We start from the raw sequence: 72,089 nt of genomic DNA, 5'->3' as shown, positions 1-72,089 counted from the left end.
CGGTCGGCATTCCGTCCAATTCATGATCGTACGTCCAAACCATGAGCGGAATCACGAGACCCTCGGTGGCGACAGTCGAGGGGATTTTTAGAGAGCGCTATCAAGGCGTGGGGCCGCGGTAGTCCGGACGTACTGGAAGAACCCCACACATGTACAATAGGTAGGAAGTTTTAGTTCTCCGAAAACGGAGGTTGTACTATAGCCGGTGTCAGCGGCCGGGAAAGGAAACGAGCGGAGGAGCGGCTCAAGGAATGCGAAGTCCTCTACCCCGACGAAGAGATCCGCAGCGCCGTGGAGGCGGTCTCTTTTGACGACACCTTGGGCGAGTTGCGAAAGGTGATCGGTGAAGACTTTAGAGAAGACCGGACCGTTCCGGTGGGTTCGATGGGAATGTACGAAGTCATCGCGGACTTCGGGGAAAGGATCGGGTCGGATCGAACGACCCGCGTGAGTACAAAGTACAAGACTTTGGACCAGAAGGTGAGGCCGGTCGCGGCACCCTTGTCGGAGGGCAGCGAGGAGCGGATAAAAAGGGTCGCGTCGGACCCAAGTTTACGGAATCCGGCTAGCATAGAGCACCGATTCACCGACATAATGCTACGGGAGCTCAAGGTTGGTGGGGGTGGCTTTCTACTGCCGGCAGAGGAGAATAGGTTTCGAAGAATGCTTGGAAGGCATGGGAAAGCCTTCGCGTTCTCACCGGGGGAGATCGGGTGCGTGGATCCGACGGTCATCGAACCGATGGTGATCTTCACGGTACCGCATGTACCGTGGAATCTCAAACCGATTCCGGTGCCGAGGGCTCACATCCCGAAGTTGATGGAGCTTCTGAAGCAAAAGGTGGAGATGGGCATCCTCGAACCGTCGAGCGCCCCGTATTCGAATTGGTGGTTTACGGTGCCAAAGAAGAACGGCACGTTGCGCTTCATTCAAGACCTGCAACCGGTCAACAAGGTGACCATATGTAATGCAGGGATCGGACCGACCATAGACGAGTTCGCGGAGGCCTTCGCGGGAAGGTCGATCTATTCGGTCGGTAACTTATACTCGGGGTACGACCAGTTCCAGCTAGCCATGGAGAGCAGGGATATCACGATGATGTGAACCCCTCTCGGCCTTGTACGGATGTGTACCCTACCACAAGGCGGGACGAATTCGGTGGTGCATATGGTGAACGCAATGAACAAGGTGCTAAGGGACTGCATCCCGGACATCACCATGCCATTCTTGGACGACATCCCGATAAAGGGGTGTCCGGTGGATGACGCGGATGAGACTGTCGGGCCAGACGGATGCCGGAGGTTCGTCGTGAACCTCATCCACGACTACGAGAAGGTGCTGCAAAGGCTCGAAAACGCACGACTCACCTTCTCCGAAGAAAAATCGGCGTTCGGGCAGGCGGAGATCTTGGTGGTCGGACACCTGTGCGGGCCCTACGGTAGGAAACCGTCTTCGGCAAAGGTAGAGGCCATCTGAGCGATGAGGGACGATTGCGGGTCGGTCACGGAGATCCGCAGATTCTTGGGAGCATGCGCGTTCTACCACATCTGGATTCCGCACTACGCGCATGTTGCGGAGCCTCTCTACGGACTATTGAAAAAAGGGTGTAGCTTTGAGTGGAGGACGGAGCACACGGAGTCGGTCTACAGACTAAACGAGGACTATCTAATCGGGACGGAGGTGATCATCGAGATGGACTGCCTGTCGATACTCCGCATGGTTTCCGGATGCGCGACGTCGGACCTAGCAATGCTCCGGTGGATAGGGTACATTAAGTCCCAAAACCCGTAGATACGGCACATCTCCGGAAAGGACAACGCCATGGCCGACATGCTTTCGAGAGTGAGGTTCAACGACGAAGGTGGCATGGTTTCGGATGACGAAGAAGTCGGCGAGGACTTCTTCAGGTCGGCTAACGTAACAACGAGGAAAAGGGACAATCCGGCGCTTAACGAATTTGAAGAAAGCCGGTACGACGGGGAGTGGCTCCAAATCGGGAGGTTCCTATGGACGATGACGTCGAACGCAGCATGGATGATAGAAGAGGCGAGCTGGGTACGGAAGAAGGCGTACCGATTCTTCCTGCGGGATGAGTGCATATGGAGGCACCTAAAGAAGAGAAACGGCATCCCACTCCGAGTAGTGGTGAAGAAAGAAGAACTGGAGGAACTATTGGCGGCATTTCACGAGAGTTCCTGGGCCGGGCACCGCGGAACGTGGGCCACATTCGAGAAGCAGAAGGAGAAGTACTGGTGGTCCGGGCTGTACCAGGACGTGCATCGGTTCGTAACGACTTGTGAAAGCTGTAAGATGCACTCTGTGGTCCGACATCAGGACGAGCTACACCCGACTTACTCGCCTGCGGTCCATTTCAAGTGGATGGTGGACTTGGTGACGATGCCGATGGGAGTAGGACAGATGCGGTACCTTGTGCTTGCGCGAGAAGACTTAACGAACCAGGTGCAAGGCCGTGCACTGCAGAACAAGACAACCGTGGCGGTATGCCGGTTCCTGATCGAAGAGGTAGTGTGTTGGTACGGGTGCGTCGGGAGGATCGTGGCGGTGTTGCATTATTACACGCGTGCGTGGAGAAAGGCGGAACCACGTGGGTCTTGGACTAGGGAGTGACGGAGAGTAGGAAGCCCCGCTTCACTCCTTTCGGGGCACCCCAGGAGCACACCGGAAGCAACCGGAGGGACAGAGAGAGAGAGAGAGAGAGCAGGCGCTTAACATTGACACTCGCACGAACATGTACATAAGCAAGAAAGAAACACTAAGACACACACACGCACTCCAACAGAGACCCGAATATGCACAACCACATGTATATGTATTTACAAGACAACGAGAATCAACACCGACTTCAAGCCGGACCTAGGCCACACGAGATACAACCGTTGTCTACTGCCAAGCTGCCGGTCGGGGAGCTCTCGGGCTTATCGCGCTGAACGGGGTCTTGCACAGAGTACAGGACAGAAAACTGTAACACTAGTTGCCAAGGCTTGACGCATAGAAGGATGAAGAAGAAAAAAAAGAAAAGAGGGGAGCAAGAAGAAGAAACCCTAAAACAAGAGAGAGAGAACGTCACTCCGTCTAACGGTATACCCTACTAATACAAAATGGGCAACCCCTTCACAAAGGCCGCTCCCCTCCTTTTATAGAACAAGGAGAGGGATGCGTTACAATGCGGGATAAATCCCGACATACATGGGATTCTCTGTCCCGACTTGACTACTGTTCGGCACCATAAAGGCGCCCTGGTTATTCACACTAAATGTACAAGGGTGAGCGCACATGCTGCACCCCACCGATGTAGCCAACATTTCCCGGTTTCCGCTTCTGGCCGAAATTCTTCACGACATCCGCCCCCACCAAACCGCACGTCCACCGGTACGTGCCAAATCCGGTGAAGGGTGAGAGATTTCGGCCAGTGAGAAACCAGTCTTCCGTAATCCGCATCCCGGTTCGCTGCCAGTTTGAACCGTCGGCTTCAGTTCTTCCTTCGCGCTTACCTCCCCGTAGGCTCGTTCGACCCGTCGATGGGTCCTTCGCCGCGATCTCCGCAGTACGCGTACTTGCACTGGCCCTTGTTCGGTTGTATGCACGCTCCGTTCTCCGCCATATGCCTGATGTCCTCCGCTTGAAGAACGCTCGTAGTGGCCCGCTTGGCCCTTCCCGTCTTCGTGCCACTGCTACAGGTCCTGAGTCTTCTGCTTGCCGTCGTCCCCTTGCCCCCCCACCAGCTTGTCACCCCGGCCTTGTCGTGTCCGTCTTCGCTACTTCGACGGAGCTACCGAGATCTACGAAGCAAGTGTGGAGGATCCTCCTCCGGCCTCTCTTGCCATCCCCTGACTCCGACCCTGTGCAGTCCACTAGGCACCCGTCACCTCGTTCCCGGCACCTCACTTGTGTCGTCTTCCACTTCCTTTGTTCGGCACCGCCCGTGCCAACCACCGTCCAGTAGTCACGCTTCGATCTGGCCCACGATGGCCACTTGCGAGACTCTTGTTCTGTCCCAGGTGTGCCTTTTCGGCCCGACACACATCCCCCGGTTTGCCCTACCGGCTCCTTCCACTACCGTAACCGGCCGGTAAGGGCTCTGCACTTCGTTCGTCCTGTCTTACCGACCTTTGTCGATGCCGGGTCCTGTCCCTTGCCGCCACCTTCCTTCTCCCTGGGTCTTACGTTGCCTTGTCAGCCAAACAGCCGTGGTCTCCGGAACGGTGTGAAGATCCCATAGGATCAGTCTTTGTTTCAATGCTTGCCAAAATTCAGGGTGTCTTTGTTTGAGTCCCTCCCAGATTCTCCTCGTGTCTTCCACGTAGTCGGGTCCCATTTCCCGCCGCCACCAACCTCTCTCGGTCTCATGTTGCCACGTTGGCCGAACAGCCGGAGTCTCTGGATCCGTGTGGCGATCCCGTAGGATCGGACTTCCTTACGCCCACTCACCTTGCCGAAAGGTTTGAGATGGTCCGTAGCCGCCTTGCCGGCTTGATACCTTCTTTCTCGGCTTCCGTCGTCCGATCACGTTCACCTGCCGCCACTGATGTCCCCTATAGGACTCACGCTGGGACTCGGGCCGACCGCCGGATTGGTGTGAGGATCTTCGTGGGACCTCGGTTTGCCCGCCCTTGTCCCACCCTCCGCCACCGTCAGTATCTTGGTCTTACGCCGACCGCGTTGCCGACTGCTGAAGTCTCTAGATCAGGCCGAGGATCCTCCTTGGGCTCCTCGTATCCTTGACCTTTATCCCGGGTCTTCCTTCTTACGCAAGACGAGAGGGTGGCTTGCTCCACACCCTCTCCCGTGGTACCGACATACCGTGTTCCCGGCCTCTTCGTAGGCCTGCTCTCTTCCTCGCTCCCGGAATGGTTATCTGGGAGTTTGCTCCCCCCTGTTCTCGTCCGGGTCCGTTCGTCATTCTCCGGATTGCCGGGTCCCATTTTTCTATCGCCACCGACCTCCCCTATAGGACTCACGCCAGCACTCGGGCCGACCGCCGGATTGGTGTGAAGATCTCATGGGACCAGTCTTTGTTCTCCTCTTCATCCTCGTACTTCTCCGTAACTCGTCGCCGCTCTCCTTGCTATGTTCCCGCCTCTATCTTCCATCTCTTTCGGTCTTACGTTGCCATGTTGGCCGAACAGCCGAAGTCTCCGAATAAGATGTGGCGTAACTGATTTCGCAACGTCTTTCTGCAACTTATCCGGGCCACCGCCCCTTTTAGTGGTGTCGGTGGATAGCACCCGCTCTGTGATTAATCAAGCCCCGCCTGAGCTTGATTCTCCAATGTCCGGAGTTTCGGCTTTGATCACCTTCCTTCCAATTCCCGACCTTCACCCGATCGGTCTTTCTCCCCATGTAAAAGAGGGCGGCTCGTCCCGCACCCTCTCCCTTATTGGCACCTTTATGCCGAATCTGGCCCAGATCGAACAATCCACGACCGGATTACGCTCCACCCGTATCGGAGCATCGCGCGGTTCGGTCCCCGGTCGGGTCGTTCCTTGGTCTCTTCGTCGCCCTTTTTGCTAGCCATCCTCCATCCATCTTCGCTGGCATCGTGCCAGGACTCCTCGATACCGTCATCCATCTGCTCGGTCTCACTTGGGCATAAGGGCCCGAACGCCGAGTTCTCCGGAATCGGGTTCGAGGGCTTTCATCCGGTCCTTCCCCGTATCGTCTCGCCGGTGATTCTTTGTCTCTCGTCGCCGCCTTCCTCCGCTTCGGACTCACGTGGGCACTCAGGCCCGATTGCCATCATCTCGGGAGCAAGTGTGGGAAGGCTCAAAGAATCTCCCGTCCGGTTTACGCCCTTTCCGTAGCCACCGACTCTTCGTGGTCGGCGGTCGTCTCCTTACCGATCGCGCAAGCCCCGTCTTGGCTTGCTTCTCCAATGACCGGGGTTTCGGGCTGACACGCCCGACACCGTTGGTTCCAATGTTCTGATCCCGCGATCGGTATCTCGGCCTCGTCCTTGGCCGTTCTATCTCCGCAAGTCGAGAGGGCGTTTTGTTCCGCACCCTCTCCCGTGGTACCATCGTACCGACCTTCCGTCATCGCGTGGGGCAAGTCCGTCTCCTCAGTCTCGGCTTGCGGCCTCGATCTTTCCTCTTCCTCGAGCATCGCCTCGAGAGCCGCGTACGCCTCCGCAATCCTGGCCCCAATGCCGACCCTCGCCGACTCTCTTTGCCGTTCGGCCTCTTCCCATTGTGATGGCATGCCATCACACGCCTTCCTCTTAGCCTTCTCGGCACGCTCATTGTCTAGCCGTTGGCACACCCTTCCGACCTTCGACCAGTCCTCCGTAAGCCCATTCGCTCCGTTGTCGTCTTCGAGCTCAATCCCGATGGCCTCCCGTTCCGCTCGGTCGATCGACCTGACGAACAATAGGACCTTGTCCGCCCCCACCAAACCTTGTTCCCGCTCCGGGAGCCGAGCAAGCCATCGCTTGAACTCTCGGAACACCTTCGTTGCGCCCCGGTGGGTCTTTGCCAATGCTACCCACTGGTCGAAGTCGTGCCATCCCCGGCTCTTCCTCTGTCCTCCATATGCCTGCAGGAGCGCCTCTTCAAAGGCCTCCCACAAACTATGAGCTTGTCGGAGCTCCTTCACTTCTGCGTGCATACGGACGGCGACAGCCCGATAGAAGAACTCCAGCCTCAACGCTTCGTCCACGTCTCGCTCCTCCATTTCTACGTTGTAGGCTTCCAAGTAAGATGGGACTTCGTCCCCGTTGAAACGCCCGACTCTTTCGACCACTCGCTCCACCGCTTGTTGCGCTGCTTCTCGCCTCATCACCACTCGTGCCGACTCCAACACCACTTCGGCCACCATCACCGCGAGGTCATCGTCTTCCGACTCCATCCTCCCTTGCCACCTTTCACGTCGGGTTCACCAAAGATGTCGCATTGTTACGCGCGTGCGTGGAGAAAGGTGGAACCACGGGGGTCTTGGACTAGGGAGTGACGGAGCGTAGGAAGCCGCACTTCACTCATTTTGGGGCACCCCAGGAGCATACCGGAAGCAACCGGAGTGAGAGAGAAGAGAGAGAGAGAGAGAGAGAGAGAGAGAGAGAGAGAGCAGGCGCTTAACATTGACACTCGCACGAACATGTACATAAGCAAGAAAGAAACACTAAGACACACACACGCACTCCAACAGAGACCCGAATATGCACAACCACATGTATATGTATTTACAAGACAACGAGAATCAACACCGACTTCAAGCCGGACCTAGGCCGCACGAGATACAACCGTTGTCTACTGCCAAGCCGCCGGTCGGGGAGCTCTCGGGCTTGTCGCGCCGAACGGGGTCTTGCACAGAGTACAGGGCAGAAAACTGTAACGCTAGATGCCAAGGCTCGATGCACAGAAGGACGAAGAAGAAAAAAAAGAAAAGAGGGGAGCAAGAAGAAGAAACCCTAAAACAAGAGAGAGAGAACGTCACTCCGTCTAACGGTATACCCTACTAATACAAAATGGGCAACCCCTTCACAAAGGCCGCTCCCCTCCTTTTATAGAACAAGGAGAGGGATGCGTTACAATGCGAGATAAATCCCGACTTACATGGGATTCTCTGTCTCGACTTGACTACTGTTCGGCGCCATAAAGGCGCCCTCGTTATTCACACTAAATGTACAAGGGTGAGCGCACATGCTGCGCCCCGCCGATGTAGCCAACATTTCCCGGTTTTCGTCTCTGGCCGAAATTCTTCACGACAGCGGACCGGGGACAGCTGGATGCGCGAGAAGCTGAGGAGTTGTTCGACTGGCTGGGCGTCAAACTCTCCCTCACTACAGCGTACAATTCGGAGCTGAACGGGAAGGTAGAATGTGGGCACGGGCCGATCGTAAAGGCGTTGGTGCGTGCATGCGGAGGGCAAGTCGGGAATTGGCCGCAGCTCCTTCCTTACGCACTATGGGCAGACCAAACTACGCACAATTCGGTGATAGGGTTTATGCCGGCAGAGCTGATGTACGGACAGAAGCCGATCATGCCGGTGGAACAGACGGTTTCTTCATGGGCGGCAGTAGATTGGAAGGACGAGATGAGCCGGGAGGAGTTGTTGGCGGTGCAGATTCGGCAACTCGAGTGGAGGCCGGAGGACATGAAAAGGGCGAAGGAAAAGTTGCGGGCGACAAAGGAACGGGACAAGACCCGCTTCAACCGGTCACACCGATTGCGACCAAAGAAGATCGAGGAAGGCGACTGGGTCTTGGTGTACGACAGCAACCTCGACAATCAGCACAAGGCGGTGCGAAAGTTTGCTTGGAGGTGGTTCGGGCCCTACATGGTGACGAGCACGAACGATAACGGCACGTACCACCTCGCGGAACTCGACGTGACACGGTTAGCACTGCCAGTTGCCGTGAAGCGGATCAAACCGTTCAAGAAGCAGTTCGAAGACGAGCCGGAGCCTGCAAGCAGGAGCGACAACGACGATCAGTTCGGGCCCAGCGGAGAATCGGAGAGCGACGAGTGAAGCCGGTTTTCTTCGGTATCTACCCGTCTCTGGCGCATGCCGGTGGATGCGTAGTTTGGTGGGGGTGGATGTCGTGAAGAAAACCGGCCATAGGCGGAATCAGACAAAAAGGCACATGAACCGGCTCTTACACGGATAGACGCGTGAATTGATATTTTGATATTGATTCATAAATGGATCGGCAGATGTAAATACTAAGTAGTACACATTTATTAGGCGATTGTGCATATCTCTGCCAAAAGGGACAGGGAATAAAGCGATTTGACTAGGGAGAAAGGGCACTCACTTTTGGGAACTATTTAAGGAGAGAGAGAAGGAATAAAAAAGAGTTGGCAAGGACGAGGTGCTGCTGCAAAACCAGGGCCGGTCTCTCTCTCTCCTTAAATCGTCGTTCTCTACGGGTGTCGGGAGTTCGCTGCCTCTACTTCGTGGACAGCCCATGTGCTTCCAGCAGAGACTCTCTCCTTCCCCTTTCCCCTTTGTTTCTTCGAGTCGTGTGGCTGTCGTCGGTGTGCGTGAGTAGGACCCCGTGTCGGGTCCATTACCGGGTTGCTGGTTGTAAGCTATTAACTATAGTAATCAGATTCTTGTTTTCCTTGCTCTTGATCTCTCTCTATGTACTTGCATCTCTCTCTCTCTCTCTCTCCTTGGTCCGAGACCCCCGTGGTCCCGCCCCTTTCTACACGCACGCGCGTTATCTTCCTTTTGCCTTTCGCGAACCGCTCCTCTTCCATCCGTTGGCATACTCGTTCGACTTCCGACCAGTCCTCAGTAAGGCCATTTGCTCCGTCCTCGTATTCGAGCTCAATCCTGATGGCCTCCTGTTCTGCTCGGTCTACCGACCTAACTTTTCCACCCCCACCAAACTTTTTTCCCACTCCGGGAGCCGAACAAGCCTCCGCTCGAACTCTCGGATCGCCTTCGTTGCACCCCGGTGGGTCTTCCCTGATGCAACCCACTGGTCAAAGTCGCGTCGTCCCCGGCTCTTCTGTCGTCCTCCATATGCCTGCAGGAGCGCCTCTTTGAAGGCCTCCCATGAACTATGAGCTTCTCGGAGCTCCTATACTTCCGCGTGCGTACAGACGACGATGACCCGACATAAGAACTCTAGTCTCAACGCCTCGTCCACGTGTCACTCCTCCATTTCTGCATTGTAGGCTTCCAAGTAGAATGGGACTTTGTCCCCGTTGAAACTTCCGACTCTTTTGACCACTCGCTCAATAGCTTGCTACGCCGCTTCCCGTCTTACCACCACTCATTTGAACTCCAACATCACTTCGACCACCATCTCCGCGAAGTCATCGCCTTCCGACTCCATTCTCCCTTGCCGCCCTTTCACGTCAGGTTCACCAAATATGTCGCGGTTTTCCGTGGGTACGTGACCACGAGGGTTGGGACCACGAGGGTCTCGGTTGAGGAAGAGATGGATGTCGAGAAGCCGACTCTCTCCAGTCCCAGCTGCACCAGTTGTGGCGCAAACCGGTTCGATTCCGAACGCGTACCGACGGCTACCGAACACGAGAGAGAGAGAGACCATGCGCGCAACACTGACTCAACACACGCGTCTTATGTACAGGAAACAAAGGGAAAGAGACGCACCTGACACCAACAAAAACACAAATACGCACAACCTTTTATATATATAATTACAAGAGCAAGATACAACTCCGGCTTTGAGCCGGAACAAGGTAGGTTAGGTTACAATAGTCGTTTGCTGCCAAACCGCCGATTAGGGAGCTCTCGGGCTCGCTGCGCCGAGCGAGGTCTTGCACAGGAGATCGAGCAAAAGAAAACCCCACTGAACATACAAGCTCTTCACCGGACTAAACTTTAAACAGACACAAAGGAGACGAAGAAAACGAAGAACCCTAACCGAAACAAGAAAGTAAGAAGAAGAAGAAGGCTACTAAGATGAAACCCTAAAATGAAATAGGGAAAAAGACCAAAGTACAAACCCTAAGGGAATAAGATAAAGACCAAGAACTACCTTAAATCTAACGGTATATTCTCCTAACTCAAAATGGGAAATCCCTCTACAAGGGACCCTCCCTTCCTTTTATAAAACAAGGAGAAGGATGCGTTACAATGTGGGATAAATCCCGATTTACATGGAATTCTTTGTCCCAACTTGACTCCTACTCAGTGCCATAAAGGTACCCCTATTATTCACACATTTTTACAAGGGTAAGTGCACATGATGCACTCCACCGATTCTTCCGATATTTCCCGGTTTCTCACCATGGCCCAGAATTCTCACGACACCGGTTTATCCGGATAATAACAAAAAAAAGAGACAAGGTTTAATGGAAGCTTGAATCACAGAGACACAGAGAGAAAAACAACATGAAACTCAATTCAAAATAGTAACACTTTGTACATAGAATGTGCTCAGAGAGCACTTTTATACAAGTCTTTACACAGACTGACAGAAGTATTGACATGTACATCAATGCTCATACGAGCGACTGACATTGACTCCCAAAAATATGCCTACGTACTAGGCTAGATTCGTAGGCCTCCAACGGCCTATTGGTTCCAATCCGATCCGGCTCTTGGTTTCGGATACCATCCGGACACCGATCCGATTCTCCGTTCTAGATATCGATCCGACTCTGGTTTATTTAGCCTATCTGAATCCAGTTGAGCTTATCCGCTTAACACCCACTTGCAGCCGATCGGTTTACAATGTTGGGGAGGGTCAACCAAGTCCCAGGTGTCATTGGTATCGAGTGCCTGCATTTCTTCCTCCATCGCGGCACGCCACTTTGCATCTTTTGCCGCATCTGCGTAGGTCTCTGGCTCACACACTTCTACCACTTTCATCATGTACGCATAGTGATGTGCCATGTGTTCATTATACCCATACCGCTTCACGGGATTTGTTGTCAGGAACAGTACTAAGACAGAGAAGGACTTAGTACTAAAAGAAGTATTATTACTAAGAGAGGTGAAGAACTCTCGAGAGAAGGAATGAGTGAGTGAGAGGGAGGGAGAGAGAGATCGAGAGAGAGAGAGAATGATGATAAGAAAAGATATATATTATGTGAAGAAAATGTACAGTAGCTAGGAGGCTTAAGACTGGCGTTGAACCGATTTGGTTCGAAATAATGCCTTGTGCCTCCTTTTATAGTGTTCTACGGAATACTCCTAAAGTTTCTAGAATGTTCCAGAGAAATCTGGAATATACATCAATTTTCTATAATAAAACATAAATGAAAATAATATTCTACGTATTACAATGTATAGTCTAATGGTTAAGAGCTCGACCCATGTAGCATAAGGTCATGGGTTGGAGTCTTGCCATATCATGACACTATCCCCCCCTTTAAAACGACGAGTGTAACGAGTCGTTTTGGATTGAGGACCCGGTTTGTCTGGATATTGACGATGGAAGTCTTCAAGAAGAGCACGAGCATTGGTGACATTCTCTATCGGTTCCCAAGTACGCTCGCTGGGACTATATCCTAGCCAATCGACTAGAAAGTAGAGCTTGTTGTGAACAAGCTTGGAATCAAGGATGGCAGCAACCTCGTACTCAGGTCCATCTTCAAGCTTGATCGGGGGTGGAGGCTGTGTAATACGTCCTGGGATGGTGCTCTCTTGATAGGGTTCAAGGAGAGAACTATGAAACATCGGATGTATCCGAAGTTGTGGAGGTAGATCAAGATGAAAAGCAACATCATTAATCTTTCCTATAATACAGAAGGGACCTAATCGCCGATAATCCAACTTCTCACATGGGCGAGTAGTCTTGATGTGTCGTCGGAGTAGCCATACCCGATCTCCAATGTTAAAACTAGATGGGAGTCGATGACGATCCGCATAAACCTTGTGTGTTTCTTGACCTTGTTGGAGATGAGTAGATAACCTCTCCAAACGATCCTCTACGCAAGGATTTGTGGACACCTCTGGGGTTTCAAGTACACACCACCGGGGGTGACATCCCGTATAAGCATAAAATGGCGTAACTTTAGTGGATGCGTGGATAGAGTTGTTATAGGCAAATTCGGCGAAGTGGAGAATATTTGCCCAGTCATCCTAATGATAGCTGAGAAAGCATTGTAGATACTGCTCCAGCGTTTGATTGGTTCGTTCGGCTTGGCCGTCGGTTTGTGGGTGGTAGCCAGAGGAGAGGTTACAAGTGACCTTGAGCATGTTAAAAAGGTGCTTCCAGAATTTTGACACGAACTGGGGTCCACGGTCGCTGATGATACTATTGAGAAGTCCATGATGCCGACATACTTCACACATGACAATTTCGGCAGTGTCTTCACTGGAGATCTCCTTAGTACATGGCAAGAAATGAGCCATCTTCGTATATCGATCTACCACTGTTAGAATCGCATTGAACCCTTTAGAGACTGGAAGATCTGTGATGAAGTCTAGAGCAATGGACTGACACAGCTTGCTTGGAATTGGTAATGGTTCTAATAAACCATATGGATGATGCCTTGGCATTTTCGCTCTGCAGCATGTATCACAAGTCCGAACAAAATCCTCAACAAATTGTCGCATACAGGGCCACCAGAATGATCGTTGTACTAAATGTAGTGTTTTAGTACTACCAAAATGCCCAGCTGTATATGTGTCATGACAGTTTTGTACTACTTGAAGGCGGCAAGAACCATTAGGAACATACAAAAGTTCTTTAAAGAAGAGTAATCTATCATGGTATTTGAATTGTCGATAGTCCGTACCTGGTGGTTGCGACTGTGAACACGATGCTCAAGAGGGATCAATTTGTGCTAGTATAGCTTGGGCAAACGCATTTGTCTTCAAGTCTTCACGTATGGTATTGATAACGCGGAACTCCATGGGCATGTCAAAGATCTGTGTTGCTTGTAGTCGTGCCGGTCCCAAGATGACTTGTTTTTGGTTATCGAAAGTTGGCTCGCCAGGACGGGGTGCTAGATACGAACACCGTGATAATGCATCTGCCTTCCCTTGGTGCTTCCCCGGATGATATGTAATTTTGAAGTCGAAATGCGTGAGGAAGTGGGCCCACCGATCTTGACGTCGATTCAACACACGAGCATCCTGAAAGTAGGCAAGGTTCTTGTGGTCACTAAATACGGTGACCGGATGAGAGGATCCCTCCAGAAAATGCCTCCATTGCATAAAAGAATCCACTATTGCCAATAGCTCCTTATCATGAATTTCGTAGTTGATTTCGGCGGCGTCGAACTTGCGTGAGTGAAAAGCCACAGGATGTAGCTTCTCATCATTCCCCTGTTGTGATAGAATGCTCCCCAATAGCTCCTTATCATGAATTTCGTAGTTGATTTCGGCGGCGTGGAACTTGCGTGAGTGAAAAGCCACAGGATGTAGCTTCTCATCATTCCCCTGTTGTGATAGAATGCTCCCCAATGCAAAATCCGATGCGTCAGCTTCGATAATAAATGGTTTTTCCGGATCGACATGAGCTAGAATTGGAGCCGATGTAAATGCCTTTTTAAGACTCTCGAAAGCCACATCCGTTTCTTCAGACCAGATGAACGGTTGTCCCTTCTTGGTAAGTTGTGTGAGAGGTAGAACGATCTTTGAGTAATCTTGTATGAACTTCCAGTAAAAATTGGCAAAGCCTAGGAAGCATTGCACATCTCGCACCGAACGCAGAGTCTGCCATTCTACCACCATTTTGACCTTAGCTGGGTCCATGGAGATGCCTTCTGATGAAATGATGTAGCCGAGAAATTCCACTTGGTTGCACTTGAAACTACATTTTTCCAGCTTTGCATATAGACCATGTTCTCGAAGTCATTTTAGTACTAATAGTACATGAGAATCATGTTCTTCTTGGGTCTTTGAATAAACCAGTAGATCATCCAAATAGATGATCAAACAATCATCCAAAAGATCGCGGAATATATCATTAGCCATGTGCTGGAAGACTGTCGGTGCATTAGTGAGGCCGAACGGCATGACCGTATACTCGAAATGCCCATATCTAGTGTGAAACGCAGTCTTCCATTCGTCTCCTGGTCGGATCCGTACGAGGTTATATGCTCCCCGTAAGTCGATCTTCGTGAAGAACCTGACACCATTGATCCGTTCTAAAAGACTTGAGATAAGGGGAAGAGCATACCTATTCCTGATTGTAACCTTATTCAGGCCACGGTAATCTACAATGAGACGAAGAGATCCATCCTTTTTCTTGACGAAGAAAATGGGCGCGCCCGCTGGAGATTTCGAATGCCGAATGAAACCATTTTCCAAATTCTCCTCTATATAGGCCCGAAGGACTTCCAGCTCGGTTGGTGACAAATTGTAGATCGGTCCCCATGGCGGCTCTTTTCCCGGTTGTAAATCGATGGGGCAATTGTACGGTCGATGATGAGGAAGTGTGTTGGCTTGTACTTTATCGAACACATCGGCGTAATGACGATACTTCTCGGGAAGTTGAATGGTGGATTCTTCTTTAGTGGTGCTGGAGGGGTTTACTGATATTGCAAAGAGGAACATTTCCTCCTTGTGCCCTTCTTTACGCAACTGACGTAGCGAAATGGTTGCCATCTTCTGAGTTGACCCTTGGGTTTGTTAACACCGGATTTCTCTTGTTCTCCAATCTATGTCTGGGTTATGTAACTCGAACCACGGTAATCCTAAAACTATGGGATGTTCTGGGATACTAATAATATTAAATGATACTACACATGCTAAGTTATCTAGGACAATATTAATGGGCTCTGACTCTTCTATGATATTTCTGGAGGCAATGGGACGTCCATCAATAACTACTACAGAGGCTGGACACTGGAGTTTTCTTAGGGATATCTTATGAGCTTGAGCAAATTTCTTATCCATAAAGCAAGAGTTAGCTCCGGAATCTAGGAGTGCTATGACATGTACTAGAGGGGTACTTTTAGTACTAACTATTACTTGGGCTACGAACACATCACTAACTTGCTTAGAGGGAATGGAACCACTAATGGGTTGCACAGATTTAGGGCTGTCCAACCAAACGGCTCCTATTTTGGCTGGACTTAGTCGTTTAACTCTTCTTCTAACTGACTAAGGACATCAAATCTATTCGCTAGATCTGGGCTATTAGTACTATTAGGACTTTAGATATCCCTACTGAAATAGGCTCGGGTTTAGTACAATTAGAACTAACGACTATTTGGTTTACCTGTCTTCTTCGCCTATGTGGGCAATTTATTGCAATATGTCCTGGTCCACCGCAGTAAAGACATAGTCGATTTGTACGACGTCGCTGCTTTTCTTCTTCGGATAATGGCCCTCGACGACGTGTAGTGTCAATCTCCATCGGAGTCGGAGTATTCGTTGGAGGCGCATTATATGACTCCCTCGGAAAAGGTCTTGCTACCACTGAGGCGTAGGTGGGCTCTGATCTCGCCCTCGGCATCTGTAGTTGTCGTTCCGAACGTCGCTCAAAGAGGCGATTGTCACATCTCACCACGCGACTGATTGCTTCTGTTAAGGACTTTGGCTCTTCGGGGAAGGTCAAGAGTAAATCCTTGACGTCGTTGCGTAAACCATAACGGAATTGCTCCATCAACGCTTGATCATCCCAAGGAATATCGGCGGCGAGTAGGTAAAAATCTGCAGCGTATGCGGAGGCTGGACGATCACCTTGGCGTAATCGCCGAATTTGGTTGATTGCAGTCTTGATGCTGTCAGTATCTCCGAAACATGCTTTAAACTCACCTAGAAACTCTTCAAAATTGTTGAGTAACGGAGATTCCTTTTCTAATAGTGGAGCGAACCATGCCAACGCTGAGCCACTTAACAAAGTGCCTACTAAACCCACCTGTGATGCATCTGTGGGATACCGGGAAGGATGCATTTGAATAACTAATCGTACCAGGTTAAGGAACCCTCTAAACTACGATCGCATTCCATCGAACTTCGTGGGAAGGCCAATCTTGGGTTCTTTATTAATCCCTTGTGTTCCGGGCCCTTGTTGTTGCATCGCTACGATGGTTGCTTCGAGTTGTTGCACGTGTAACGCAAGTTCCCCATGTTGTTGTTGCGTTTGCTGCTTTTCTAAGGAGATTTACTGAAGATCCCCCAGCAACCGTTGGTTTTCTTGTTCCAAAGCATGGAACTTCTCTTTCAAGCATTGAAATTCCGAGAAAACAGATTGATGTTCTTCAGCGCTAACAGTGGCCATGGGATGAAAGAAAAGAGGAATAAGAGATTAGTAGGAAATGAGAGAGACAGAAGGTAGAAAAATCGGTTCAAACTGTCAGGAACAGTACTAAGACAGAGAAGGACTTAGTACTAAAAGAAGTATTAGTACTCAGAGAGGTGAAGAACTCTCGAGAGAAGGAAAGAGTGAGTGAGAGGGAGGGAGAGAGAGATCGAGAGTGATCGAGAGTGATGGTAAGAAAAGATATATATTATGTGAAGAAAATGTACAGTAGCTAGGAGGCTTAAGACTGGCGTTGAACCGATTTGGTTCGAAATAATGCCTTGTGCCTCCTTTTATAGTGTTCTACGGAATATTCCTGAAGTTTCTAGAATGTTCCAGAGAAATCTGGAATATACATCAATTTTCTATAATAAAACATAAATAAATATTCTATATATTACAATGTATAGTCTAATGGTCAAGAGCTCGACCCCTGTAGCATAAGGTCATGGGTTCGAGTCTTGCCATATCATGACATTTGTTAACTCTTAGGGCCGGACAATGTCCTAACACAGGGTGTCTACGGAAGACACTTCACCAAAGGGGTGTTACGGCAAGAGGATTAGGCTCAACGATTAATCTGATAGGTTACTTAGCAAGATCGTCCTTAATAATCACACGCGTAAGATATAACAATGAATGCAGAACGCCAATTAACACAGAGAGATAAAAACACTAAGCTTCATTAATTATCCGCTGCTCATTACATTGTATCCGGGCCTTTAAATAGGTTTCCGGTTTGTAGTACAAAACGGTGCCATCCGCACGTGTTCGGGATCGGTCCGGATCCGGAATGGCATACCGATTCCGGTCCGTCCGTCCACACTAATAGCTTACTTACAACCATTCCTTAATAATTAAATAACTCTTCCGTTTCACACTCTGGACTACTTTGTCGGCCAGTAACACATGGCACGCCCGTGGGACAGTACCTTGTACGTCGAATCCACCATCCGACCCTTGCTATTCTTCGTCCAAAATATCCAGAATGCTTTGTTCGAGAGTCTCCAATGGTTCATCTGGAATTGGTTGTTGTTGTTGTTGTTGTTGTGGTTGTTGTTGCTGTTGTTGCTGCTCCGTTGATGGCTGCTGCGGCTGCTCCTCCGTTTGTTGCTCTGACACCGGCGTTTCCATCGTTGCTCCCTCCGTCATAGTGGTCTCCGGTTGACTGGTTCCAGCCTGGCCCTCGGCCGGCGACGGTTCCTCATCACTAAGGTTAACCGTTCCCGCTTCCCATGCTTTTTCTTCCCGAACCCGAGACCGCTCGTAGCTTTCAAACTGGATTTGCGCGTCCAGCCTATCATCGTCTAGCTGAGCTAAGAGTTGCCAGACCTGAACCAATTGTTCATCCGCCAGGACTTGGAAGTCTTCAGCCAGCTCGTCCCGTATGGCGGTGAAATCCTCGGAAGTCAACGTGTAACAATCATCTCCTTCCTTCCGTCGGTTTTCCACGTCTGCCCGTAGCAATTGGAGTTCCGCCGTATTTTGTGCCCACTTTGTCCACCATCTTACGGAGCTTTCGTCAATCAAGCGTTTTGTCTGATTCAGCCATGCCCGGAGGATGACTGAATCCGGCCTTTTCCCATCTGTGATTTGATCTCCGCAGCTTGCCGTTCCTCCTTCAATTGCTTGATGATTTTGACATTGTCTTCCGCCTGCTCCTTATAATGCATCAATTGGCTTTGATATGTGCTTTGTAATTTTTTTCAGTACCATTGTCGCTCTCTCCCTTTCTTCCTGCTGTTGACTCTGGAGCTCCATCCGGACCTTCTCCGCCTCGTCCAACCGTCTTGTATTTTTCGCTCGATCGTCGGCGAGCGCCGTCGCAGCCTGATCAACTTCCTGCCGGAGCTCGGCCATCCGTTCCTTATGCTATGTTTCCAGCCGTTTGTAGTCCCGATGCAGGTGCTCAAAATCATATGTCTTTTGCTTGAGCCATACGTTGATCTGTCAACGGGCCCGGCCCTCGCGGTCCTTCTGCTGGCAGAGCTCCTCCTTTAGCCGTTCAATTTCTGTTTCCGTTGTCTTCCGCAGCTTGTCCTTTTCCTGCAGCACTTTGTCTTTTTCCTCCCTTAGCCGGTCGTAAGCTTGATGGCCTTTCCGGAGGCTCTCCTCTGCCCGGCGGAGGTTCTCAGCCATCTTCTTTAATTCGGCGTCGGCCATTGTCTTCAATTCCTGTTCACGGCTCCTTAGCACTTCTTGTGTGGCAAGTTCATCTCTCAATTCCGCAAGCTCCTGGGCTTGCGCCGCATCTCTCTCTGGAACGGTTTCCATTGCCGGGGTCTTATTAGTATGTACAGGTTGGTCTATTTCTTTATTCTGTACACTTACCGGAGTCACCGGTGATTGGATCTGTGTTGTCGTTAAGGCCATTTTGGCTATTTCTGCCATGACCTGATCCAAGTCTTTTTCAAGGCACCGGATTCTGGACCGGGCCGTCTCTAGTTGTTCGGTTGTGACGAGCAACCGTTCGCTTTGCGCTCTTTCTTCCGCCTCAATATACCCCACTCCGGCAATCTGTTCGCCTATCCACTGGAGCCATAGGCTACCGGTGCATTGTTGTTGCGCTTGCACGGAGGTTTGACGGATGGGCTCGCTTGTAGGTGGGTGGTCCTGCCTGATTTCGCCGAGTTGCAATTCCGTTTTTGCCCGTGGACCACCCTGCTGTCCTGGTTCCCTTTGCACTTCTTCTTGGTTGGCCGAGGGAGGTTGCATTGACCTTTTCGGCTCTGGCGGAATTTGACTTGCCGATGCTGCCGATGGTGCAGGGGCTTCTGATTCTAGTGCCATGCGCACCGGTTTCGGTTCCTCCCTTGGCGTGGGAGTCTCAGTATGGGGAGCCGGTGTTCCCTCCGTCTGAGGGTCCGAACATTTCCCGGCTGCCTCAACGGTCCTTGCCAACGATCGTCGTTGGAGGTGCTCCATAGACTCCTCCTCTATTTCCTCCTCCTGAGTCCCGGCATTGAGTTTCGCCGCCAAGGGGTCCGCTTCTCTATTCATCGGTCGGCGGAGTGTAATCTTTACGAGCCGTACCGGTGGTTCCTCCTGCGCATCCATTGGCCGCTTCTGACTAGCGCTCTCCTTTCCCGCCTGTTCTGCGTCCGCCGCCTTCCCCTTAGGGCCTTAGAGGCCAACAACTGTTGTCTTTTGGAAGCAGTCTTTGGGGTGCCGTCTGCCACTCTTCCCCGCTTCTTGGGCTGGACGGGCTCGATGAGTGGCACAAGCAAGGTGAGCCACTGCGTTACTGGGTGCCATATCCTCCGTCCGTCTCGGCCTTCTTTGCCGTCTTTTCCTCTGACGATCTCGATCGCCGCTCACAAACCGTCTGCGATCAATACCAGCCAATCCACCTTGTTCCCTTCATAGGTGGCGATGATCATCCCTGCCCGGTTCTGCGGCATGACAGGGGGTCTAGGGTACACATGGCCGTATTCGTGGAGCACACGGGCAATCTCGCGGAACAACATATCTTCGCCGCCCTGTGTCCGGTAGCCCTTGCTGGCTAGGGAGTACTCACCAAAATACTTGATGAGTTGCTCCGAGGTCGGATTGTCAATCGTGAATATGCCTCCCTCCGGAAGGCCTGTTAACGCACGGATCGCCTCATCCGTTATGACCTCTGTGTCGATTTCTTTGATCACCTTTTCGGCTTCTTTGTGTGGCAGTGCCTCCATAATCGTCAAGAAGCCCTCGAGCCGATGTTGCTTTAGCCATTTCTTGGTGGCTTCCGACAACATTTGTGGGTCCATGTCTATGTCGAGGTCGGATTGTGGTGGCGAGGTTGGATGGTGATGAGAGTGAGAGTGAGAGAGAGAGAGTTCAGAAAGCGGGGGTTCTCTGTGCGTAGGTTCTCGTCTGATGATCTTCCAATGCCTTGGTGCTTCTGTGCTCCTGGGTTCGCGAAAGTAGAGGGTCCCCATGCGCAGTGGTTTTTCTCTGTGCATTCTGGCGCCTTTTTCGAGCGTGTGCACGTCGTGTACTAAAATAGCATTATGTCCTGTGGCGGCGCTTAAATGCCCACTACGTACCTTTTCGCTCCTCGCTCTCTCGTCCATTCATACCTCGCTTTTGCATGATTACTTCGCTTTTTTATTTTCTTTTTATTTTTTTTTTTAAATTTTAATGTAGTGTGAGGTTACTTGTCCGTTGGTCCTATCGGACCCTTACCGGCCTCATTACAGTTGCCGGCTTGGTGGTTGCCGTTTCCCTCACAGGTTGTCGTTTCCTCACCGGTTCCCGATCCGGTGTCGGTCCTTTGCTCAAATGGGTTCTTGGGCATCGGTCCTCTATATGGCTTCAAACTGAATCCGTTGACCCATTTGCCTAGCACTTCGCCGGCAAGTGTCCCTAACTGGTAGGACCCATTATACTCACGTGTCAGCCAATACGGGCCAGTCCATCTAAACCGTAGTTTACCCGGCATCTTGCCCATCTGGGTCTGAAATACTAACACCAGCTTGCCGATTTCGAACATTTTTTCATTTCCTTTCCTGTGCCGGTCGACAAATGCTTTCCGTCACCGTTGTTCCAATTCCAAGTGCAGGATGCTTGCCAGTCGTTGTTCCTCGAGTTCAAACAGCGTTGTTAACCGTATTGGCTCCGACTCCTTCTCGTTCAGCCGTAGCTGGATCCGTAAGCTTGGTACTTGGAATTCCACCGGCATGACCGCCTCTAGTCTGAACGCTAACCGGAATGGTGTTGTTCGGATGCTCGTTTTGTATGTTGTCCAGTATGCCCAAAGTGCGCTATGTAGCTTGGTATCCCAATCCGTTCGGTTTTCGTTGACAATCTTCCGGAGGATATTCTGGAGCATTTTGTTCGTCGACTCAACTAACTCGTTTGCTTGCGGATAGTACGGTGTGCTCTATTTATGGACAACGGCATAGAATGTCGTCAGGCTTTCAACTACTTGGCCGAGAAAGTGCCCCCCTTGGTCGCTTATTAATTCGATTGGGCATCCGTAACGGCACCAGATGTATTCGTATAGAAATTTTGCCGTTGACGCAGCGGTGTTGTCTCTTAAGGCTTTGGCCTCCACCCATTTCATGCAGTAATCCGTCGCGACGATGACGTACCAATTACCTGTTCTCATTGCCGGTGGTTTGAACGGTTCAACAAAGTCCAACCCCCACTTCTGGAATGGTTCGAGTGGTAGTACAGGCTGGTGTGGCATCTGAGCTTGCTCCGTTGGCTAGCCCATTCGTTGGCATAGGTCACATTCTTTTGCGTACCGTACAACATCTCTTAATGTAGTTGGCCACCATAGGCCACTTTGCCATATCTCCGGCATAGTGACCTCCGGCAACTCCGCAGTGGGCTTCCCTCAGTATGAGGTCCTTTTCATCGTTGCGCACAGCCCGTCTCCATATGCCGTTCGCGCCCTTGTGGTAAAGTGTGTCTCGCAGTAAGCAGAAATGTCGGCTTTGCACCGCCAGGCGTTTCCTTTCGTCCCGGTTCATCTCTTCCGGAGGCAGTCATGTGCTCAGAAACTGGTGCATATTTGTGAGCCACTTGTCTTCCTGTGCCACCGTCTCATCTGCTACCGTTTCCGTAGTGACTCGAAACAGCTCCGCATCTGGAAACTCGTCCGCTACTCCGTCGCCCGTCTCTCCGGACTCTAATCGGCTTAAATAATCCGCTACGGCATGCTATATACCGGGTCGGTGGAATATTTCGAACTCGAATTCCTGTAACAGTAAGGTCCACCGGGCCAACTTACCGGTGAGTGACGCCTTGGACACCAGGTAGAGGAGTGCCGAATGATCTACATGGAAGGAAAACTTCCTTCCCAATAAATAATGCCGAAACTTTGTCACATTGTAGATCATCCCTAGAGCTTCCCGTTCCGTGGTAGAGTAGTTCCGTTCTGCTTGGGATAGCTTTCGGCTGGCATAGTACACTGGCCGGTAACACTTTGGCTCCGTAAGCTGCATCAGTACGCTTCCGATTGCGATGTTGGAGGCATCCACGAACACATGAAATTCTTTACTCCAATCCGGAGGCTGCACTATCAGTGCTTGTGACAATAGTACCTTGACGGCCCTATACGCCCTATCCTCGGTGTCCATCCATTGGAATGGTGTTCGATGTACCGCGGCATGCAATGGTGTAGCCAGGTCGGCCAAGTATCGGAGCATCCAGCTGTGCCACCGGATCTGGCCTAAGAACCGGCTCAATGCCTTTGCTGTTGCCGGCGCCGGTGCTTCTAATATGGCTTTCACTTTGTCCGGGTCAACTGCAATGCCTTCCTTGCTCACAATATGTCCTAGTAGGGTTCCACTGGACACACCAAATACACACTTCACCGGATTCAAGCTTAGCCGGTACGCTCTACACTTTTCTAGACAAAGACGGAGGTGCTGAAAATGGTCCTCTTCCCGGCTATAGACGGTGAAATCGTCAAGGAAAACCTGCATAAAAGCCGAGATATATTCACCAAAGATTTCCATGATGATTCGTTGGAATGTTGCCGGTGCCGTATTGAGTCCGAACATCATCACCACGACCACAAACACCCCCCATTCAGTGACGAAAGCCGTTTTCTCTTGGTCGTCGGGGTGCATCCGGATCTGATTATACCCGCTGAATCCGTCTAGAAAGCTATAGACCTCATGGCCGGCGACGGCATCCAACACTCCATCTGTGAACGGAAGTGGAAACGCATCCGTTACCGTAGCCGCATTGAGTTTCTGGTAGTCCACACAAACTCGAATTTTTCTGTTCTTCTTCGGTACAACTACGATCGGGCTTAGCCATGTCGCTTTCTTTACCGGACGGATAAAGCCAACTCTTAGCAGTTTGTCGATTTCCTCCTTGACTTTGGCGGCATAATTGGGATTCATCCGGTACCGTCTTTGTGCCACTGGTTTTGCGTCCTTGCTCAAGTGAATCTGATGCTGGTATAACTGAGGGTCGAGCCCTCGCATGTCTTCGTATGACCAGGCAAACACGTCGCGAAATTCCGTGAGAAGTGTGATCATCGTCGTTTTGTCTTCGGACTTCATCTCCTTGGCGATGTGCACCGGTTTTGCTTCGTCCGTGGTCCCTAGGTTCACCTCTTCAAGTTGCGACGCTTTTATGCGCTATGAAATGGCCATTTCCCGTTCCAATGCTTCCTGCGCTTGCCGTAACTCTCGGATTGCATCCTTATCCGGTTCTGGTTCAGTCTCTTCCGGCTGCAGTAAGTATGGTGCTACTGCTTCGGCAATGTCAATTTCGAAGAGGGGTACGATCTTCGGGTTTTCCTGCAAGTACTGAGCTTCTTCTTCGTCAGCTAACCCTTCTAGCATGTTGACGCACTCTGCATACAACGGTGTACATTCCTTGCCAGTGCTCGTCCTTGGTTGTGTTGGTACACGTACCTTGGCTTTTCCTCGCCGGAAGGTAATTATATTTTTCCTCCAATTCTGTTTGATATGTGCCGTTTTCAACCATGGCCGCCCCAGCAATAGCGAGTACGCACCTTATGCCTGTAATTGTAGCACTACTGCCGAGATGTGAAATGTATGACCGCCAATGGTGACTTCCAATTTTCGTATTAATCCTATCGGCCGTACTGAACTTGTATCGGCCATCCGTAACCAGAACGGACACGGCTCCCACTCGTGGATTCCGAGGGCATCACACGTCTGGAGGGTTATTACATTCACACCAGAGCCTCTGTCTATTACTGTGCCGGGGAATTCTTTCCCTTTTACAATGGCAATAATTACCAGACTATTGGTGTCCACCACCATTGGTCCCTCCTTCGGATTCGAGAAGAGTACCGGTGCCGGTGATGATTCTCCTTCCGTCATGGCTGTCTTCAGTCCTTCCGTGAATCTCGGCACGAACTGTAGGAGTCTTCCTAGTGGCAGCGTAATCTGGCATTCTTGCAATGCCTGCCATGTCTCGTTCTCGGAGTGACTGCCGCCGGCAAGCCCTACGGTGTTCTCCTTTTGCCGCTCTAAGTCTGTTACGTTTTGCTCGTTTGCTTTCTTCACCCATTCCGTTGCTTGCTTCCGGATGGTCTCCTACGTCTCACATTCCTTGGCCATGCCCTTCGACCTTGTGGTCACCTGCTGCAGATTTGCCACTTCAGGGACTACCATATTTACTGTCGGTCGTTTGTCATAGCTCTTCGCCGGGCATTGATTATTATAATGGCATTCCTGTCGGCAGTAGTAGCAGTAGGCTTTTCGGGTATTGCTGGATTCGGCATTGTCTGTTGTACTCGAGGCAAGTCCCGTGGTAAGCACGGGGTTTTGGGCCGGTTGGCTGCTTGAAGCTCCTTGTTCCGGATCCCGTGGGTGGCCGCCTTTTTTGAAATGCCGTTTTTTGTTATAGTTCTTCTTATTGCGGTACTCTTGACGAGGTTGGTCGTTATATCTGCCGTATTCCTCCCATTGCTGACGATACCCGGGGGAGTGCTCCCGGTCGTAATGTTCGTATCGTCTATTGTAATCCCGGTACCGATCATTTCTATCGTGCCGGTCGTAGTTATCCCGCCGATCATCGTACCGGACATCATTCTCCCGTCGATCGCCATACCGGACATCCTTTGCTGATCGGTATCGGTCCATTCGCCGCCAGCGTTCCTCTTCTTCATCCCGGCTGTTGCGTGGCTCTATTTGTCGAACGGGTGGTGCTTGCCAGTTCAATAGATTATACTCGCACCTATCCATCGTATGGCCCTTGGATTGACAAATTACACATTGCGTCCTCATCGTGCATTCTAGTGCCGAGTGTCCGGAATTCAAGCAGGTTGTGCACTGTATTGCTTGCCGAAACCGGAGGTCTTCATCGGACGGTAACGCCCGTTGGAGTGCTCCCAATGTGAGCCAGGAGCTTGTCTTTTCCATCTCTCTCACCCAGTCAATGACCTGGTCGATGGTACTTGCGCAGAAGTCAATTACCGTGCAAACCGTGCGTAGGGGTTCCCGGAGCGCATTTAGGAATATAGTCCGTAATTCCTCCTCCGGGGGTGCGCGGGCAAGCTGACTATGCATCCGTTGAAACCGGATGACAAACTGGGGAATGCTCTCCCCTTCCTCCTGTCGGATGGTATAAAACAAGCCCACCATTACTATCTGGTCCACCTCCTTTTGGAAAAAATGCAAGAATTTAGCTTTTAAATCTGCGAAGGTGGTGATGGTAGACGGGTCCTACGTCCGGTGCCATCTTGTTGCCGGTCCCTCCAATGTGACGCCAAATTCCGCTATCTTAGAGCATTCCTCTTCCTCCGGGGTCAATCGCTGGGACACATGGTTTGCTTCCCATGTCTGTTCAAAGGCGTGAACATGAGCTTCCGCGTCTGGATCATCTCTATACTTGGAGTACTAGAATGGCATGTCGTCGTCCGGTATCGGTGCGCGGGCTGGTGGTGTTGGTGGTCGTTCCTGGTTTTTCTCTGGCGTCGGTGGTCTTTCCTGATTTGTCTCCGGCGTCGGTGGTCTTTCCTCTTCTTTTGGTGACGGAGGCCTCTCCTCCTCGACTTCCGGTGTCGGAGGTCGCTCTTCCTCTGCTTCTGGTTCCGGAGGTTCCAGCCTTAGCACTTCCGGTTCCGGTGTCGGTAAGGTGTCCGATCCTTCGTCCTCCGGTCCGCCCGGGGTTTCGTTGCTGCTACAGTAGTTCGTGTGCACGCTGTATTCCCCTTCGGAATCCGATTCATATACTGAAAAGGCTTATGCTTCGCCTTCTCCGCTTGCCAACGCCTGGAGAAGGGATTCGGTTTCCCGGAGGCTGCTTAGACTGTTGCCGTCGTCCGGGTGCGATGTTTGCTGTAACCAGAGGGACTCCTCTACTACTCTCCAGATTATGTAGGAAAACGAGCAATCCGCTCTAATTTCTTGCGCCGCTTGCTGGAAAGCCTCACGTCTCCTTTGCCTTTCGGCAAGGCGTCGAGTTCGATCTGTAACCAGGTCGTGCGTTGATCTAGTCATCCATTCGTGCCGTCGTTCGCTGCAAAAACAGGAATCGTGGTCGCCAAAAACTGTGTTAACTCTTAGGGTCGGACAATGGCCTAACACAGGGTGTCTACGGAAGACACTTCACCAAAGGGGTGTTACGGCAAGAGGATTAGGCTCAACGATTAATCCGATAGGTTACTTAGCAAGATCGTCCTTAATAATCACACGCGTAAGATATAACAATGAATGCAGAACGCCAATTAACACAGAGAGATAAAAACACTAAGCTTCATTAATTATCCGCTGCTCATTACATTGTATTCGGGCCTTTAAATAGGTTTCCGGTTTGTAGTACAAAACAGTGCCATCCGCACGTGTTCGGGATCGGTCCGGATCCGGAACGGCATACCGATTCTGGTCCGTCCGTCCACACTAATAGCTTACTTACAACCATTCCTTAATAATTAAATAACTCCTCTATTTCACACTCTGGACTACTTTGCCAGCCGGTAACAGGATTCTTTTGGTGGGTCGATCGATGTAACTTCTTGTTAGCCGATTTAAGGGCCCTTTTGGCCGACTCCAACTGGAACTTCGTTTTCGACGGTCCGTCCTCGTTTTTTCCGGATTCAATTTCGCTCCGATCCGACTCATCTCTACCGGTGTCGTATTCTGGTATCTTCTTCTTTCCTTTCCATGCTTTTCGTCTCTATGAGGTAGATCCATTTGTGACGGCTGTAGTTGTCGATGAAGGAGACGAAATATCAGCTCCCGCCAAGACTAACATTCTGTGTCGGTCCCCATACATCCGAATGTATTAGATCGAGCTTGTTACAACTCTGGTTTCTTTCGGTGGGGAACAAAAGCCGGTGTTGCTTCCGAGTTGGCAGGTTTCACCTATTTGGGCCTTCCGGCCACTGAATTTCGGCAATCCGAAGACAACCTGTTTCGATTGCAAGTCTTGAAGCCTGTAGTAATTGACATGGCCGTTCTGCTTGTGCCACAAGTCGATATCCGACTCGACTTTTTGTCCTTTTGCAAACAATGTGGTGCCTACGTCGTTGGTGAACATCCTCCCGTCCTGACGCCCTTGTGCGATGACTTTGCCCTCTTCTTTGATGAAGTACCCGAGGTACGTGAACCGAACCCGCATCCCGTGATCGACAATCTGTCTGACTGACACGAGATTCTTTGTGATTGTTGGGACGTGTAGGACGTTCATCAACTTTCCCTTCTGCCTGACATGGCTGAGAAGGACCTCACCAATGTGCTCAATGGTATGAGGAGTGTCATCTCCGGTTTCGAAAACTCTCGGTTGCTCCGGTTTTTCGAGGAATGAAAACTACTCTTCGTGGCTCGTCATATGGTTTAACGCTCCGGAGTCAACATACCACACTTCCTTCAAACCGGAAGTGACCTTCTTCATTGAATTAGCCTTGTGTTTCATCTCAAAGACTAGGTTTGTTCCATTTCCAGAACCGGATTTTTCCGATTCCTTGGCATAGTGCGAGCTTTGTCGGCTTACTCGACCGGTCTTGCCGGATCCAAATTTGTCCGAGTCGGCGCGCTTTTGCGAACACTCGCTCTCCCAGTGACCTTTCTTACCACAATACCAGCATCTGTGTCGGCTTTCCCTTGCCAGTTTCCGGCGCCACTTTGACTCCCCCTGCTTGTGGACGATCCTGAATTGTTGTCGGCACAATCTTTGTGCCTTTGGTTCTACTCTTGTCAGATGCCTGCATTGCATGGCGACCCACCTTGTCCTCCACGCCCACGGGGCTGATCCGCATCCGTGTACAACATTCACCTGGTTTTCTTCGACCATGAGCATCAATTGCAGGTCGAAGAAGGACGGTGACTTCTCCTAGGTGCAGATTGGCCCGCTCCGGTGTGCTAGACCACCGATGTAGATCTGAACCATCTCGTCCTTGTCCACTGTCATGCTGATGGGTGTCTGATTCTTCTTCTTCTTCGGTCGATTCAATTTCTTGTCCAAATCCAACCGGTTCTTCGAGTGTCATCCGGCTTCCGGCCGGATGAGTCCTTGTATCTTCTGACCGATCTCTGTCAATCGACTTGAAGCCCACTATCATCTTCTCCGACTCCTAGTCAGTAATGTTCTTGTCTTCCATGAAGACTATGTCTCGACTCTAGAAGACCTTCTTGTTGACCAAGTCCCACACTCGATAGCTGAATTCATCATCAACATATACAAGGAATATGCATGGTTGGGATTTCGGATCCAATTTTGCTCTCTTGTCCTTTGCAACATGCAGGTAGGCGAGACAACGGAACACCTTCAGATGCCGGTAAGACACGTCTTTACCGCTCCATACTTTCTGCAATGTGTCTCCTTCCAAGGGCGCCGAGGGTGATATGTCTATCACGTACGTCGTTGTCATTAGTGCCTCAGCCCAAAATGTCTTGGACAATATGGCATGTGCAAGCATACTGCGAACTCTCCACATTACGGTCTGATTCATCTTTTCGGCCAACCCGTTCAGTTCTAGTGTCTTCGGTACAGTAAATTCGAGCCGGATTCCCTTCGACTGGTAGTACTCCTTGAATTGCCCCCAATATTCTCCTCCGTTGTCCACTCAAACCGCCTTTAGCTTCCGGCCAGTTTCCCTTTCCACTCTCGCGTGGAATTCCTTGAAGACAGATAATACCTTGTTCTTTGTCTTCAGCGGTGAGAACCACAGCTTCCGGTTGTGGTCGTCTATGAACGTCACGAAGTACTGCAACCTAGCATGTGATTTCATGTCCATTTTCCATACATCAGTATGCACAAGTTCCAATGGTACATTCCGTCTCGACGGTGGTCAGGTCTAGAGAGAGGTTCGGTTTTGCTTGCCGGCCAAGCAATTAGTGCACTTCTCAAGCTGCATGTCTTTCACCTCCGGAATGTGGCTATCTTCAGCAAGTCTTCTCATCCCTTTCTAGCTCATGTGACACAACCTCTTGTGCCACAACTCACCGGCATTTTCGGATGCCACGTTCACTTCTTCCCGGCATATCTGGCATGCATTAGGTACAATGTGTTGATCTTCCCAGCATGAGCCACTATCAGGATTCCTCTGCAAAACATTATGACTCTGTTCTAGATACTTATTACTACCCGTGTAGCCTTCATCATCTAGCCGATCGGTTGATATCAGGTTTAACTGAACCTCCGAAACATGTTAGACATCTTTCACCAACAACTTGCACCCGGTTAACGTCGTCAACCACACCTCTGCTATACCGAAAATTTGGCATGCACCTTCATTTCCCATCTGGACAAAATCGTGCTCTCCGGCGTCGCTGACAAGCTGCAACTCACTCTCCTCAGTGATTAGTAGCAGTTCTTCTTCACTTGTCCCGATTGTCAACGTTCCTTTTTTATCCGAACTTCTCCGGTCCGGACCCTTCTTTGAGTCAACCTTGTTGGTTCCTTTTTCCTTCCAGAAGTGTCGGCAATTCTTTTGGAAATGCCCCGGCTTTCCGCAATAAAAGCAAGTGGGCCTCCCCCTTAACTTTGAACCTCGTCCCCGATTTGTCTCGGTTCTGGGGACTCCGATTCCGGCCTCTTCTCCGATTATGGTCGTCTTCTGTAACCAAGGCCTTCGGACCGGTTCCGGACTCCCGGTCCTTTCGATGAGCTTCTTCATCCAGCAAGCTTGATTTTACCCTTGCTAGGGACAACAGTTTTGCTTCCGTCCCGGTGTTGCCCAAGGTGACAACTAGCGTCTCCCAACTATCTGGGAGGGAACCGAGTAGCAGCAACACAAGCACCTCGTTGGCTAGAGGTACTTCCAACAAGGTTGTTTGGTTTATCAACCCCTGGAATGCATTCAAGTGCTCTGCCATGGTGGATCCATCTTGGTACCTGAGTCTCACTAACTTCCAGAATACCGAAACCCGATTTATGACGTTCTTGCTCTCCAACATGGTACTGATTTTCTCCCAGAGCACATGGGCCTTACTTTCTTCGTTGAAGTTGTTATACATGCTCATGTCGATGAAGCATTGAATGTATGCCATCGTCTTCATGTGCATCACCTCCCAGGTCGCAACCTCGATCTTGTCTGGTTTCTTGTCCCCAAATTGTATCAGCAGCCAGAGGTCTTTAACCACTAGCATGTCCCTCATCGTTGACTTCCAAATTGGGTAGTTGGAGCCGGGGAACTTAAACATGCCGCCAAATGAATCTTCCATTTCCTTTGTTCTTCGCTCTGATACCAGATTTTGCGGAATAGTGCTCAGCACAACTAAGTCTTACTCACTATATGGAAGAAAACAAAAACTGGAAATGAGACATACACAAGATGTTAACATGGAAAACCCTAATAGGGAAAATTTGTGAGAGCCCACTCCAACTATCACTATAAGAGGAATGATACAATGCGAAACTCAGAGGAAATGACCTCGAGCTCTATGTCTTCACCAACCGGCGGTTATAACAGAGAATACTTAATTTTTCTCTCTCCCTCTCTGTTTGTCACTCTCTGTACAACAATAAAACCAACACACAATAAAGTGATTGGCCTAAGTCATATTTGTGATTGTTAACATGCAGAAGCGTTAGACAGAACCGGCTCAGCCAGATAGCAATAGAGAATAAGATGAAGGTTTAATGGAGAAGCTTAATACACAAAGAGTATACCTGGGAGAGACAAAGAGAGAAGAACGTAAACGTTGTCGTGCAGAAAACCGGCCTTAGGTGGAATCATGGAATTCGGCGCGTGAAATGACACTTACGCGTGTGCACTCAACCCAACACATTGTACATAACTAGGAATAGGCCGGCGTGATGTGTATATCCTAGGGAGAATATATTAATAGGCTAGTGAATCGGAGCGGATCTCTGTCCGAAGGGACAGAGAATAAAGGTGATGGGACCAGGATGTAAGGGTCCCTCCCCAACGCCCTATAAAAGGAAAGGGGAAAAGGGAAAATAGATCACGTTTTTTTTTTGGCAAGGACGGGGTGCTGTCGGACTGGGAACCAAGCTCTCTCCTCCTCTATCATTGTTATCTACAGGTTTTCTGAGTTGGTTGCCTCTGCTTTGCGGAAGCCCGTGTGCTTTCCGACAAAGGCTCTACTATGTGTGTGCTTGGGCGCGTGATTGTTTGGGTTGGGCTTGTCGCTGGCTATCCAGCTGCAATCTTGCAAACGCTGTAACCTTTACTGTTATTGGAATCAAATATCTTGTTTCCCTCTTTCTGTGTGTTTCTGTGAGTCTCTCTTTTACGCGAGTGTGCATCTTGCTCGGATATGCATTAGTGGTTCATTCAACCGGCAAGTGTTGTCAGTTGCAAACGGGCCTAACCGGCTCAACGCTTGCACTCTTCTCCCGCTCTTCCTTCTTCTCTCTCACGCGGTCCTGCCTGATTTCCGACGTGAAAGCGGAACAACAAGACATTATTTGGTGAACCCGATGTGAAGCAAGGCGGTAGAGGAGTCAAAGATGAGGGGATCACTGCTTGCTGAAGCCATGGCGGCAGTAGTCGATCGGATAGTAAGTGCTCACGAGGGCATGAGCGCCCTCGACAGGGCCATTGAAGCAATTGTCGGCACAATAAGCCAGTTCGGTGGGAAGAACGCCACGAGCTATTTGGAGTCCTACCGAGCCGAGATGGTGATGAGGGACATTCCGGAAGATAGGTGGTTGGCCGGATTCCCTCGGGTGGCAACACCGGGCATTCACACAGAGATGCTCGAGGTGCAGGCCAGATGCAGGACCTGGGAAGAGTTTGAGGGGCGGCTCCTCGAAGGGACGGCCTCGATGATGTGCTTCGGCTATTGAAGTGAGATTTGATGGATTGGGTGGAGACCCCCAGAAAGGGGAGGAATGCGTCGGCGCTTCTCCGGGAGTTTGAGGAACGCTTCGCGCAGCTCTCGGCAGTGGACAGAGTCGTGGTGGACACGAGTCGTGTCTTGTTGTTTGTCAAAGTGGTGGACTTGCGGGATCGAGATCAGGTGGGTGTCCTGCTAGAGATAGATGACAGGCTGACGCCGACTGGGCCATGGTGAAGAGAGTCTGCGGTCGTTTTGAAAAACGGCATGAGTGGGGCGACGAGGGATCAGCGGCGGTAAGACCTGTCCCGGCAAGGAATTTCAATGAGCCTTCGAAGACACGAAAGGAGGAAACCCGGGATTGGCTCGAGACGGGCTCGACCTCAACCGGCATGGTCAAAGGGCCCATCCAGAGGAGCAGCTCTAGAAGAGTTGATGTAGATGGTGTGCGATCTCCAGATCACGCAGGCCCGAATAGATAGCGGCGAACAGTCCCGCGATCGGAGGTTTCCGGCTGGGCAGCGGTGCATGTGGTACGATGCGGTCAGCCACGCCCGGAAAGAGTGCGCGGATTTTGTAGACGCACTTAGAAGCGATATGGTGTACCTATGGAACGAGCAGGTGCACACCGGTGATACCCGGAGACCCCTAGAGATGAACTTCAGGCACGGTGGAATGAAGAGGTTGATGGAAGAAGCAGTGGCGCGCCATGCAAAGGTCGCCCACTATTTGGCATCGTCCGAAATTTGGGTCGGAAGCGACGAGGGCCGAAAGACAGAAGACTCCAGATTCTGGCCATTGGTGATAGAAGGCCTCGCCGACGTACAACTGAGGAAGGAAGAAGCGGACCGTGCGGAGAAGCAAATCCGAGAGGTTACCGGGTGGGACGACCCGATAGAGGAGAAGATCGGCTTCGTGGAGGCCACGTGCCAGAACTACGAGGTTCTGGTGGATGACAAGAAGGCAGGGAAGGCCGGTGGAACCGCACCCCCGAATCGGTATGAGACCCGGTTCGGGCCGAAGAAGAAGGATGCCAGCAATCCCGGCATGGCGGACAAAGCAAAGCCAACCGGTTACCGGCTGAGCACCGAAATAAAAAGGACGACGGACCTACGGAAGGTCCTCGAGGAGCGGATTCTCGACAGCAAGGTGGAGTTGTCATTGAGGGAGGTGCTCGGGATCGCCAAGAAGGAGTTCCACGATTCCATCGTGGACTTGGTGAAGCGTAAACGTCTCTCGATGGAGCCGGAGCCAGAGAAGACAGTAGAGGTGCGAATGACGCACCTGGAGGATGTGGCCATAGAAGACGAGTTGGCAGAGAGCCACTACTCAAGGTTACACTAAGCGAGAGCCACTATGGAGACCCCCGTTCGGGTCGGAGACGTCCACGAGCTGGTAGTGGTGTTGATAGACCACGGTTCCGAGATTAACCTGATGTCCATGGACTTCTATTAGAAAGGGAAGTGGCCAATCAACACCAAGCACGTGTGGAAGATTCGTGCTACGGAAGAGCGGCATGGGGCATGCCCAAACGTACACGTCAAGATTGGAGATGTCAAGATCGACCAACACTTCTTCGTGTAGGAGACGTCCTCGCACCCGGTGATACTCGGCGAACCATACAGTACGGCGGTACGTATGGAGACCAAGGTGCTGGACAACGGTTTGGCATACGCGCACGTGAAGAGCCAAGATGGACGACACTCCGTCCAATTCCTGACCGTGAGACCGAATCACGAGCGTAACCGCGAAACTATCGGCAGCGATGGCTGAGGGGATTTTTAGGGAGGGCTATGAAGGCGTGGAGCTGCAGTAGTCCAGACACTCCGGAAGAACCCCATATGTGTGCTGTAGGAAGGAAGTTTTGTACTATAGGTAGGAAGTTTTGGGTCTCCGACAACAGAGGTTATACAATAGCTGGCGTCGGTGGCTGGGAGAAGAAGAGGGTTGAGGAACGTTTCAGAGACTGCGGAGTCCTACGCCCCGACAAAGAAATTAGTAGCGCCGTGGAGGCGGTCTCTTTCGACGACACCCTCGAGGAAATGGGAAAGGTGATCGAAGAAGGCCTCAATGAAGACCGGGTGATTCCGGTTAACTTGTGGGAATGTATGAAGTCATTGCCGACTTTGGGGAAAGGATCGGGTCAGATCGGACGGCCCGCGTAAATATGAGGTACAAGACTGTGGACCGGAAGGTGAGGCCAGTCGCAGCTCCCTTGCCGGAGGGCAGTGAGGAGCGGATAAAGGGGGTCGCAACGGACCCCAGTTTGCGGAATCCGGCCGGTATAGGACACCAGTTCACCGAAAAGACGCTACGGGAGCTTAAGATCGGTGGGGGTGGCTTCCTACTGCCGACGGAGGAGGACCGGTTTTGGAGAATGTTCGGAAGGCACGGGAAGGCCTTCGCATTCGCGTTGGGGAAGATCGGGTGCGTAGACCTGACGATCGTGGAACCAATGGTGATCTTCATAGTACCACATGTGTTGTGGAATCTCAAGCCGATTCCGGTACCCAGAGCTCACATCCCGAAGTTCATGGTGCTGCTGAAGCTGAAGGTGGAGATGGGCATCCTCAAGCCGTCGAGTGCCCCATATTCGAATCGGTGGTTTACTGTGCCGAAGAATAATGACACATTGCGCTTTATTCAGGACCTCCAGCCGGTCAACAAGGTGATCATTCGGAACGCAGGTGTCGGACCGACCATTGACAAGTTCGCGGAGGCCTTCGCTGGAAGGTCGATCTATTCGGTCGGTGATCTGTACTTGGGGTATGATCAGTTCCAACTAGCCGTAGAAAGCAGGGATATCACGACGATGCGGACTCCTCTCGGCCTAGTGCGGATGTGTACCCTACCGCGAGGGACCAACTCAGTAGCACATGTTGTTCTCTGACCGGACAAGGCCTAACACAAGGTGTCACGGAGACACTTCACCAAAGGGTGATTACGGCATAGGATTATGACTCAACGATTACACCGACTTAAGTAGGTTACACGATTAGAGCGCTTTTGTTAATTACACGCGTAAGATATAACAGTAAGTACAGAACGGAAATCAACACAGAAGTATAAACATCATACGCTCTATTAATTATCCGCTGCGATTACAATGGGGTCCGGGCCTTTAAATAGGTTTCCGGCCCGTAGTACAAAACGGTGCCTATCGCACCTATTCGGGATCCGTCCGGATCTGGAACGGCATACCGTTTCCAGTCCGTCCGTCCATACTATGCTTATTTACAACCATACTTAATTAATTCCTTCACTCCGTATTTTGGACTCCTTGCCGGCCGGTAACACATGGCACGCCCGTGGGACAGTACCTTGTACGTCGAACCCTTCTCGGCCCCTTCATTGTTCACCCAAATTGTCCAAAATACTTTGTTCCAGAGTTTCCAATTGTTCTTCCGGTTGTGGTTGTTGCGGTTGTTCTTGCTGCTGCTGCTGTGGTTGCGGTTGGGACTGAGACTGCTCCGGCTGCTCTATAGGCGGCTGCTCCGTTTGTTTCTCTGACTCCGGCATCCCCGTTTGACTGCTTCCGGTCCGGTCTCCTTCCAGTAACGGTTCCTCATCACTGAGGTTGACCGTAACCGGTTCTCGTGCTTTCTCTTCCCGGATCCGGGACCTCTCGTAGCTTTCAAACTGGATCTGCGCCTCCAGCCTGTCGTCGTCCAGCTGAGCTACAAGTTGCCGGATTTGCCCTAGTTGGTCCTCTGCCAAGGCTTGAAAGTCTTCGGCCAGCTCATCTCTTATGCCGGTGAAGTCTTCGGAAGTCAGCATATAGCAATCATCTCCCTCCTTCCGCCGGTTCTCTACGTCGGCCCGGAGCAATTGGAGTTCCGCCGCGTTCGTGGCCCACTTGGTCCACCATTTGACGGAACCGTTGTCAATCAAGATCTTGGTCTGGTTCAACCAGGCCCGCATGATATCCTGGATGCGACTTGCTCCCATTTGTGCTCTACTTTCCACAACTTGTCGTTCCTCCTTCAACTGCTTGATGAGATTAGCCGTATCCTCCGCCTGCTCTCTGTAGCGCGTCAGCTGCCCTTGATATGTTGTCTGCAGCCTCTGCAGTACCTCCGCCGCTCTTTCTCTTTCCGCCTGCTGTTGCCTGAGGAGCTCTGTCCGAACCTTCTCCGCCTCTTCCAACCGTCTTCTGGTTTCCGCTTGTTCATTAGCGTATGCCGTTGCGGTCCGATCAACTGCTTGCCGGAGCTCATCCGTCCGTTCCTTGTGCTCCGTTTGCAACCGTTTATACTCCCGGTGCAAGTGCTCAAATTCCTCCGTTTTTTGTTTGAGCTTGCCGTTGATCTGGCGATGGTTCCGGTCCTCCCGGTCCTTTAGCTGCCGGAGTTCCTCTTCCAGGCACTCTACTTCTGTTTCGGCGTTTCTCCGGAGCCTGTCCTTCTCTTGCAGCATTTTCTCCCTTTCCTCCTTGAGCCGGTCGTACGCTTGGTGGCCTTTTCGTAAGCTCTCCTCGGCCCGGCGTAGATTCTCAGTAGTCTTTTTGAGTTCTGCCTCCGCTGCCGTCTTCAACTCTCTTTCGCGGCTCCTCAGCGCTTCTTGGGCAGCTAGCTCATCCTTTAAGTCCGCAAGCTCTTGGGCTTGTGCCGCATTTCTCTCCAGAACGGTTTCCGTTGCCGGGGTCTGATTGCTATGTACAGGTTGATCTGACTCTTTATTCTGTACATTGCCCGGAGTCACCGGTGCTTGGACTTGTGTTGTCAAAGCCAATTGAGCCATTTCCCTTGTGACCCTGTCCAAGTCTTGTTCAAGGCTCCGGATTCTGGACCGGGCCGTCTCTAGATCTACGGTTGTGACGAGCAACCGTTCGTGGTGCGCTCTCTCCTCCGCCTCTATGTACTCGACCGCTCCGGCGATCTGCTCGCCTACCCACCGTAGCCACATGCTACTAGTGCCTTGCTGCTGTACTGGTCGGGTCGGCTCGTTCACTGTGGAATTGTCTGGCCTGAGTGCCTGTATCTGCCGTTCTGGTTCTACTCCTTGGCCGCTGTGTGTGCTGGCTGGGCTCACCGGCTGTTGAGTTCCGGTTCTCGCCGTCTCCGGAGCCGTTGGAATGACTTCTTGTATAGAAGTCGACAAGGCCGGTTCTATACGCACCGGTTCCGGTTCCTCCCTTGTGGTTTGCTCAGGTTGAGTTGGGGGCGTTTCTTCCTTTTGCGGGTCCGAACGCTCCCCCGCTGTCCCGGCGGTCCTACTTCTTGACCGTCGTTGGAGGTGCTCTTCTGGCTCCTCCGTTTCCTCTTCCTGGGTAACGGCATGTCTCTGTGCCGTCACGGGTTCAGGTTCCTTCTGTCCCGGTCGCCGTATGGTTATCTTAACGGGTCGGACCGGTGACACCTCCTCCGGTTCTGGGAGCCGTTTCTTCCCTTTCGTCACCTTCGACGCCAGCAGCTGCTGTCGTTTGGACGCGGGTTTCGAGGTGCTTCCTTCCGATAATCTTGGCCGCTTCTTTGGCTGGACGGTCTCGACCGGCGGCACGAGCAATGTTATCCACTGAGCTACGGCATGCCACAGCTTCCGGCCCTCCTTGCCATCCTTTCCTCGTACCGTGTCGAATGCCGCGCACAAACCGTCTGCAATCAACACCAGCCAATCCACCTTGATCCCTTCATAGGTGGCTATGATCATCCCTACCCGATTTTTTGGCATGACAGGGGGTCGGGGGTACACGTGGCCGTACTCATGGAGCACTCGAGCTATCTCCCTGAATAGCAGATCTTCCCCGCCCTGCGTTCGATAGCCTTTGCCGGCTACAGAGTACTCACCGAAATATCGGATGAGTTGTTCCGAGGTTGGGTTATCGATCTGAAAAATACCTCCCTCCGGAAGGCCTGTTAGCGCACGGATCGCTTCCTCGGTGATGACTTCTTTGTCGAGCTCCTTGATGACCTGGTCGGCTTCTTTGTGCGGTGGTGCCTCCATGATGGTCAAGAACCCATCCAGTCCGTGTTGCCTGAGCCATTTCCTGGCCGCTTCCGACAGCGTTTGTGGTTCCATGTCTGCTTCGAGGTCGAGGAAAGATGGCGAGGTAGAGTGGTGATGAGAGTGAGAGCGAGAGAGAGAGTTCCGAACGTGGGGGTTCTCTGAGTGCAGGTTCGCGTTTGCTAAGCTTCCACTGCCTTGGTGCTTCTGTGCTTCTTGGCTCGCGAAATGAAAAGGTCTCCATGCGTGCTGCTTTTTCTTTGTGCGTCTTGGCGCCTTTTTCGAGCATGCGCACGTCGTGTACCGATTTAGTATTAAGTAACGTGGCGGCTCTTAAATGCCCACTACGTACCTTTTCGCTCCTTCGAAAGTAGCTGAGCCGCCAAGACAAAGTAACGTGGAAGAAAAGAAGATTGATGACGACATCATTGAAGAGCTAGCGAAGAAGTTCGAGAAGGTCATGCTAGCCAACATGAATCGTCGGGGCCCTAAAGGAAAAGAACCCTTTAGATGCGTGTGGTGCGATAGCATGGACCACATGAGAAGGGATTGTGCGAGCCTTCGAGAGGCAATTCGACAAAATATCGTATACATAGAGGACAACATGATCTGCTCAAGCGAGACTAGAAGACCCCTACGGGTGAATTTCGGAAGAGGAGGAATGAAGAAATCTATGGAGGATGCCGATGCGACTCATGTGGATGCGATGCACTATGTTGCGTCGGCCGGAATAAGAGTCGGAAAAGACAAGACTGAAGCTGCTAGAGTGGGAGCAAAGTTTTGGACTTCCGTTCTCGAATATGAGAAGAAGGGAAAAGTCACATCGAACGAGGTAGAGCTTGTGGACCGAAGCGTGCAAAGCATAACCGGGTGGTCGGATCCGGTGGACGACAACACCATACTCGCAGAGGTGATGTGCGACAACCACGAGGTGTTCGTCGAAGAAAAGAGAAAGAGAATAGAAGAGCAAGGCCCATCAAAAAGACATGAAACAAGGAACGCGAAAAAGAAGGACGATGCGGAGACGAGTCGACCTTTACAAGCCGAAAAGGGGAGCCGAGCATACGAGTTGAAGAAACGGTTCGGCCCGTGAAGGTTGGTGTCGAAGACCCTGCTCGGAGGACAAGGACTATACCTACCTATAAGCTAAGGTCGGACATAGAGCAGACGACGGACCTAAAGAAGATTCTTGAAGAACGAGTTCTTGATAGCCACGTAACTTTGTCCTTGAGGGAATTGCTTGGCATTACGAAGGAGTTCCATGACACAATCGTGGACCTTGTAAAGAGAAAGAGACAACAATCGGACGAGGAAGAAGAGAAGCCGCAAAAAGCAAAAATGAATGCCATAACGATGGCAAGAGATGAAATCGATGAAGATATAGTGGACAGCCACTACACTCGACCTCATTGGGCACGAGCGACAACGGAGATGCCGGTGAAGATCGGGGAGAAGAAAGAGACCGTAGTAGCCTTGATCGACCACGGCTCGGAGATTAACCTCATGTCAACCAACTTCTACAAAAAAAGAAGGTGGCCAATCAATACAAACCACGGATGGAAGATTCGCGTGGCAACAAAGTCTACGGAGGACTTGTACGGAGCTTGTCCCAATATCAAAGTCACGATCGGGGATGTGGAGATGGATCAACACTTATTCGTACAAGAATCGGCGTCGCATCCTGTCATCCTAGGGCAACCTTATATCACATCATCTCGGATGGAGACCAAAGTGTTCGATAATGGAGCAGCCTTCGCACGAATAAAGAGTCTTGACAACCAAAGATCGGTCCAATTCCTAACGGTGCGAGCCAATCATGAACGGAATCGAGATAGTCTCGGAGGCGAATCCTCGGATTTTTAGAGCGGACTATTGAAGCATGGGGCACAAATAGTCCGAGCAATCACAAGACCCCACAAGAAAGAAGAGTGTGTGGATTGCAAGGAGAAGCAACATGTGTCACACCTAGTGGCGCATGTAAACTAGTACTACCCGACAAGCAGCACAAGCACCGGATACTAGAATTCGAGAAGATGCTGAAAGAAGAAAACATAATAGAAGAAGGAGAGTTCGTGACTCATATTATGGAAGAAGCCTCATTTAACGACACCATCGGCGAAATCGAGGACGTCGTGGACTTGAGCTATCTTCACAACCAACGCGTGATTCCGGTTAACTCCGTCAACATGTACGCTATCATCGATGAATACCATGGTGGCGTCTCGATGAAGGAAGCTGACATCAACACGAAATATAAAACGGTGGATAAGAAGATCAAGCCAGTTGCGGCTCCGCTACCGGAAGATAGCTGGCAAAAGATGAAGGAAGTCGCTAACGATCCAAACTTAAGAGATCCGAAGAAGATAGGTCATGTCTTCACCAAAGAGACGAAGGGGAAGCTACGAGTTGGAAAGGAGGATTTCCTTCTCCCTGAAGAGGAGCGAATGTTTCGCGATATGCTTGAGAGACATGGGAAGGCTTTCGCATTCTTCCCACGAGAAATCGGATGCGCCGACCCAAAGGTTATAGAGCCGATGGTGATCTTCACGGTGCCTCATGTGCCTTGGAATTTGAAACCGATACCGGTTCCGAGAGCACACCTTCCGAAGCTGATTGAGCTCTTAAAGGAGAAGGTGAGTATGGGAATTCTAGAACCATCGAATGCTCCTTATTCCAATAGGTGGTTCACGGTGCCGAAGAAGAATGGATCATTGCAATTCATCCAAGATCTTCAACCCGTCAACAAGGTGACAATTCGAAATGCCGGAATCGGTCCGAGCGTGGACGAATTTGCCGAAGCATTTGCAGGCCGGTCCATCTACTCCATTGGCGATCTCTACTCTGGATATGACCAATTCCAATTGGCGATCGACAGTCGGGACATTACAACCATGAGGACTCCGATCGGGCTTGTGCGGATGTGTACCTTACCCCAAGGCGCAACGAACTCGGTGGCTCATATGGTGAATGCCATGAATAAAGTCTTGAAGGATTGCATTCCGGACATCACGATGCCATTCTTGGATGATATTCCGATAAAAGGATGTTCGGATGAGGAGAAAGATGAATCGAAAGATAAGGAAGGTTGTAGAAAGTTCGTTGAGGATCATATGAAAAATTGCGAGAAGGTGCTTCAAAGGCTCGAAGATGCGAATTTGACATTTTCGGGAGAAAAATCCGCATTTGGGCAACCGGAGATCTTGGTGGTAGGTCACTTGTGTGGAGCATACAGCCGGAAGCCCTCGCCATCCAAAGTGAACGCAATCCAAGACATGAAAGAAGAATGCGAAAACCAAACGGAGGTTCGAAGGTTCCTTGGAGCGTGCGCGTTTTATCATATATGGATTCCTCACTACGCTCATGTCGCCGAACCGTTATATGGACTACTAAAGAAAAGAATGAAGTTCGAATGGCGAGATGAGCACACAAATGCGATGCAAAGATTAAAGAAACTACTTCTTGAAGCTCCGGCACTAAGGAAGGCCGACTATGCCGAAGGAAAACCAATTTACGTGACCGTAGATACGAGCCCAACCGGAATCGGGTGGGTCATCAATCAAGAAGGTGAAGATAATGCGCGATATGCCGTCCGGTTCGGAGCAAAGGTTCTCAGCGAACGGCAACAAAGATATGCCCAAGTCAAGCGGGAACTTTGCGATGCAAAGATTAAAGAAACTACTTCTTGAAGCTCCGGCACTAAGGAAGGCCGACTATGCCAAAGGAAAACCAATTTACGTGACCGTAGATACGAGCCCAACCGGAATCGGGTGGGTCATCAATCAAGAAGGTGAAGATAATGCGCGATATGCCGTTCGGTTCGGAGCAAAGGTTCTCAGTGAACGGCAACAAAGATATGCCCAAGTCAAGCGGGAACTTTGGGGTATTGTGTCGGCAGTGAAGACGGACAAAGATTACCTAATCGGGTCAGAAGTGATAATAGAGACAGATTGTCTCCCAATTCTCGGAATGGTCTCGGGATGTGCAACCCCAGATCTTGCTATGCTAAGGTGGATCGCCTACATCAAGTCTTTAAACCCAGAGATCCGTCACATTGCAGGGAAGAAGAACGCCATGGCTGACATGCTGTCGAGGGCAAGATTTTCAAATGGAAGTAACATGGTTTCGGAAGATGAAGATGTCGCCCTCGACTTCTTCAAGATGGCTCGATTGTCGGCGGAAGACCAGGACACGCAAACCCTCCACGCCTTCAACGAGAACGAGTACGAAGGAGAGTGGTTACTCATCGGTAGATTCCTAAGAACATTGACGACAGATGCTTCGTTGACAAAGGAGGAGGCCCTACGGATCCAAAAGAAAGCTTACCGATACTTCTTGAAGGGAGGATTCCTTTGGCGACATCCAAAAAGAAGGACAGGAATACCACGTCGAGTGGTGGTAAAGAAAGAAGAGCAAGAGACGCTGATGACCGAATTCCACGGGAGTGCTTGGGCAGGTCATAGAGGAACATGGGCGACGTTCGAAAAGTTGAAGGAGAAGTATTGGTGGCCAAGCATGTACAAAGATGTACTCCATTTCGTGTCCACATGCGAAACTTGCCAAATATATTCAAATATACGTCATCGTGATGAGTTACAACCGACATACCCACTCACCATACACTTCAAATGGATGGTGGATCTGGTCTCGATGCGAATGGGAGTGAGACAAATGAAGTACTTAGTGTTGGCAAGGGAAGACTTGACAAATCAAGTGGAAGGACGAGCCTTGACAAATAAGACGACTTCATCCGTTTGCAAATTTCTGCTTGAAGAGGTTGTTTGCCGATATGGATGTGTAGGGAAGATAGTGGCCGACCGAGGGGAGTTGGACGAGCACGAAGTGATGGAGCTCTTCGAAAGACTAGGAGTGAAGCTCTCCCTCACGACTGCCTACAATCCGGAAGCGAATGGGAAGATCGAGTGAGGGCATGGACCTATCGTTAAAGCCATCGTACGGGCATGCAAAGGTCGAGTCAGGAATTGGCCACGACTATTACCCTATGCCTTGTGGGCCGATAGAACGACACATAGCTCGGTGACAGGGTATATGCCGACGGATCTTATGTATGGACAAAAGCCGATTATGCCCATCGAAAGGACGATCGCCTCATGGGTAGCAATACCGTGGGAGAACGAGATGAGTCGAGAAGAGTTATTAGTGGCGCGGATAAGGCAACTTGAAGGAAGACCTGAAGATTTAGAAAAAGCGCGAAAGATGATGGAGGCAGCCCGAGTAAAGAACAAAGTTCGGTTCGACAACACGCATCGACTTCGTCCCAAGAAGATTGAAGAAGGGGATTGGGTTTTGGTTTACGACAGCACCCTTGACAATCAACACAGTACAACAAGGAAGTTCGCAAGAAGATGGTTCGGGCCGTATGTGGTGACAAGTGCCAACGATAATGCCACATACCACCTTGCGGAACTAGACGGATGAAGGTTGGACGTACCCATTGCGGGAAAAAGAGTAAAGATTTTCAAGAAAAGACAAGACAAGGATCCTGACCTCAATCACCTCGACGATGAACATAATAGGGCGGATGTAAATGAAGACATGGAGGAATCTAATTGATCACCGTAGCCGAAATCTCACTTTCTCTCTTCTTGGCACGTACCGGAGGACGTGCGGTTTGGTGGGGGTGGATGTCGTGAAGATTTTTGGCAATAGTGTGAAAATCCCATAAAACGTACGAAATCGAGTATAAATCACATAATACAATAATTGTGAAGATAACATTTTAAATAAATTTAATATCTAAGTACAAAATGATGGAGGTTTCGAATGCACTTTATTACACGAGAAACGGACAACTATATGTCAAGATATAAGGGTATAAAGTTTGTGAAAGGAAAAGAGAAAATTGTGAGATATCCCACATAGGCACGACAAATACGGCTCTCATCATATATAAGGTAGAGCAAAAGATATTATCTTTGTGTCTATATGTGGAGCATAGAGAGTTCAAGGTAACTTGAACTAAGAGTGGAGGTGGGCTAGCTACTCATAAAGGGTTTTGGCCAACCAAAACCGGACCGACGATGGAGCCGGTGATCCGGTGATGGCATCCGACGCCAGTGAGACACCAGCATCCGACAGCAATCCGGCAACGGCGAGGCGGCGGCATCCGGTGATGGCATCCGACGTCGGTGAGACGACGGCATCTGACGGCAATCCGGCAACTGCGAGGCGGCGGCATCCGGTGATGGCATCCGGCGTTGGTGAGACGACGGCATCCGACGTCCGGTGACTAGATAAATAAATATATAAATATATATACATATATACATATACAAGGAGGGCAAGTAAGGATTTGAACCTTGCACCTCCGAGTTAGGAGTCAATTGGCTTACCATTAAGCCATGCCATTTAGTTGAATTTATATTTCTATCATTGTACTTTTACATGTAAATTCTCATACATGAGAGCTAAAATGAGTGACATGGTTATCATGCACCACATGTAATACATAAGCGCCAAATGGCAAACATGCATTTTATGCATGTCTTGTACCCTCACTTGCATCATATGCATGAGAGCATCTATAAAAGAAGGAGGGGGAAGGAGGAAAAACACGTTTTTTTGGGTTATGAAATTAAGAAGAAGAAATTCGTTATCAAATTGATCGTGTAACTTGTTTCTTAAATCCAAAGATAAAAGTTCAATCAATCTCTCTCAATCGTTTGATCTCAACTTCTCTCTTTCCCAATCTATCTTAAGCACTTTCTCGCTAAAGCTTGCGCCAAAGCTTGTACCGACTTTGAACCCTTCCGGTCCAGAACCCCGGCGGTTCCGCCTCACGATCCGCGCGTAGTGACGGATCTTCAGGACAACGGCAAGTAGAGTGTTGTACTACTTCGCGTCCTGTGTGAGTGATCAGCTTTTGAGCTATATTCGGGATGCCAAGACGCCGAAGGACATGTGGGCGAATCTCAAAAGGATTTTCGCCGCCAGCACAACGGCCAGAAAGCTGCAACTCATACAGGAGCTGAGCAATGTACGACAAAGAGATATGTCAATGGCTGATTACACCACCAAGATCAAAGAAATCTGCGACTCTCTCGCCTCCATTAACGTGAGCATCGAGGAAGATGAAATGGTGCAGGTTTGTCTTGGTGGCTTGGAGTTAAAGTTCAGACCTTCCGAACGGCAGTCTGCATGAGGGAGATTATGCCTTCATTTTTTGAGCTTCAGTCAATGTTGCTCGTAGAAGAAAACCATGCGGGTGCGTCGACGAGTGCGCACGCCGATGGCAAGATGCTTTACATGGAGGATGATAGGCCCCGTGGTCGTGGTGGACGAGGTGGATTGGTGCGCAACGGAGAATGTACGACATAATCGAGATGCCGGAAGCAATTCTGAACCCTCCGCAAGCAGGGGGAGTCATGGCAGCGCTGGAAGACGGCAAGAGAAGACCGCACCGGATTGTTGGTACTATGGCAAGAAAGGCCACAAGGAGAGCGAGTGCTGGGAAAAGTGGGCCGATTCGGACAAAGCCAGATCGAGCCGAAGAGATGCAGAGAGGCGTCAGAGATCGCACTATGCAAAAGGCTCTGAACGAGGCAGAAACAAATCAGGCCCAGCCTTCGTAATGAAGCATAAGGCCAATTTTATGGTCGTGAACACCTCGAAATCAAGCGAGGTGTGGTATGTTGATTCCGAAGCGTCAAATCATATGACGAGTCTGTTACCGATTAGGAACACGGTCTACGGTCAATCCTTCGACGTAGACCTCAAAGTGACTGTGTTGTAACGAATGGTATGGTTGTAGCGTAATACTTAGTGGGATACCTCCCGTAACCTAGTAGCATATAAGGGAGACGACTACAACCGAACTCCTTAGACAGTGGACTAGCAACCACACTATTACTCACGCCTATGCTCTTACGACTACACTACACCACCAAGGATTAAAGACACACAGTAGATTAACCACAGATACACATAGATATCAGAGAAGATAGAACTCTATTAAGATACGCTTCTTACATTCCAAAATTACATGCTACCTCTATCAGAGGATTTTTGCCCTTTATATACACATGGTCTTTTTAGCTGTTCACGCTTCCCGCGTGAACCGTTAACATGCGTTACAATTTTACTATATTATATTCCTACGCTCCTGTCCATCGGTTACTATTCCAGCGGACAACACCTGGCACGCCTGTGGGACAGTGCCATGGCATGTCGGACTCACCCCTTTAATCTTCCTCCAAAATGTCCTGGATGTTTGGTTTACGACACAGAAAATATATCACCAAAAGATATCTCTCTATTAAACCTCCCATACACAATACACATGCCCCCTTTATATAGGCAAGACATGGAAGTTACAATGCCATTCGATACATCATTGCTAATCTCAAAGTTAAGTTACAATGTCATACGACATACATACTGTTTTGGATCTACTATTTACATAATACATATTTCGGCAATATTACTTTTGGCTATATCTAACTAGGAAATATACATTATTTGGCCTTTGGCCTTTTTCACACTACTTTCGACTTTCGGCCACTTGGCCCTTCCAGACTGTTTTTGGCCTTTCTACCCTTTCACACTTCATTCGACCTCTCGACACTTTCAGCAATCAACCCTTATGGGTAACACAAGTATCAATTTTATTCAGCTACATGCCACATTCATGTCTCCACCCTAGTCCCTATGAACAACTCCAACTCCCACTTTTGTAGGACACATCAAATATAACTTCTCGTCAACTTTATGCCACATTAACAGAACCCTATAATTCACTTCCTACATATGAGATCAAATATCACTCACTTCTCTTGATGTGTTGTGTCACCTTATGGTCTAAAAAATCAGTTGATAAATTCATCGTAATTATTTTTTGTGTGGGAATATATTAAGAATCTTTATTTAAGATTACTCATGAAGCGATGAGGATTGGTACTCATTGTTACATGTTTGCATGGGTGTATTTATTCATGTTAGGTATTCCCAGTTTGGTGAAGGTTGACTTCACCACTTGAAGAGTACTCACTTGCCCAAGTAAAATAGTTAATATTTGAGTACATTCGCAAATATGCATCCAGAGATATACAACACACAAACCACCAACTCGTTACAAAGGGGATAGACAAGTATTAAATGTGCAGTTAGTTGAACAACGAACACAAGTAGGGCGAATATTGAACAAGAATATATATATATATATATATATATAATTTCTTAGTTCACTCAATTTGGAATGTTTATAACTATTATCATAATTAGCTTACCCTAATGGCTACCAGTCCAAGGTCTTAGGTTTGAGACCTAGTTTTCTCAACAATATTTTTACTAGATGCCACTGTGGAATGTAGGGGGTTAAACCAATGACCTCATAGTCTCCATTGGGCAACCTTATCAACTGAGCTACATCCATCTATCCTTTTAAGGACTCTTCTCTATAAAAGAGTCCCATCATCTTCGGGTTCAGAATCCCAATGGTTTCACCTAACCATGCAACAAATCCGGAGCTCTTAGCCATGATAATGCACAAAGGTCCTCTTAAGTATTTATTTGGACAATGGACTCCACAATTGGATTATGAGAATTTATATATGGATCCCCAAAGTATGAAAGGACTTAAATATGCTATGTCCAATCATGGTGAAAGATACCATACTCGACATAAACGTTGAATATACATTCATGCATATTCAAATCATTAAGGACATTTTACACAAAAGAAACTTTAAAAATGGTGGAATATTAGAATGTAATGGACAACTTTCCAACAAGCCCTTTGTTCATGTACATAGAATGGAAATTTACATATAATGAAAAGCATGTTCTACATATTTCAAAAATTAATCACATTTTCAAAATTTTCCTAAAAGAAAACTAAAATTTCTTCCCCTTTTTCATAACAAGTGTGTGCACAAATATAGATATGTGCACCAACAATGTATAACCATAGATAAAAAGGTTCAAATATGGAAGGTATAATATAGCATGGTGATATTCAAGCATTTTGAGCAAGACAAACATGGTTTTCAAATGCAACAACTTTGACCCTTACATTGGTCCCAAAATGATTGGTTGCTTTGGTTTATTGATGAAACAAAACCAAATGTTCTACATATTTCAAAATTATAGCATTTTCAGAATTTTCCCAAAAGGAAACTCTTCCCACTTTTTCATAATGGATTGACAAACGAATCAATATTTTAGGCTACATAGTATACTAGCTATTGCCCTCGGCGACAATTATATATGATCATAAATGCACCACCCACCTTTATATACATATATACACATGTGACATAACTTTCTCCAAACATATACTCGTGTGAATATACATTTTTAGTATGTTTTTTTCATTGTCTCACGATTGATTCTTGCCCTGGGCTTGCCCTGGGCGACAATTATATGATCATAAATGCACCACCCACCTTCATATACATATATACACATGTGACATAACTTTCTCCAAACATATACTCGTGTGAATATACATTTTTGATAATCATTGTCTCACGATTGATTCTTGCCATGGGCTTGCCCTTTCGTCGTAAACAAACCATGTGTTTTATGCATATTAAAAAGATATTCAAGCAGACCATACATGTGGTCTTGGTCAATGAGATTAGGTACACTTATTGAAGTCACCTAGGTTAATGGATAAAACTAAACTAAACAATGGACAGTCCAAATTAATCTATGTATCCACTTTGTGGTGTCTCAAAATGTAGTTGATAATTCCATTCTCAATTATTCATGAACTATGAGGTTTCCACGAAATGATGAATGATGGTGATCGGAGCACCCCCCCTATATTTTTCATTTGTTCGATTATTTATATAAAGTATTACACGACAAACCTCCTTATGAGGAGACCCATGCCATTTGAAGTCATGGGAAGAGGACCCTCATTTTTGACTTCACTCTAGTAAACCAAACCAACTGAAAGCAATAAATGCAATAATGATGAGAAGGGTGACTACAAATGCAAAAATCTATATAAACTCAACATAATGTGCATGGGAACACAATCTACCCATTGCTCTGCACCCACACCCAACACCAACACCAAGTCCCAAGTCCAAGTCCAAGACCAACGCCAATGGCCAACAACGCTAATGCTAGGATCACGGTATTCTCCACACAAGTTCCACCGAGCATTGGCTCTCATTTTACGTTGCCGTCGATGCAATGCTCGTTCCCTGTGAAATTGCACCCGCAGTATGAGAGAGTGAGGGTAGAGTGCGAGCCGTGGATCCTTAACTTGGTCCAGCCCAAGTCCCGGCAGTTCCTATCGGACTGCCTCCTCCCCCTCTATGTTTGCCGCCTCTTCCCGGAAGCCGAAGACCTCCCGCGCCTCATGACTGCCACCAAATTCATCGCATGGCTCACCCTGGCCGACGATGTGGTAGATACCGCTACCGCAGTGTCATGCGCTGAATTGAGTGACCACATGGGGTGTCATGATGGTGATCCTCGATCCGCCGTGGCCACATGGGCGAATTCTGTGAACTTCAAGCTCCAGGAGCCACGGGAATGCGCATCACGGAGCCTTGCTGAAGCAGTTCCCATTGGTCTCGACCCGCGGAGGCTCACCATGCTAGATGCTCTAGGGGAGCTTTGGAAGGAGATGTCCTGTGAGCTCACCCCGCAGGCACGGATCCGGTTCATATCAGCCATGAAAGATCACCTGCAAGCCGTGTGCCTTCACCCCACCAACGATCCAGCATTTGTGGACCATGATAGAGGCGGCACGAGTTGTACTGTGAATCAATATATGGGTATCCGCCGGGTGTCCTCTGGCTTCTTCCTAGGGTTTGAGCTCCTTCTCTATGTGTTGTGTCTGGACGACGATCCCATCCATCTCCATTCGCTCGTCCACGAGCTCCGCAACCTTGCCATAGACTACATGTGCATGTGCAACGACATAGTCTCGTTCCGTGTGGAGACCTCGGCTGGAGACTACTTCAACCTCCCGTGCATTGTGTACAAGAGTGGCGCGGCCGCCTCATTGCAAGATGCGCTCGGAATTGTGGCGGAAATGATACAGCGAGTGGATGCCCGTTGCGTGCAAGTGGTGGATGCGATCCGCGAGAACGAGGAGCTGATGGGAAGGGAGCCAAAGCTTGAGGTGTACTTGTCGACCATGTTGTCATGTATGTCTGGCACGCTTCGTTGGTCCTTCGAGACAAAACGCTATGGCCTCAAACTCGAGGACGCCGATGTGTCTTGTTAATCTATAATAAGCATACTACCTTCTATAAATAATGTCTTGGTTTATTCGTAATCTATACGCATACCCTAGGAAGAATCCACTCACTCATCCCAAAAGGCTCTTCACGAGGTGGTATTGGTGATGGTGCTAAATAAACATGGCATTCAATATCTACAAAATGTCATAAATCTATATTTCTTGAAGTACAATACTCATGAAAGATTTCCTATGTCCCTTAATAAAGATACAAGAGTCGTAGCTTATAATAACGAGTCAATGTGGATGATATGTTTTTCTTTCCAAAAAAGGAGCTACATTCCCATTAGTTAGGAGAGACTTTTAGAGAAAGGCTATACAAGGTGGGATATATATATTTATATATATATCCCACCTTGTGGATGATATGTTTTTCTTTACAAAAAAGGAGCTACATTCCCATTAGTTAGGAGAGACTTTTAGAGAAAGGCTATACAAGGTGGGATATATATATTTATATATATATCCCACCTTGTGGATGATATGTTTTTCTTTACAAAAAAGGAGCTACATTCCCATTAGTTAGGAGAGACTTTTAGAGAAAGGCTATACAAGGTGGGATATATATATAAACCCACCTTGTGGATGATATGTTTTTCTTTCTAAAAAAGGAGCTACATTCCCATTAGTTAGGAGAGACTTTTAGAGAAAGGCTATACAAGGTGGGTATATATATATATATATATATATATATATATATATATATATGTAAGTGTGGTCACCACTTTTATTCAGGAATATAGAAAGCTATATATAACTGTAAAGAGTATAATATTCTTGTGCAGCGGAAGAGATGTGTGTTATGTGTATGTGTGAGAGGAAAGAGATGAGCGAAGAGAAAACTCAAGATAAATGGATGAATGGAAAAATAAAATACTCAAGAACAAGGTGTATATAAACAATGAAAATATGAGATGCAAAAATGTAACATTACAAGGAGTCATAGTTACCGATTTGTATGAAGTAGGAGAAGGGTGCTTTATATAAGGTCACCCTCTCTCTTCATTAACTCACTACAACAACTTCTCTCTTGGGGAATGTGAAGACTCATAATCATGGGGAATATAGAACTCATGTGTCATAGAATATGATTCAATGACACATAGTTAATGTGTTGAGACTAGTGGTGTGACTCTTAACCTTTGAGTGATCATAGATTCTCAAAGGGTGTGTTCACACACTAGAGTAGGTTGAGCTTGATTCTCAACACGCCCCCTCAAGCTCAACTCGGGTCGGTTCCTTTTGGTTGATGTCCGCTTCGGCTCATATCCGGTTCGGACGATCTCCGGTGTTTGCTTCGGCTCGTACTCGGTTCGGGACGATCTCCGGTGTCCTAGTTTGGACTGTATCTGGTTCTTGCTTGGTTGTCTGCTTCGGCTCATACCCAGTTCAGACGGTATCCGGTTCTCGCTTGTACTCCCCCTCAAGCTTGGCAAGTCAGGGATCGTCAATCCAAGGTCTGTCATGAATTGCCGAAGCTTGTCGGCTCCTAGGGCTTTGGTGAAGATGTCGCTCGTTTGAAGATTCGTGTTGATGTGTTGAAGGTCGACATCTCCGGCCTAAACACGCTCTCGAATGAAGTGATAGTGCACTTCAATATGCTTTGTGTGTGCGTGGAACACCGGGTTCTGAGCCAGATAAATACTACTCATGTCGTTGCAATGAAGGGGAGTCAGATCCTTGATGGGAATGCCCAAATCCTTCAAAATCCTCTTGAGCCATACAGCTTCACATGCAGCTACAGTTGCGCCCTTGTATTCGGCCTCCGTACTCGAAAGAGCGACTATTGGATGCTTTTTGCTACTTCACGAAATAGCTCTGCTGCCAAGGGAGAAGACAAAACTAGAGGTAGATCGTCGAATGGCTTTGTAGTCGGCCCAATCGGCATCTGTGTACCCTTCGAGTCGAATTGGTGTCACCGATTTGTAGAGAATGTCGTAATCCATTGTGCCGCTCACGTATCGTAATACTCGCTTAGCACAATCGAAATGGATATCTCACGAAGTTTGCATGAATTGGCTAAGGAGTCTAACTGGATAGCTAAGGTTGGGTCGAGTGATCGTGAGGTAGATCAGACTCCCGATTAGTAATGTCGATATTGAGTCAGCTCGCACTCTTCTGTGCTGGAGTCGGAATCTAGTTTGAGGTTTCGATCGAGAGGGGTTGCCATAGATTTGCACTCAGTCATCCCGAACTTGTATAACAAGTTGAGGATGTAGTGTCGTTGAGAGATCATAATGTCGGTCGAAATTACGTCGATTCCAAGGAAGTAATGGAGCTCCTTCATGTCCGTCATCTCGAATTTGCCGGAGAGGAGGGACTTGACCTTGTTGATGTCAACTAGACTTTCACCTCCAATGACTAGATCATCTACGTATAGGATGATGACAATTAGGCTTCCCGAATCACTTCTAGTGTAGAGGGAGTTGTCGGATTTCGACATTTGAAAATCGATTCAATGAAGATATTGCTTTATCTTCCAATGCTAAGCACACCGTGCTTGCTTAAGGCCCTAGAGAGGCTTCTTGAGTTGGAAGACGACTTTCGGATGAATGTTGGATTCGAAGCCAGGTGGTTGTACCATGTACATCTCCTCCTCTAATTCGCCTTGAAGAAAGGCGTTCTTTATGTCCATTTGATGGAAGTGCCACCCTTTCACCGCCGCAAGTGCAATCACCGCCCGCACAGTTGTCATCTTTCCCACCGGGGCAAAGGTCTCTTCGTAGTCGACTCCATGTGTTTGTGTGTATCCTTTCGCTACAAGTCGGGCTTTGTAGCGGTTAACGGAGCCATCAACATTATACTTCACTTTGTAGATCCATCTACAAACAATCGCCTTCTTATGCGGTGAAGAAGGGACAAGATCCCATGTCTCGTTTTTGGAGAGTGCCTACATCTCCTCATTCATTGCTTCGACCCATCACGGGTCCTTCACAGCTTCGGAAAAGGTTTCCGGCTCCCGTACTGTTGCCACCTTCATCATAAAAGCGTAATGATACGCCATGTACTCATCATAGCCAAATTGGCTTACAGGGTTCTTTTCACGGGTAGACCAACGTAGCTTCTCGTTCGCAGATACTAAGGCATTCTTCGCTCCATTTGTTTGGGTGTTGATGCCTTCAAACTCACTGTCGAGAGAGTGAGTTGATTTGATTTCGATCGGATCTTCGTATTCTGGCATTTTCACCTTCCCTTTGTCCATCTTCGAACTAGGCCAAGATGTGCTTTGGTCGCTCGGGGGCTCTTGTGGCCCATTAAGCCTTGTTGTAATCGGACTTTCTTCGAACATGTGGTCGAGTCGATCTCGATCTTCTATCTCTTGTTCGGCGGATTTCGGGTTGACTGGAAATGGTTCGGGAGGGTTCAGCTCGGGTTCGTATCATGATGTTGATTTGTCGAAGACTACATCTTAGATTACACGACCCTTCCGAGTAAAGGGGTTATAGCACTTATACCCCTTTTGCTCCAATGAGTATCCTACGAGGATACATTTCTCCGACTTCGGGTCTAGCTTTTGTCCCTTCTCGTCGGGGATGTGCACGTATGCAATGGAGCCAAATATCCGAACATGAGATAGATCCGGCTTCTTCCCGAAAAACTTCTCGTGCAGAGTAAGTTTGTGCACACCTGATGTCATACACCAATTCATGAGATAGACGGTTGTGTTGGTGGCTTCTACCTGGTACGACTTCGGCATGTGCTTCTCGTTAAGCATGCCACGTGCTACTTCGAGGATGTGCTGATTTTTGTGTTCGGCCACTTCATTTTGTTGTGGCGTATGTCGACACGAAAACTCTCGCATACGATGTAGAACCACATACTTGAGAAGTGAACTTTTATGTCAATAGCCAAGTACCATTGAGCTCCAATTGTCCTTTTATAAACGATACATGTATTTATTTTCTCAAAATGGTACTTAGTAGTGTATTCAAATATGGTGTTATCACAACATCCATTGCCTCAAGCTTGAATTCAAGGTTGTAGAATACACACCTGCAATTTGTAGAAAACAATAAATGAGATACTAGCTTGAGAGATATTTTATAACGATGCTTTGAATATTGATTCATATTTCTAGGTGAGAGTTTGTAGTATCATGTGGGCATATGATCTACAAATTATATAATATTCTTGCATCATAGCATCGTTTGAACAACAATCATGTGCAAGCACATGAATACTTGAACTATGAAGCAAGATTTTGTGTTATGAAATAAGTCATTACATTTATTCTTGTTGCCTCCTCAACTTCATTAACCATCATAGAGGTTTAGATTCATCTTGTTGAATTGGGTAGATTTATAGTTATCATTACCATGTCTACATGAGAGTTTAGGTTCATGTTGCCCTTGTACTACCAAGTTTCACATGACGAGATTGATAGTTATCATTACCTCTACATGAGAGTTCAGATCCATGTTGCAACCATATCAATCCAAGGTAGTTTCCAATCCCAAATAAGTGTCAATCTACCGAACATTATCCACACTACCAATAGCAAATCAAAAAATCCCAAAGAGGCCAAGTATGAACCAAAAAGTCTAGGGAGACCTCTACAATGTGATTTTAGTGAGTTCTTGTTGTCTAGCCTCAAGTTTACAGAGCATGTCATCTCTCTATAGTTCAATTGAGAGGATCATGTGGGATTTGGGCCATGCATGCAGGTTGGTGTTGGAAATGAATAGATGTCTATTAGCACACATAATAGTGCATACACTATCATGAATAGATGTCTACAATAGTGTATGCACTATTATGTGTGCTAGTAGACAACAAGTTTATGTGGATGAAACAAAGAACAGAGAAGTCTAAGACAACTGACAAAGGAGAGAGAAAAATAGAGAGGCACCAAAATACAAGCTTTGTATTATTCAAGAACGAGTAATGGCAACAACATACAAACTAGTTACAAAGTTGGTTATATACTAACCAAACTAGGGCAAATGCCCTTTATGCTATTTACAAGGATTGCCTAACCTAGTTTGTCCAATGGGGTAATGTGAATACATCCATTACATGACTGTATTCGACAGTTGGCCACTCTTCTGAAGTTGGGTAGTCCATCATTCCATTTCTCTCTCAATGGCAGATCTCATCTCATTCTATTTTTGGAAGTTGAATTTCCATTTGTAGTTCCCCTAGTGTCGGCAAAAATGGAGGGATATGTAATCTTAGATAAAAATGATACACAAGTCCAACAATTTAAATCCCTAAAACTAGAGGATAGATAAGTAGGATCATATATTGTAATAGTTAGAAGGCTACTCTAGGAATATTAAGGTTTAGCCTAACAATTCCTTTCAATGACTTAAAGTAAAATAGAATTGTAGTGTAAGGTCATGGATCACGTTATAAATGGAGGTAGATAAGAAAAGAGGTATCTTTATGATGGCTTCCCATCTATGTAGTTGTCTTTTTCTATATAAACTTTAGTTTAGGGTTTTCAAGATGGTGTTCTTTTGGTGACAATTCTTTTAGTTATGTTTTCATTTTTTTATCTAAAGGCATCATTTAGCACTAACCTAAATCAGATCAAGCCTTTCGAGGTTGGGTCGCCATTATATGTTAAGAGTTTATTCGTCTCTAGGTTCTAAAGGCGAGTTGGTCTCATATTTATGTTGAGGAAGAAATGATGTTGTGTTTCAAGGACACATCAACCTTATCTTATGAGGGCACCTTAACCTTATTTTCTAAACGTAAGTTGGTCGTCTAACCTAGGGATCAGTCAGTCTTGTACTCAAAGGTGAATCAATTTTATTTTTTGAGGATGAATTAGCATTAATTTTCTAAGGATCAGACACCTATTAGGATAGGTGGGAGTTAGTCCTATGCTCTATAAGTAAATCAACTAAGTCTCATAAGGGTGAATCAACCTTGGATGCATGGAGCTTTAAGAGTACTTTCCAAACACACTTCTTCAAGGGTGGATTCCTCTCTCCACATTGGATCTTTATCCACTGTCGAACCAACAATTATCTTAATGTTAATTATGTAACTAGGTACCTATCTCAAACCTTTCTTAAGCTTACTAGTGCTAGTGTTAATCGCCTAAGAGAGCTTCACGTGAACAATCCTACACCGACTAATAATCAAGATACATATAGCTAGCTTAAACGCCTTAATCACATATTAAACAAAACTAAATAATTAGGAAAAACAAGTAAACAAAGCCACACATTTTATCATTGCAAATACAACCAACTTCATACAAGAGGTCTAAGTGGTTAGAACTTGAAACAATATCCACTTGAAAAAGAATTAGTACAATTCCATAGTGTTGGAATTGAAGTCTTTTGAAAACATGTTTCTCCATAGGAAGGAAATTGTGTAGACGATCCCCAAAGTCGGCTTATATTTAGTAGTTCTTGAGGACAATGTCAATGTTTATGAAGTTTCTCAAGCTCGGCCTAATACCTCTCAAATACATGCCCAACGGTTTTTAATGATTTCAAGGTTGTGACAACATTTCACATCTCTTACATTCATTTGTATACCATGACAATTATGCTCCCTTGCCTTTTGAATCTTATGTCTAAACCAAGCTAGTTGTCATACAATTCTTATGAGTTGAAGATTTTGTTCACTTCTTGTTTGGTGAACATACTCTAAGAATGTATTGATCTATCTCTAACCTTCTATGTTTTTCAACATTCTCTATGTTGATGGAATCTTTTCCCAAAGGTTTTGTCATATATCATTGTCAATGTCAAGATTGAGTGAGCTCATCCAAGGTTTGGACACATTTGATGTTCTCATGGAGTGGCCACTTGGGGGTATCACTTGTGATAGTCTCAAACACATTACAAAAGAAACATTGAAAACATGTTGATTTTAGTGTACCTCTTGTTCTTTAAGTGGGAAAACTCTATCAAACTTGCATTAGATCGACTCAAAAATTTGCCTCTAAGGCTGCACACGCGTCTCATCAACATGCTTAATTAAAGTTCTATGACCTTACCTAGGGGGCATTGTTCATAGCCTTAATTTGATATATTTAGTCACAGAAAACATAGAAATCCCCTTCAATGCCACAATCTCCTGCAAACACTCTACTGCAACGTTAAGTAATGAGACAAGTTTCAAATGATAATCAAGTTTTTTTGTCTTGTTCTTAATGATTTCCTTAGACTTTCAAAATCTCCAATAATAAATTATTATATGCTTTTGCTGACCATAAGCTAACTAAATAATTCTTTAGTAAGATTGTCATGCCATCAAATTGATCAACATAGGAAATATAACACTTGACAAACTTGTTATGTCACTGAATTGTCACATGAGAAAAGCATGCAACTCATCAGTACCATCATTATGAAGTTCATCATTGGATAAAGAGGAGCAAGCATACCAAGTTTATCACAATTTCTACGCGCTTGTGATGTAGAAAGATTTTTATCGTCCGCCGGGGTTAAGGATGAGCTTGATGGATACAATGGCAGCATTTATATATATATCTTGGAGTTTAAGTGATAGCTTGCTGACATCACGTCAACTGTTCAGGTTCTCTTTTGTCTCTCAATCCAAAATCGGATTGACTTCAATTAAGAAAGAAATATGATTTCATATGTCACATTTTCATCATGATTATTCCGAAGGTTTAGGGTTTAGGGTTTGTCGTCATGATGAATTCTGTTTCATCATAGAAATTGCTTTAGCTCATCTAATGAACTGATTTGGCAGAACATGAACTCCCAAGGATTATGACCTACAAGGGAAAGGAATGATATCACCCAATATGCAACCGGCCGCTAAAAATATATAATCTTTACACTACTGATAATGCGCACAACAATGGATGCCATCCACAAACATAAATGGAAGTCATTATGAACCATTCTTAGCCGATTTGTCGTCGTATTCTGTGGCAAAACCCTAAATGTGGTTAAACCTCTGGGTATAGCTTCACTTTATCACAAATAAAAATGATTATTATGATGCCTGAGCACATTGGGTAATCTCTCGACCTGAGTATTCAATCCATCGAAACAAACCCTTTTCTAATATTGTATCCCACAAGATCATCAACAATGAGATTTTACCACATTCTTGTAAATTGTTCAATAATGGCATATATGCTTTCACACCACCACTTTGAACATCCCCTTCTCCTTGCTCATCAATTCGAGAAAAAAGGGCTTTGATGTTGATGTCATTCGGTTCAAACCCATCCTTGACCATGCTAAAGAAAAGGTCACCAGCCTCAGCCACCTTATTGAGCTTACATAAGCCAGCTACAATAATAGTAAAAATGACAGGATCAGGCTCAATCCCCCGTCCTTTCATATCGTTAAAGACCTCTAGAACCATCTCAGCTCTCTTTGCTTTACATAAAACATGGAATAATGGTCGGTAACTGTATGAATCAGGCTCACAGCCCTTTTCTTTCATCTCAGAAAACAGCTCCATGGCCTTCTCTACATCCCCCACTTTGCTCGCTCCATATATTAAAAGACCATAAGCAAAAGAATCAGGTGGGAAGCCTTGCTCCAACATTTCGTCAAACAAAGCATAGGCTGAGTCCATTTGACTTGCATCACAGAGTCCCTTTAGAAGAGACTTGTAGGCAGTTCCAGTGACTTGGCATTTCTTCTCTATCATCACACTTAGGGTTTTCCGAGCATCATCAGCTGAGCCTTTCTTGCATAGGCAATTCAAAAGTGAAGAACAACTTGACGAAGACACAACATAACCTTCTGAGAGCATCGTTGAGAATAGAGTTTGTGCCTCATCTTTCATACCCGCCCTTGCAAGGCCATCAATCATTGCATTGTATACGGCAGCATTAGGGCCACATTTCTTATCTTTCATGTCATTGAAGTACCGGTACGCGTCATTGACTCTTCCAGCCTTGCAAAGCCCTTGTATGAGCAAGCTATATGTCCCCGCATTCGGCCAATACCCACTATTTATCATCTTATCACACATCATACAAGCTTCATCCATTCTCTCTAGCTTGCTATAGCCATCAGCCAAGATGCAATACACTACTTGATTCACCTTCCCACCTTCAGAAAGAACCCCTTTCAAAAACTTATAGCCTTCATCAATTCGTCCAGATTTGCAAAACCCATCCATTAACACTGTATATGTTATTGCATTAGGTGGGCATCCATCAGATTTCATGCATTCTAAATGAGCTATGGCATCATCCACTTTCCCTACCCTACAAAGACCTCTTATGAGAGAGCTATGTGTAACCACATTTGGCTCTACCCCCATCTCTTTCATCTCTGAGAAAAGTTCTTGGGCCTTTTCAATATTCCCCGCTTTGCAAAAACCATTGATTAAAGTAGTCCAAGTAATTAGACCCATGCTTAGGTTGGCAACTTTCATATCATCAGCGACCTTCAATGCATCTTGCATTCTCCCGGCCTCGCAAAACCCATCAATCATCATGTTGAATGCGAATTCATTGATCAAGGCAGGCTTTGAAATGAGTTCTTGATAAATTTCCATAGCCAAGTTGAGTTTCTGAGCTTTCAAAAGAAGGCTAAGAAGTGTGTTATAAGAGTATAAAGTGGGTTTAACTCCGAATCCCGACATCTCACGGAGTGTTCGGATGGATTCTTCTATCTTTCCAACTTCTCCATAGCTTTTAATTAGAAGATTAAAGGGGCCATCTTCAAGCTCAATGTTGGCATCTTTCATTTCAAGCAAAAGGTTCCATATCTTTCCAAACTCTTTTGCTTGTGCAAGAACCTTAATAAGGCATGTATAAGTGACTATATTGTGTGTATAATCCTCTTTCAGCTCTGCCCAATGAAAGAGGTGAATAGCACTCTCAACATCTTCAACTGATTTTAGGGATTCGCTAATATGGTAAGGAGTAATGCTGAATGCCAACTCATCGAGACCCTTGTCTACATCAAATTCTTCTTCTCCTTCCTCTAAAAGAGAAGAAGGCGAAGAAGAAAAAGACGATCTTTTCTTCTTCTTTCCCTGCCTTAAAACATTCAAAATTTGTTCCACTTCCATGGATCGACCCACTAAAGGTAAGCTTACAGGTCTCCACCGGGGGTTCCCTTGCTGTCTTCTCTTAGGCCTCCCATTTCCTTCTTGTTTGAGCTCAACAAAAGCTTCTGCAAGAAGCTTCTGTTCTTCAGTAGCTCCACCACAGAGGTCCCTCTCTGTTGCTAAACCGTAGGTTCTTACAAAGAAGAAAGGGTGAAGGAAGAAGGAAGAGAGTACCTGAGATACTGACAACGATGAAGATATCGACGAAGACGGTGATGGGTTCCTTAAGATCATCGCCCACATTGAGAATTTTCGCAGAGAAGCCATGATTAGGGCTAAGTCATGAAGAGTGTGGATTCTGAGTGTTTTCTCTCTGGCTCTGTGTGTGAGTGTCACCCATATGGAAGAGTGTGGGAGAGTATTGAACCCTCTAGTGAGTCTGGGTGAGTATTGAACCCCTGACCAAGCATATATATCTATGTATGTACTTATATCATTACACATTGGGCACCCAAACACGCGGGCATATCTCTTTTCAATGCCGGCTTGCTTTATTCATCATGTTTACGTCGTGCTCAGGGTTTGACATGCACCCTGACATGCAAAGGATCCCAATGTTGAAGTATCTGCTTTGTGCATGAAGCTGCTATAGATGTCTTTCCTGTCTACGTCTATTATATCTCCCAAATGGGCCTCTTTCTATGATCATTGACATCTTATCCATTGATGTCATATTGCAAATGTCCCTTGACCCCAAGGCCTAGCTCACAATTTGGGTTCTACTGCCATTTGGAGAAATAAAAAAAAACCAAGGACATTTTCCTTTCATTTACTAGGTCGATAAAATTGGGTTCTAATGCCATTGGACTCTGGAGTAATAGGGAAATTTTGGGAGAAATAAAGAAAGACTCATGGACATTTTCATTGCTTTCATCTACTAGGAGGATAAAAGTGGGTTCCAATGCCATTGGAGTAATAAGGAAAATTTGTGGCCATTTGGAGAAATAAAGAAAAACGCAAGGGCATTTTCCTTCCTTCTATCTACTAGGAGGATAAATTTTGGTTCCAATGCCATTGGAGTAATAAGGAAAATTTGTGGCCACTTGGAGAAATAAAGAAAAACGCAAGGGCATTTTCCTTCCTTCTATCTACTAGGAGGATAAATTTTGGTTCCAACAGGCACAACACAAATTATGCTTGATCAGAAATAAGATCCACCTTGTCAAAGAGCAAAATGAGAGGTCCTATTAGCTCAGTTATATAGCTATAAAACCTAATAGCAAAGCGCATCAACACACCAACATAGCCATCATTACGTTATGTTTGCAAGCTTCTTAACAGCTCATCCAATGATGAGTATCAACCCGGCTAGGAAGCTTAGTAAAATGCGTCCTAAATCTTCCAAATGCTCAAAAGTAAAATTCTCATGTGGTTCATATGTGATTTATTACATAATTTGTTGCTTATGAAAATAGGGATGATGAATTATTTTTCTTGCTCAGTCACAATTAGTAGATATATTGATGGCATATTTTTGCTCCACATAATCAATAGTATGCAAAGGGAGCATGATTCTTGCAACAACTACCAAAAATGAAAGCAATTCAAAAAGTAATGTCAGAACATCCAACTATTTTTAAGCTCATCACATAAAAATAAATTCAAAAAATTTAAGAATAACATGTCCGTTATCTAAAGCGCACACTAGAATTTTAACAATTAGCTCATATGAGATATATATCATTTTGACATAAATGAACAAATTCCATACACATAATTAGTCTCACAAATGAAGACATTTTGTTAGAAACAAAAAATTCCCTAGAAACAAATGAAGCACACACTGGACAAACACATGCAAACAGACATTATCTGCAAATATTTTGATTTAGATATTTTAAAACCAGGACTGACGAAGTGTATAGCTAGAATCATTTCTTTAGATGCGATCAAAAATGTACGCACCCTTCCATAGGGTACAAGGGTACAAGTTCACAAATCCAACATAAAAAAAGAAGAAAAAAGAAGGCATCATATTGCATTGCAAACAATGTGCAGACGCAATACAGACACGCTTTTTGAGCAGAGATAAAACTCTACTCATTTTCGCCTACTCAGGTGGATATAGTGGGGGAAGGGACAAGGAAACCGACTTGCACATGACATGAAATCAACACTGATAGAATCAAGCTGCTTCTGCACCTTCCATTGCTGTATCCCCAGACTCATCTTGACCATCAACTTTCTTACCTGCATTAACCATTTCACACCACAATGTAAAATGACGAGTCTCAAATAGCAAATGATGGCAGAAAATCACAATAAATGATGATGTTACACATCCTGAGAAAATATAAAATCTCAGTGGTGAAAGTATCAGTTAATTGAAACAATAGAAAAACAAATATGCAAAATACCTTTCTTTTTCTTGCCTCCGCCTTTTTTCTTTGCCTTGGTCGCAAGAGCCAACCATGCCTTGATCTCAGGGTCATCTACAACTTTGCTGCAGTCGATTTCTTGTGAAGGTAGCCCAGTAACTCTATCGGAGCCATTGGGCATTAATAGCACAGTAAACTTCAAATGAGCTAAATAATCCCCTGTACAAAAGAATAGATTACATCAAGCTCATGTTATCATATGGTGAGAAAGCATTAAATACCAAAGTTGCCCCTAAGTGCGCTTATTTGATCTTTTATCAAAAAGTTTGCAAATTTCTTGTTGTGGTTTGAGTAGGTTTTCACAAAAAGAACCACCAAATTTATCAAAGCCGCTTTTTAAAATCACCAAATCAGGCTTCCCTGGTTAAGGAAATCTAGTGTGCCAAACTAACTTTGGAACGAAGGCAGAAATAGCCAACATCTTTAAAGATTCTGAGAATAAAAAAAAACTTAGGGACGTTTGCCTGATATTAATTCTTTAATAGTTTTATGTTAAATTTTGAAGGTGCTGCACCACACCAGTTTTTTCATGCAGAACAGGGTATGGCTCAAGAAGCTCGTGGTTCACACACTCAACCAGCCCAAGCCTAGCACGCTTCTCTTCTAAAGCTCTGTAAAATGAAAGATGTCACCACCATGTTATTCATTTTGTTACACTGCATGAAAGACCCTCTAGAAAAAGGATAAGAGAATTAAGACCTGACAGAAAAAGGCATGATGGGAAACTTCTGGTTTATCTCACTGAATATAAATCTGGAAGCTTTCATCTTCAGGTGATAATTTTTATCAACAGCCCTCTTATAAATTGTTGTTTGCTTTTCATCCAGCAGTCTGGGCTGCAGAGGCACAAATGTATATAGAAGTTATTTACCACTTCAACAATGGTATATAAATTTATTAACAATATACATGTATTATGCTATTTACCACATCAACTACGATGGGCATGATGACAGCAACACAGATGAGTATCATGAAAAAGACTACCAACTTTGCCTTTTGAAACATAGGATAAACTGATAAATAACCAAGATAGGCAGTTAAACCTTAAAAGAAACTTCTCACCTTACCCTCACCAGTGCTCATGACAATGTCTATGGCATAGACTTCATTCTCTTCAAATTCAGCATCATCAACTCTTGTTTCTTGATTGGTTACACTGAGAATAACTTTATTTGCATCAATCACGAACTGTTTCATCTGGTGACTTAACACTCCTTCCACAACTTTGCAATCATAGGCACTGGCAACCTTTTGAAGAGCTTCTGTTACATCCTTATTCTGCACATGAATTACTTCAAATGAGGGAATTACACTAACAAATTCCATGTTTTGTTAACCCAATTTGCAGTTCAATTAACTATAGAAACTAGGTACACAAAACGAATGCTCAATTGGTTTATCTCAATATACAGTCTGTAATCTTTCCAAACCAAGATATTCCAAACACAGACAAAAATTTTGTTCAAACTGAAATGTATCACCCAGCAGTTAGTTGTAAAGAAGAAGTGACAAATAAAGGAACTTAACAAGACTCATCAGCCATTAAATAATCCATATTAGGTATGCACAGTAAAGAAGAGCTACTAGAACCAACACTATCAATATCAGGAACATGACAAACAGAACTATATGTTGCTGAGTGACTAAATGCCACCCAAAACTCTAAATACGGTTGTACAATTACTCATGCATCTTCTAATCAAGAAATACTGACAAATGGAAACTTTCTAAACCAAAATTAAGCCGCCTAGGCATAAATTACTCACATTCCTTCCAGGCCTTACGAGCCTAAGAGCAACCTCTCCTGCAGTGTTAACAGCAGAAAGGACATCCGCAGCTCTTCCTGTCACTGGACCTTGTTGAACCACATGTGTATGGGCAACAACTGCTATAAATCCGTCGATATGACAGCCAAGATCACTGTTATACATCACAACGCAAAGAAAAGAATGTAATATGCCTCTACAAAAATACATCAACAATAGTAAAAGGACAGCACATTTACATTCTTAAACAATGCCATTTTCTAATAGAATGACAGCATACTTACATCTTAACCATGTCATTTTCTGCAACTGTGGTTTCATCATTAGCAAGAGGGGAAAAGTGGCAAACAATGCTATTTATTGAAATGCATGTTGGAAATGCTACACCCTTATCAATTTTCTTCTTGGCATTCTTATACACACTTCCTGTTTGCCTGCAAGAATAGATCTTATGAATCAGAAAATATGGTGATGGCTAGTGAAAAGAAACAAATAAAATGCTTGTTCCTACAGTCATTAGTTACAAATAACATTTTGATGAGCCTTTGCAAAGTAACAAACCATAATGATTGTAGAGTTCAGATACTGGAGGTAAATGCAGGAGGTTTATACTAGTTACCTCTGATGCTCATACAATGGCATTACAGAATGTATACTTGTCCATGCAACAAAGCACTAAATTTGAAATAATAATGCCAGCGCCAAAAAAGTTAGTCATTACATTTCCTGAACTTTCATTCAATACATGCAGATAACGCATATTGAGCAACTTCACGATAGTAAATGTAACCCTTTTTCCCAGACAAAACCTCACAATATATGAGGTTTCTAAGTATACCATAATCTTGACACAAAAGCTCATGAAACCATGGTCCCTGAAGGAGACTGAGATTCTGACCATTTTTATGAACAAAAACACAATAGAACTACTCAATTGAAGGCGTTGATGATCATTCATCTTCACAAAATACAGCTTTGACATTACAAGACTCTTACTCTCCTGAATACAGCTTAACCTTAAGATGAAACAGCTTCATAGATAAAGAGTCTTACTCTCTTATGAAAGAATCCCCTTTCTCGCAGAGGTCCACAACCTTAACTCCAGGTTTGCATTCGGAAAGGACAAGCTGCAGTGCCTCTGAGGTGGGTTTTCAAAAAAGAAATTTCAACATTTTCCATATCAACTAAGGGAAAAGCACCAAATTATTCCAGGAAACCAAAAGCAAAAAGGCACAGAAAAACATGACAAAATGGATAAAACAAAAATAGACATAGAAATCATGTGAATAAGAATGTGGAACACGTCCAAAATCGAGAAAAGAGGAGCAGAAACAACTTGAAGCTAGAGAATTCTGAAACTATAAGCAAAGAGGTAGAAATTAAATAGACAAAGCAGTAGCAAAAATTGCTTTTGACGACAGGTTTTCTGAAGGGGAAATGTGAGGAAAAAGATAAGTGGAGAGCTTAGTGGGAAACATATCTGACACAGAAGAAATACAAAGAGCAGGTGAAGAATCCAGAAAAACCTTACAGAGTTCCAGTATTCTCAGGTCACACGCAGGCGTAGCGAGGAAACCACACACACATACATAAACATAAACATGTATAAGCATACACGCACGGGTGCTGAATGGAGGAAAGGAGAAGCGAGGGGGACTTACTGTTCGCGATTTCTGCAGCGAGCTTGTATTTGGTGACAACGTCAGGGAGGGAGAGGTCGAGTTCCCTCTTCTCGTCGGACTCTTCCTCCATTTCCTTGGTCATGGAATCTTCGTCGGCCATGGCGAGGGCAGAGAACGATCGATGGAAGAGCAGCAGCAGAAGAAGAAGAAGAAGAAGAAGAGGAGGAGGAGGAGGCAGAGCAGAGCAGAGGAAGAGAAGACGTAGAACGAAAACCCTTCCTTTCTTCTTTCTATCTAACCTTCTCTTTCTCTTTCTCTTTCTCTTTCTCTTTCTCTCAGTAAGTAAGAGTGTGAGTAAATGAATAAACACAAAACAACACAACTATATTTACATATTTGGCCCCTTCTTCTTCCTATGGTATGTATGTATGTATGTGTGTGTGTGTATGTGTGTATGTATGTATAATGTATGTATGTATGTATGTATGTACATAGCTCTATTTTTGTGTGTATGTATTTACATAGCTCCATATACCCTTTGCTCTTCCTATGTATGTATTTACAAAAAGCCTTTCATTTCTTCGAACCCCCCCCATACATAAGGGTCTTCCTTCCTCTCTCTATTTCATCGTGCACTTGAGCTTCCGCCCCCATCATTTGTCTCGATCACCCCTCGACCACCCCTTTGTTGCCTACCACTCACTCCTTCCATAGCCGATTTTCACCCTCGTGCCCCCATGTCTTGATGGTTGTTGCTAGTGCCCGATGGGGATTGCTTCTTCATCGATGGTTTTCTTACTTTTAGTAATCGCATTCGTCAATCCACCTGACTCCCCCAAAACTTGTGTTTTTTGCTTCGCGATGCCAATGATGATATCGTGCAAAATCCTTCTTTGCTATGCCTAATTATCAAGAGTTCACTTCTCCAATATCTTTTCTTAGTTCATTTATTGGCCCAACCTTTTCTTTTCCATTCTCAAACTTATGGTTTCTTCTAGTTCATTTGCATGTTGTTGATGAAGGTGTTCACCAATGGTGAAAATGACCACCATTCGATTCTTGCTTGGCATTGTGGTAGCTCAACACTTGGAGCTAATTGAGTTAGACATCAAGACAACGTTCCTCCATGGTGGTCTTGAGGAGGAGATTTACATGGAACAGCCGAAAGGCTTCATCAAACCTGATCAAGAACGTCTAGTCTGCAGACTCAAGAAGAGTCTCTACAGCCTAAAACAAGTCCACGACAATGGTACAAGAAGTTTGACAACTTTATACAATCAATCAGCCTTGTCAAGAGCGATGAGGACCATTGTCTTTTGTCGAGAACAGCTCAAGATAGATCACCCATCTTCCTCATCCTATATGTGGATGACAAGCTTCTTTCCGGTCGACATGTCGAAGAGCTTGCCAATCTTGTTCGGCAACTGCGGGTGAAGTTCACAATGAAGAACCTAGGTCCGGCTAGAAACATACTTGGAATGAAGATTAGTTGGCTCCAACATCAATAGAATTTGTTTTTGTCTCAAGCTAACTACATCAAATGTATCTTAGAACGCTTCAACATGCAATCGGCCAAATCTACTTCAACCCTACTCCCAACTAGCCTTCGGCTGTCTCAGCGAGACTGTTCGACATCCAATCCAGAGGGGGAAGATATGAAGTCAGTACCATATACATCAGCAGTCGACTCCCATCAGGTCATAGAAGACATCAACAGATTTATGCACAACCCCAGCCGACAACATTGGAATGCAGTTAAGCATGTATTTGATACCTAATGAGCACACAAGACCTTGGCATCCTCTTTAGCCTGAACAATAACTAAGGCGTAGTTGGCTACACTGACTCAGATTTTGCCAACCATGTGGACAACCGGATACTTCTTCAAATTCGGCAATGGAGAAATATTGTGGAAGTTGAAACTTCAGGAGTGCATGACCACTTTGACGACCGAGGCCGAATATGTCGCCACATCTGACGAAGCGAAGGAGGCTTTATAGATCGATCGACTGGCATGCACGTTTTGACAAGCCGACTCCAATTCAGCTCCAATTGTCTACGACAATCGGGGTGTTGTCGACTTGTCAAAGAACCTAGTCCACCATAACACCTCGAAGCACATCAACATTTGATATCACTTCGTTCGGGAGTGCATAGCTACAGGTAAGCTCGACCTTGAGAAGATTTCTACGACCGACAACGTATCAGATGGGATGACCGAGTGTCTTTCAACAGACTGATTCCGGTCACTAAGGCACCAAATGAGCTTAAGGAGAAATCAGTCTGATTGAGTCGAACACAGAGATGGTCTCAAACAATCGGCTTCGATCCGGCTACAGCCTTTCGGACCAGCTCATTTGGCTTCTGTTATTTAGCCCTTGTAGATCCAACAACCCACCGAACTATCCTAAACATCTTTTTGTATAAATCTGTATTTTGTTTATTCTCTTATTATGGATTTTTATTGTATACGCACATTAAGGGAGAGTGTCAAATATGGGTATATAATGACCATATTCACATTGTCCGATTTCGACAAACTAGACTAGGACATATGTGTAATACGATCAAAGGGCAACTCTTAGTTATATATAATTGAGTTTGTAACTAGTTTGTGAGGTCTTGTTATTCTTTGTATTGAAACGTATGGATGATACAGTGTTGGGAATCAACGCTTCGATTCACCTTCTTCGCTCGGCCACAACCGAGTAATCGCGGATCAATGGAGCAGAAAATAGGAACCACACGAGAAACAAAAGAAGCGCGAGTACACAGGGATTAACGTGGAAAACCCAGACGGGAAAAACCACGGGAGTACAAGACTCCAAACAACGCTATACAGAGAAGTATACAATGACGAGCTCCAAGGCGACGACCTTGAGCTCGCTGTCCTCGCCACAGGCGGCGGAAATACACAGAGGCGTCTACCTCTTCCTCTCTCGCGCTCTATCTCTCTCTCTCTCACGGCTGCTCCCTCTTCACTCCTCTAAAGTGGAAAAACAGAAAAAATGAGAAGCAACAACAAAACTGTTTGCCCTAAGTCATATTTATACTTATATGACTTTGGGCTATTTACAACTGTGGCCTCAGGGGCCCATAGCGAACATATTCACGGATATGTCCCTGCATCCGGATCGCTCTCCGGGTACATTCGTCATCCGGTACCGAAACTGGGGTCTTCGTCATCCGGATCCGAAACCGAAACCGGGCTTGTCGGCATTCATCTCCGATATCCGACCATCCCATCCGAAGGGACCGTAATCCCAACAAACTCCCCCTTCACTTCGGCATGGGATGTCTCTCCAATCCGATCCTCTTCCGGCATGCTTCCAGCTTGTCGGGTGTGAGCACCTTGGTCAGCATATCCGACCCGTTCTCGTCCGTGTGGATCTTCGTCAGCACGAACTCCTTGTCTTCTATCCTTTCCCGGATCCAGTGATATCTTCGCTGGATGTGCTTCGTCCGGGAGTGATAGGCCGCGTTCTTCGCAAGGTGGATTGCACTCTGACTGTCGCAGTAGAGTCGGTACTCCTCCTGTCGGATACCGAGCTCTCTAATGAAGTCCTTCATCCATATTATTTCCTTGCCGGCTTCAACAGCCGCCATGTACTCCGCCTCCGTGGTTGACAGCGCAACCGTCTTCTGCAGCCTCGACTGCCATGAAACAGCTCCCCCTGCATACGTCATCACATACCCTGATGTGGACCGGCTGGTATCTGCATCAGCCGACATATCCGAATCGGTAAAGCCGTCGAGTTCGGGCTTTCCGGAGCCGAATCGGAGGCACACGTTTGCTGTGCCCTTCAGGTATCGGAGTATCCACTTGGCCGCGTTCCAATGCTCTTTGCCGGGATTGCTCATGTACCGGCTCACCACTCCGACTGCATATCCGATGTCCGGTCTCGTACACACCATGGCGTACATCAAGCTCCCGACGGCTGAGGCATACGGCACTTTCATCATATCCTCCTTTTCAGCCTTTGTCTTGGGACTTTGCTTGCTGGACAGCTTGCAGTTTGTCGGGAGGGTCGATCCGACCGGTCTTGCTTCCGACATGTTGAACCGGTGAAGCACCTTCGTCACGTACTTCTCCTGTGACAGCCACAACTGCTTCTTCTTCCGGTCCCGGATGATGTGCATCCCTAGTATTTGCCTCGCCGGACCCAGGTCCTTCATTGAGAAGGTTCGGTGAAGAGCCTTCTTCAGCATCCGTATCTTGACCTGGTCCCGTCCGACGATCAACATGTCGTCCACGTACAGGAGGAGTATTAGAGAGTCTCCTCCTTCGAACTTCTTCACAAACACGCAGTGGTCGGACTGCGTTTTGAGGTACCCTTCGTCGGTCATGAAGGAGTCGAACTTCCGGTACCATTGCCGGGGAGCCTGCTTCAGTCCGTAAAGGCTCTTCTTCAACCGGCATACCAGGTGCTCCTTCCCTTTCTTCTCGAATCCTTCCGGTTGCTGCATGTAGATCTCTTCTTCGAGGTCACCGTGAAGGAATGCCGTCTTCACGTCCATCTGTTCTACCTCGAGGTCCATGCTTGCCGCTATGCTCAGCACCGTCCGGATGGAGGTCATCTTCACTACCAGGGCAAATATCTCGTCGAAGTCGACGCCCTTCTTCTGCTGAAACCCCTTCACCACGATCCTGGCTTTGTATCTCGGGGGGTTTCCGGCATCTCCCGGTGTCAGCTTGAACACCCACTTGTTACGGAGTGCCCGTTTTCCTTTCGGCAACTCCACAAGTTCATATGTGTGGTTCTCATGCAGGGAATCCATCTCGTCCTGCATGGCACTCAACCACCTGCGGCTCTGGGTGTCATGCTTTGCTTCTTCAAAGCTCTCCGGCTCCCCCTCGTCGGTTAGCAGCACGTGCTCTGGTTCCGGAAATCTCCGGGGGGCCCTTCTCTCTCTTAGAGGATATCTCCGTTCCGGAGCTTCGGTAACCGGTTCTCCCGATTCTTCTTCTTCATCCGAATCCATTTCGGGATCGGGGCCGGTTCCGGTATCATTTTCATCTTCTTCGGCCGGTTCTGTTTCTTCACCGTCTTCGGCCGGATCCTCGAGTGCTAACCGGTCCCTTGCCGGTCGGGACTGCTCCTCGTAGAGTTTATCCTCACCAGTCGACTTGGAGCTCTTCATCTTCTTCTCCGACTCCCAGTCGGCGAGTGTCTTGTCCTCCATAAAGACGATATCTCGACTCCTGAATATCTTCTTGTCGACCGGGTCCCATACTCGGTAGCCGAACTCGTCGTCGCCGTAACCGAGGAATATGCATGGCCGGGTCTTCGGATCTAGCTTTCCTCTCCGGTCCTTCACCACGTGCACGTATGCGAGACACCCGAACACCTTCAGATGCCGGTAGGATACTTCCCTACCGGTCCACACTCTCTGCGGCGTGTCTCCGTCCAAAGGTACTGAGGGTGATCGGTTTATCACATATGTCGCCGTCGACATTGCCTCAGCCCAAAACCCCTTGGGTAATTTCGCATGCGCCAGCATACTTCGAACCCTCTCCATTATGGTCCGGTTCATCCTCTCGGCCAGCCCGTTCAGTTCCGGCGTCTTCGGCACAGTAAACTCGAGTCGGATTCCCTTCGAGCGACAGTACTCCTGGAACTGCCCCCGGTATTCCCCTCCGTTATCCGCTCGTATCGCTTTCAGCTTCTTGCCGGATTCCCTTTCCACTCTCGCGTGGAGTTCTTTGAAGACGCACAACACTTGGTCCTTTGTCTTCATCGGTGCCGTCCACAGTTTTCGGCTATGATCATCGATGAATGTTACGAAGTACTGGGCTCCGCCATGTGACTTCGTTTCTACCTGACACACATCAGTGTGC

General features: G+C 47.3%; 3 protein-coding genes across 3 annotated transcripts; 1 reads left to right on the top strand and 2 right to left on the bottom strand.

Annotated features, from left to right (window-relative positions):
- Positions 1–49,309: 49,309 nt before the first annotated feature.
- Positions 49,310–50,453, top strand: LOC147869276 (microbial Terpene synthase-like protein 13). Its single transcript, XM_087337588.1, has one exon. The coding sequence runs from the start codon at positions 49,319–49,321 to the stop codon at positions 50,450–50,452; it is 1,134 nt and encodes a 377-aa protein (XP_087193714.1). The 5' UTR covers positions 49,310–49,318; the 3' UTR covers position 50,453.
- A 7,149-nt stretch (positions 50,454–57,602) lies between these two features.
- LOC147869275 (uncharacterized) lies at positions 57,603–60,846 on the bottom strand. The gene has a single exon (XM_087327970.1). The coding sequence runs from the start codon at positions 60,746–60,748 to the stop codon at positions 58,397–58,399; it is 2,352 nt and encodes a 783-aa protein (XP_087184096.1). The 5' UTR covers positions 60,749–60,846; the 3' UTR covers positions 57,603–58,396.
- A 1,497-nt stretch (positions 60,847–62,343) lies between these two features.
- Positions 62,344–66,412, bottom strand: LOC147869274 (metallopeptidase M24 family protein). Its single transcript, XM_087327976.1, has 9 exons — positions 66,290–66,412; positions 65,682–65,766; positions 64,913–65,062; positions 64,629–64,782; positions 63,925–64,140; positions 63,559–63,695; positions 63,379–63,470; positions 62,839–63,018; positions 62,344–62,671 (listed from the first exon to the last, which is right to left on the bottom strand). Exons 1-9 carry the CDS (start codon positions 66,408–66,410, stop codon positions 62,607–62,609), a joined length of 1,200 nt encoding a protein of 399 aa, XP_087184102.1. The 5' UTR covers positions 66,411–66,412; the 3' UTR covers positions 62,344–62,606.
- Between the last annotated feature and the right edge of the window lie 5,677 nt (positions 66,413–72,089).

Source organism: Azolla caroliniana, unplaced genomic scaffold, assembly GCF_043228905.1.
Source record: "Azolla caroliniana isolate FFs.n. ecotype wild unplaced genomic scaffold, voAzoCaro1.0.p SCAF_1, whole genome shotgun sequence".
NCBI classification, from domain to species: domain Eukaryota; kingdom Viridiplantae; phylum Streptophyta; class Polypodiopsida; order Salviniales; family Salviniaceae; genus Azolla; species Azolla caroliniana.
This window is presented reverse-complemented; position numbering and strand designations above follow the sequence as displayed.

Excerpts from the sequence above, each read along its gene's own strand:
- LOC147869276 (XM_087337588.1), top strand. The coding sequence starts at position 49,319 with ATGGCCAACAACGCTAATGCTAGGATCACGGTATTCTCCACACAAGTT.
- LOC147869275 (XM_087327970.1), bottom strand. The coding sequence starts at position 60,748 with ATGGCTTCTCTGCGAAAATTCTCAATGTGGGCGATGATCTTAAGGAAC.
- LOC147869274 (XM_087327976.1), bottom strand. The coding sequence starts at position 66,410 with ATGGCCGACGAAGATTCCATGACCAAGGAAATGGAGGAAGAGTCCGAC. Across the intron at positions 65,767-66,289 it reads CGCTGCAGAAATCGCGAACA|AGGCACTGCAGCTTGTCCTT; the intron begins GTAAGTCCCCCT and ends AACCCACCTCAG. Across the intron at positions 62,672-62,838 it reads CGGAGGCAAGAAAAAGAAAG|GTAAGAAAGTTGATGGTCAA; the intron begins GTATTTTGCATA and ends TGGTTAATGCAG.